Source organism: Argentina anserina, chromosome 1 (genome assembly GCF_933775445.1).
Source record: "Argentina anserina chromosome 1, drPotAnse1.1, whole genome shotgun sequence".
NCBI classification, from domain to species: domain Eukaryota; kingdom Viridiplantae; phylum Streptophyta; class Magnoliopsida; order Rosales; family Rosaceae; genus Argentina; species Argentina anserina.
Window position 1 is genome coordinate 20,562,459 of NC_065872.1, and position 72,089 is coordinate 20,634,547.

The 72,089-nt window shown below is 36.7% G+C and overlaps 4 protein-coding genes and 2 non-coding genes across 17 annotated transcripts; 3 read left to right on the forward strand and 3 right to left on the reverse strand.

Moving 5' to 3' along the window:
- Positions 1-5,443: 5,443 nt before the first annotated feature.
- On the forward strand, positions 5,444-15,733 carry LOC126804969 (hydroxymethylglutaryl-CoA lyase, mitochondrial). The gene is made up of 8 exons (XM_050532048.1): positions 5,444-5,458; positions 8,847-9,066; positions 9,166-9,348; positions 10,122-10,202; positions 10,287-10,450; positions 10,765-10,901; positions 11,405-11,520; positions 15,172-15,733. Exons 2-8 carry the CDS (start codon positions 8,962-8,964, stop codon positions 15,418-15,420), a joined length of 1,035 nt encoding a protein of 344 aa, XP_050388005.1. The 5' UTR covers positions 5,444-5,458; positions 8,847-8,961; the 3' UTR covers positions 15,421-15,733.
- A 1,941-nt stretch (positions 15,734-17,674) lies between these two features.
- On the forward strand, positions 17,675-18,997 carry LOC126803764 (receptor-like protein EIX1). Its single transcript, XM_050531508.1, has 3 exons — positions 17,675-18,264; positions 18,354-18,508; positions 18,750-18,997. The coding sequence occupies exons 1-3, from the start codon at positions 17,675-17,677 to the stop codon at positions 18,995-18,997; spliced, it is 993 nt and encodes a 330-aa protein (XP_050387465.1).
- A 2,208-nt stretch (positions 18,998-21,205) lies between these two features.
- On the reverse strand, positions 21,206-32,887 carry LOC126804968 (uncharacterized). Of its 12 annotated transcripts, none has more exons than XM_050532044.1 (18): positions 32,694-32,887; positions 32,537-32,599; positions 32,271-32,440; positions 32,075-32,179; positions 31,582-31,682; positions 30,050-30,128; positions 29,417-29,428; positions 29,269-29,334; positions 29,001-29,069; positions 28,862-28,918; positions 28,447-28,524; positions 27,940-28,037; positions 27,815-27,860; positions 26,539-26,666; positions 24,771-24,876; positions 23,777-23,839; positions 23,045-23,110; positions 21,206-21,523 (listed from the first exon to the last, which is right to left on the reverse strand). In XM_050532044.1, the coding sequence occupies exons 1-18, from the start codon at positions 32,821-32,823 to the stop codon at positions 21,326-21,328; spliced, it is 1,635 nt and encodes a 544-aa protein (XP_050388001.1). In that variant the 5' UTR covers positions 32,824-32,887; the 3' UTR covers positions 21,206-21,325. The 12 variants fall into 12 exon arrangements, 4 of the variants coding, with proteins under 4 accessions (XP_050388001.1, XP_050388000.1, XP_050388002.1 ...); XM_050532043.1 differs by having other exon boundaries at positions 23,045-23,113; XR_007673819.1 differs by having other exon boundaries at positions 21,507-21,523; positions 23,045-23,113; positions 23,777-24,001.
- A 15,266-nt stretch (positions 32,888-48,153) lies between these two features.
- LOC126803772 (uncharacterized) lies at positions 48,154-48,765 on the forward strand. Its single transcript, XM_050531514.1, has one exon. The coding sequence runs from the start codon at positions 48,154-48,156 to the stop codon at positions 48,763-48,765; it is 612 nt and encodes a 203-aa protein (XP_050387471.1).
- A 10,904-nt stretch (positions 48,766-59,669) lies between these two features.
- On the reverse strand, positions 59,670-59,776 carry LOC126805347 (small nucleolar RNA R71). Its single transcript, XR_007674018.1, has one exon. It is a non-coding gene; the product is annotated as a small nucleolar RNA R71 (small nucleolar RNA).
- Positions 59,777-62,615: 2,839 nt separating this feature from the next.
- Positions 62,616-62,722, reverse strand: LOC126805345 (small nucleolar RNA R71). Its single transcript, XR_007674016.1, has one exon. It is a non-coding gene; the product is annotated as a small nucleolar RNA R71 (small nucleolar RNA).
- Between the last annotated feature and the right edge of the window lie 9,367 nt (positions 62,723-72,089).

Below are 72,089 nucleotides of genomic sequence, written 5' to 3' on the forward strand. Positions count from 1 at the left end.
TCTAAGACAAATGATGCTTCCCCCAAATCTTTCTTGTCAAAATTCTTTGACATAAAGATTTCAGTGTCTTTGAGCAATTTGAGATTCGATCTAGCTAGAAGAATGTCATCTACATATAGAATGAGAAAAATAAAGCTTATTTCCCACTGTCTTAAGATAAATGCATTCATCTACAATGTACTCTATAAATCCAAAGGTAGATATAACTGAATCAAATTTTCTATAACACTGCATATATGCTTGTTTTAAATCATTTGACTTTTTGAGTTTATAGACCATTCTCTCTTTCCCTGGAATAACAAATCATTCAGGTTGTTTCATATAAATATTTTCCTCAAGCTCTCTATTTAGAAAATATGTCTTTACATCCATTTGATGCAACTCCATGTGAAAATGAGCTACTAATGTCATAATGATTCTAAAAGAATCTTTTGTTGATTCACAAGAAAATGTCCTAGTAAAATCAATGCCTTTTTGGTACAATCAATGCCTTTTTTTTTTGAGTGAATCCTTTAGCAACTAGCCTAGCTTTAAACCTCTCTATATTTCCCTTAGCATATCTCTTTGTTTTATAAACCCACTTACATCCTATAGCTCTTTAATTTTTATCTTCCCCAACTAAATCTCAAACTTTATTTGACTTTATGGACTCTATTTCTGCATTCATGGCATCAAGCCATTTTTCAAAATCCTTAGAATTCTTAGCTTCAGTGAAAGAGACTAAATCAATGTCTTTTGCAAGCACATCCTCAATTTCTTAAGAGAACACTATAAATTGACTTTGACCTCCAAAAGTTGGAACTCTTTCTCTCGTAGATCTTCTCAATACATGGACTACTTAAGGTTCATTTTCTTCATGCTCTAATAGTTCTTTATTAGTTTCTAGATTTTCATTATTATCTGTAGGTTGATCTATTTCCATATCTTCAGAAAACAAATTATTAGATGGCTTAGGATGTGTTTTAGACTTTCAATATCTATTTCTTCCCCCAAAATCACAGTTTCATTTAAACTTTGATTTTCTGTAGTTAAATATATAATTTTTGGTGAAACAACTTGATTTTCTAGGTTAAGTGAAACACCAGAATTTTTTGTAATTTCTGCAAGTTCAATAGATAAATCTACATAGTCTACATTAAATTAAGTCTCTCTTAAAAAATTTAACTTGATGAGTCTTAAAAATTATGGGAGAACGTTTACTTGAGTAGAGTTGAGAACCCTTTTATTTTTCACAATAACCTATAAAATGACAACTAAAAGACCTTGGTTCAAATTTATCTAAATTGGGATTGTAAATTCTAGCTTCTGTATTACAACCCCAAACATGAAAATGGTGCAGGCTTGGTTTTCTACTATCTCATAATTCAAATGGTGTTTTATCCATTGATTTACTTGGAGCTCTATTGCAAATATAATTTACAGTTCTTAAGGCTTTCTCCCCAAAGTTTTAATGGTAAAGTAGAGGTGCACATAATGCTTCTTACCATGCCTAAAAAAGTTCTATTCTCTCTCTGCCACTCCATTTTGTTAAGGGTTGTGAGGTGTGGTATACTGAGCCTTAATACCATGTTCTTACAAGAACATGGCAGATGGTCCTTTATGTTCACCAGTTTAAGTATACTTGCCATAAATTATCCTCCCCTATCTGACCTCAAAGTTTTAATCTTCATACTAAGTTGAAGTTGAACTTCAGCTTTGTAATTCTTAAATGCTTCTACAAATGTGATTTTTCAGACAACAAGTCAATGCGATAGATTCATGAAAAATCTTCTATAAGTGTAATGAAATAGATGTTTCCACATATAGTCTTAATCTCAAATGGTCCACAAATATCTTTATGAATTAGTTCTAAAAGATTTTTAGCTTTGAAAGCACCTTTTCTGTTTAAGTTTGTCATTTTTCCCTTACAACATTCCACACATTCATTCAAGTCAGAAAAATCCAATTTAGGCAACATCTTTTCTTTAACTAAGGTCTTTAATCTTTCTTTAGAAATATGGCCTAGTCTTATATGTCACAAATAAGCAGATTTTTTATTAAACATAGTTCTTTTCACACCAAAAACATTATTGTTATAATTAGTAGCATTTGAATTAGCAGAAGTGTTCTCAATTGCATAAGCAGTTTGAGAAAATTATTAAGACTGCATTGCAAAGTTGAACCAACAACCAATGAATCTTTATTAAACTGAATTCCACTTTTATTATAAAGAAAAGAATATCCAGACTCAATCAATAAATCCCAAGAAACTAAATTCCTCTTCATTGAGGGTACATAAAAGACATTGTCTAAAATAAGAAAATTTCTTGAACTTAAAACTAGCTTAATGTATCCTCTAGCCTTGACAGAATTCTTCATACCATTCCCAACTCAGATGTGACTCTCTTCACTTCTCGGCTTCTTGCTGTTTGCTAAACCCTGTAGAGAATTAACTATGTGTAAGGGGGAGCCTGAATCAAGCCAAAAGGTGTTTGGCTCAGTGTTAATTAGATCAACTTCTAGAAATAAAGAGATTAAATTTTCAATTTTAGCTAAGTTAAGGTTTGTACCCTTCTTCAGCATCCAAACCTTGAAGCCACTGCAATCTTTCGTATTGTGCATGTCTTCTTACAAAAATAGAAGTTAAACTTAAAGACTCCACTACTTGTAGCTCCTGCAGACTTACCCAAGTTTGGTTTAAAGTTAGCTTTATTGGCTCCTAGTTCTTCTTCCACTTGTTCTTGCCTACTGCATTGACTGTTGCCTCGATGGTTGAGGCCTTGATCACTCCATAAGATGGATCATCTGCCTTGATCCTAGCTTCTTCTTTAGTTGCTACATCTAGGAGTCGATTAAGCCCCCACTTTTCCTTTTGAGCAAAATAGCTAGACTTAAGTTGATTAAATGTTGGAGGAAGAGAGTGAAGCATTGTATTCACTACATATTCATCTCGAAGAACTAAGTCCAATTCCTTGAGTTTGTTACATGATCCCTAACTCCTCCTACTCTATTGTACTTCACGGTGCTGAGCTCTAGTGATAATGCATGTGACTCAAGACTTAACCTTTGCTTAAATTATTCATCAAGATAATGCAGAAGATCATATGCAAACTCCATCTCTGGAATGGTTCCTTCAATGGTTTCAGACAAAGTGACTCTAATGATGTTGTTGCAAATGTTATTCTTCCTATACAAAAGGGCTTCTCTGTCAAAAGCCTCAGGATTTTGTGCTCTAGTCTCTATGTGTTGAGGGACTTCAGTGAGCAGACAACCATCAAACTCATGATTCATTGAAAGGTAAGTGTTAATTTGCTTCCTCCTTTTGTAATCGGCACAAAGTTAAATGTTGAATTTGGTTAACCAGTTGGACACCTAGAGAGCAAACAAAAGAGATTTTCAATTAGTATTCTTGTTTCTGTGATTTTTGTTTTGTTTAATTAAAAGTTGTGTTGAGTAGTTTTATGTGTTTTATGAATTCTATCGAGTAAACCAATCACACCACACAGAAAACAAGCCAAAACACTCAATATCAAACAAAAATCAGTCACTGTAATATCCCAAAAACTTGTGTTTAACTATACTTGAATAGCAGTAGATTAAGCATAAGCTACATTTTTGGTATCTACTAACCACAATCATTAAACCCAAGTTTTATAAAAGAAGTAGTCATCACTTAGAGGCAAAATAAAAACTTTTAATAAAACAAAATATGGGTTTGAAAACCATGTAAGTAGCTATCCTGATTTTTAAGCAATGCACAAATAACTACTATGGAAGACATAACATGCAAATTTTAAATTCCAGTAATACAAGTTTTAACTTTTATGTCTTCTGTCTTTTATTGTTTGCAAGCATGAAACGATTTTGCTACGGCAATATATTAGGTCACACAAGTAGAAAACCAAGACTTTAGGAATTTCAGCAAAATTTTATCTTAATTCAAGTTAACTGTAGCTTGACAAAAATCAATTCATTTTCCTACAAATTTCATTGTTGCAATATACTTAAAATCATGGAAGACAACAATCACAACAATCATACAAAATTCACAATTCACAAGGAATAGCTTAAGGTTTTACTAAACCATCAAATTTTCACAAATTGATATCTACACTTTTGTATGATTGTTAGCGGAAGCAAACATGATTCTAAAACGCAACAATCAATCAATAAGATCATATTAAGTACATACAGTAAACAAACAATCCTAAAATTACATCCAGCTCTAACACACATCAACCACAAACCAATTCTCTTAAGTGTTAGCTGGGATCGCATTAGAGTTTTCTAGCTAATTGTTCCTAAACTAACCTAAGATGTGAGCACAGTGGCTTGAATCTCATCAATTTCATGACTGAAATCATGTGTCTTCCTCCAGCCTTCAACCAAACCCAGAAAATAGCCGTTATAAACAACGAATATGTCTTTAAATCCCTTTTGAGGCTTCTAGATCAGGTCAGGGCGGGTAACATTACTCACAAGCCCAATAAAATAAAAAAGGATTTTAATTCGGGTTGACTCGACTTTGTTCTAGAGTTTTTGGTTTTTCTGCAAATTTTTATATCTTTAATCGTTGATTATTTTCTAAAAATGATATGCCTACATGATTCAATTTACGTGGCTCTCGATGCCAATTAAAAGATATAACTGAATAAATCAACATATACAAAAGACATAATGAACAACAAGATTCTTAAACAAGGTTTAGAGTATTACTTGTACCATTTACATAAATCGCCATTGCTTGAACCTTGATCTTCTGCTCTTAGATACGCTCACAACCTCAATGGGATAGGTGATTGTTTCGTAGTTGTACAAAGATACATGGACCAAAACTCATGTATATAGTGATTCAATTAGCAGCTTACCCATCAAAGAGTCTTAATTGAATCCCAATTTGTTGAATATCTCGATTATATAATTACAAGATATTGTTGAATATACATTCCTTATTCAACTCCAATTGCTTATATATTATTTGATCAATTACTTAGAGAGAATAAGTCCAAATGATTCTTTCAATTCCAACTCTGAAACAATCGTCAACATGTCTACTATTAATCCTATACAAATATTGACTCCAAATAACCAACAAAATTATACCAAATTCAAGTTGACATAAAATTGGATATAAAATGCAAAAAACTGATTTGTAGGATACATATCTAACTTTGAAAATTCATAACTTCATCTAGAAAGCTGCTTTTCCATGATATTCAGGAAAGGAGCATGTATTTTATATATCCTTATCTTTGGCATAAACTACTTCTTTATCAATTTGGGGTTTTTTTTTTTGAAGATTTTGAGGGAAAATGTACATATAAAAGAAATTGATCGAGGTTGAGTGGGAGTTGGTTACTCTGCAGTGTGATTCTCGTAAATAAGATTTTAAATTCCTTACTTAGTTTTCTTTTTCATTTTTTGGCAATATTACTCTTTTTAAAATTAGATTAATCATTATTTCACAGGGGCATTGTAGGAAAGTGGTGCTGATATATATATATATATATATATATATATATATATATATTATTGTGTAGTACCCTTTCATAGCATGTGCAAAAGGGTCGCGGTCACGCTTGCGCTTATTTGTTATTTTAGGATGTACGTTAAACATACATAGTCGTTCATCTCTTGCTATGTTTTAAAGGTCTCTCAAGATTGCGTTTTCATAAAGATCTTTTAAAGTGTTTTTGCAACTTATTGTCATGTATACAAATCAATAAAAATAATTGAAGAAGTCTATGATACAACCCTCCATTATATAATGGAGTGAAGTGTCTTTAGAACACCATACACCGACAACAACAAAAAAAATCCCAGTAAACATGAAATAGAGACTACTCAAAAGATTATCAAATTCAATTTCTTCCTCAGATGAAAATACACTATAAATACAAAATCGTATAGATACAATGATTTGAAATTATTTCTTTCGATCTTCCCCCCTCCTACCAACACCATTCTTCACCCTTCGTGTGTGAATTCAATGTCGCCCTTCATTCAATTATGTCTTTGTTTTTCATTCATAATCTTAATCTCTCTTGCTCTCAGTGTGCAATCGGTATTAATATTATATATATATATATTATATTTATATCTCGATTATTATTATTTATATCTCCAAGTGGCATATGGAACCGTCACTAACAATAATTACGCAATTACCCTTTTTGAAAAAAAAACTGTTTTGATAAAAGAGTAAACATATTGCATGAACAATCGGGTAAACGACAAACAGAAAGAAAAATAATAACTTTTGTTTGTCAAGTTACCAAAACAAATTCATATAACCCAAAAAATTTGTTTTTCCACAGACAAACAATATGAATTATAAATAAAAGTGATGGAGAATTCATATATTAACTAAATGGCTAAATTTTAAGAACAGTACATGAGCTTTGTCCACTAATAATCAATGTTACTTTACTTTTAAAACTATCATATAAGTACATAAAATACATAATTCGATTTACTTTTGATACATATTGCTATTCACTCGATTAGTTGATATGGTTACCGATATACTTCAGGGGTAAGTTGGTATTCTCAATAGTAATGAATAAGAGAAAGCTATTTTTACTCGTTTTACATTATTTCTCTCTCACTTTGTCTGCATAATGGAAACTTTCTCAAAATTATGATGTAAGTGTAATCAATGAGATTATTAGTCTTGGGGTTATTAACAATTTAGCTCTGTGTATCTGGGTATTAGGGTTATAAATAATTTCTCTCTCCCCTCCCCCCTCTCATTTGAAATTTATGGGTTTCTCTTCCTCCTTCATAACATGTTGATTGAACTAATAATTGGGGTTGTGCAAGAGGAGGACGAGAAAGGAAGCAAAATGCAAGGGAAAGACCCAGATTTGATGGGAATTGTGGTTTAGAGCAAGATGGGGGAGAGGGGGGGGGAAGAAATTATTAATAACCCTAAGGCCTGAACCGGAGAAAAATTGTTAAAAACCGCAAGACTAATAATCTCATTGATTATACACTTACAACATAATTTTGAAAAAGCTTTTCATTATGCAGACAAAGAAGTAAGAGAGAAACAATGTAAAACGAGTAAGAGTAGCTTTCCCTTCTTCATCACTACTGAAAAAGACCAACTTACCCCTGAAAGTATATCGGTAACCATATCAACTAACCAAGTGAATAACAATATGTATCAAAAGTAGATCAAATTATGTAGTTTATGTACTTATATGATAGTTTGAAAGTAAAGTGACATTGATTATTAGTAGGGCAAAACCCATATACCATTCTTAAAGTTTAGCCTAACTAAATAGGCGAAAATATAATTTTAACACACAAACAGTCAAACACGGCCATTTCGGGCGCACACATGGGCGGATAAATTTTTTAATACTCCTAGAGGACCACATGGCAATATCCAGTAGTACTCCTCACTTGTTATATTTTGACACGTGAATTTATTACACCAAAATTATAATTTTACATAGTTTTGTTATTTGTGAAATGACCTTCATGTGTATTGATGATTTTAAACTACAATTTCAGGTTTAGGGTATAGGATTTAGGGTTTAGAGTGTAGGGTATTAGAATGTAGGGTGTAAGGTTTTAGAAAAAAATTCAAAATAGTATTTGATAAAATAGATAAAATATAAATTTTAAATATCAAATGACGATTGAAAAAGAGTACTACTGAACATTGTCACGACGTGAAAGAAAACTAGTATATTAATTAAGAGGAAAATTTACCAACAGTCCCTGAACTCATGTGGTAAGGATAATTTGATCCCTGACCTTTAAAAATGATCAAAGAGATCCATGAACTCTTATTCTGATATCAATAAAGTACTTCTTTCAAAACTTTTGGAATATTCCGTTAAAATATTATTTTTTCTGTTAATTTTGTCATTTTTTTATTTGTTAGTTGGGAATTTATTTCTTTGAGTTGATCGAATCGAAGATTAAACCTTTTCGAGTTGTTCTGCAACTTTGTTATTGCCTTTTTCTCTATATAGATAATCTAGAAATTCAATCAGGCTATGTCTTGACGGATCAATATCTGCTACTACAATCTCCTTTTGGAGATGAATATGTTCGTCGTATAGGATATTTAATATTCTACAAACGTATTATATGGATTACTGGCTTTCTTGAATATGTTTTGAATGAAAGCACACTTGCCACTTATCAGTAACTTTTTCAGTACAAAAAGACTGGTAATTTTAGGTCTGACTTCTTTTTTATTGAATATAAGAAGCCAATTTTGTGGCATAAGCCTGATCTTCACTTGTTTCTGAGCGAAACAAGCTCTGATACCAGTTAGGGCGAATCTAACCGATGCTCAAAATGTGAAGAGGTTTCTGATCTTCTTCAAAAATTTCTTGAAGAACTTTGATATTTTCTTGAGATGCGTAGATTCTACGCTGTATTGTGTAAATAATATCCCAATAATTTTTGGTATTTCTTGGAAGATTCTCTATATTTCTTATTAGCTTTTTATATTTTTCTTTTTCTTATTGCAATTCTTTTAAAGACAGTTTAGCAAACGCTAAAAGCCTAAGTCTATAAACTATGATAATTGCTATGATGATAAAATAATTGTTTACTTTTGAGTATAGAGGGTAGATTTAAAGATTAGTAAACTGCTTAGAAAAATAAATTTTAAGAATTAGGTACACCATGCTCCGTTAAAATTTTAACAAAATGACAAACAGAAAAAGTAATATCTTAATGGAATATTTTAAAAATTTTGACAGAAGTACCTTATTGATATTAGAATAAGAGTTCAGAGATCTCTTTAATCATTTTTCAAGGTCAGGGATCATATTGTCCTAAAACGTAAGTTCATGTTTATTGAATTTTTCTCATTAGCAGAACCTTATGGGGCATTGTGTGAAAGAATCAACCAAACAGATACGCAATCAAACACGAAGACATTTGGTTTGTTTTGAGGGCGAGACCCCCACAAAAATCGAGCGATAAAGTCTGGAATTTTATTCCCGGCTTGCTATGATTTTGGCGAAACTGGGAAAACTCGCGTCTCTCGGGGTCTCAAGGCATATGAGGAACATGTACCTTGAGCCTTTCTATCTGCCAAGTCGTCATTTCAACAAGGTTTGTTGCTTATCTTGTTCCTGATTATGATGATCCTTTGTACTTTTTTTGTTGTGTTTGTTTTGATTTTTGAGATTGAATGTTGGTGGTCATTTCCAGCGGGCTCTAGGGAACATTCCAGAGTTTGTCAGAATCGTCGAAGTGGGTCCGAGGGATGGACTCCAGAACGAGAAGCAGATCGTTCCAAGTCATGTTAAGGTTAAGTTGATTCAGATGCTGATCTCCTCGGGCCTCAGTGTTGTTGAGGCTACAAGCTTTGTCTCTCCCAAATGGGTTCCTCAGGTTCTTTCTACTTACATTGGAAATATCAAAGCCATGTGAATTGTGATAAAAATCGTTATGCTTGCTTATTGTCACTGCTTCATTGTCGAAAAGCGAGCTCATTATTGAAGAGAACATATTCATATACACTTGCTTGTGTTTGTTCTGGATTAAGACATCTTAGTCAGTTCATTTACTAAATCCGAATTTATGTTAATCACAAGTCATGGAGGCATCTATTTGTCGTCCATCGTCTTTCTATTGATGGAAATTTGTTGGCCGATAGGTTGTCTATTGGTGGACGTGATTGAAATAATTGCCTTACAGTTGATAACTTGAGCTTTACGATTTACAATGCTTTCCATTTGGTGACTGTTTTAGGTTTTTCCCGAGTGATTTTACTGATTATGTTAGCTTCTACAGGTTTTTAGCTTTTTTTTTCTCTCTTTTCGTATCTACTTATACTTGTTCTCCTTGAAATCAAACAAATTTTAGTTCCAAAAGAAAGTTGTATCATTTGTGTTGTTTGTAGTCTGAGTTGTTCCGCTCAATTACTATTTTTTCAACTTTTTTTTTTCTGTTCATGTTTTTAGCTTTCATTTTGGTTGGTTAGTTTTCTTATATTCTCTTCTTTGTATTCTTGAAATCAATACAGGTTTCGTTTATAAATCAACATTGCTAGTATATTTGAATTAATGTTTTCAACTATCCATCTTTTACATAGTTTGGTTTCCACTAGGCTTATGGTTGGGGAATTAAAGGTTGTATAATGTCTTGTGGATCTTTAATTTCAGCTGGCAGACGCAAAGGATGTTATGGAGGCGATTCGGAATATAGGAGGTGCTAGGTTTCCCGTTTTAACTCCCAATCTCAAAGTGAGCAATTTATATTGAAAGCATTGTTTCTAAACCCAAATGGATGTATGGACTCAACTAATATTTCTAAAAGTTTTCCTGTAGGGTTTCGAGGCTGCTGTTGCTGCTGGTGCAAAAGAAGTTGCTATCTTTGCTTCAGCTTCGGAGTCTTTTTCAAAATCAAATATAAATTGCAGTATTGAAGACAGTCTCAGACGTTACCGTGATGTTGCTAGTGCTGCTAGAGAGCTTTCTATTCCTGTTCGTGGGTATATTTTATTCTAACCCCTTTGGTGTTTGGTCACCATCTTATTTCTTTGAGTTCTCTTATCTTCATCGGATGTTGTTTGAAATACAAGAAATCAGTTAATTGCCTACCCAAAATTCTTGATCTAGAATTTGGACTTCTTTTAGGTCTTCTTCTTTGTTTGAATTGGTTGAGACTTTTGTTGTGCATCAGATCATAGATTTTGGGGACCAATGCCTGAGTTTCAGATGCCATTCATCTCCAGATCAATGGATATGGACCTGGGGCAACTGGATATTATTTCCATCTGATCTAACCATTTTTTAATCTTGCTAGATATATATCATGTGTTGTGGGGTGCCCAACGGAAGGAGCTGTACCCCCATCTCAAGTAGCATATGTGGCTAAAGAACTTTATGATATGGGTTGCTTTGACATTTCTCTCGGTGATACAATTGGTGTTGGTACTCCAGGTAAATGTTTTTTTAGTTGGTTGAAATTCAAGTTGGATAACTATTTTGGCTTTGTACTTAATCTAAAGCCTTGAAATTTACATTTTCTGGGTGAAAGTTGTCATCACTCCTCAGACATTAATTGGTCGCAGGTGGCAGACCTATTAGATCTATACCCGAAGCACCTCTATGGGTCATCTAAATACTTTAGATTATTAGAAAAGTGACTGCTTAAGCTTTCTCTCGAACTTATTTTCTGTATCACAGTCTTGTGTAATGACTAAGGGAAGGTAAATTTGTTTATTTATCGATTTATCGGTTGTAGGAAAATAATCTTTGGCTGGATGGGTTGGCATGCTGTGCAGGCACTAGGCCGAGTGTGCAGTATCTATGCGAAGTAACCTCACTTATGACACACCTCTAGTAACATTATTCGACATGTGTTTACATGGCTGAACTAGCAGACCTTGGGTAGTTGTAGCCGCTTTTTTTGTTAAATTAATTTAGGATTTCTTTTCGTTCAGGTACCATTGTTCCAATGCTCGAAGAGGTTATTGATGTGGTCCCAGTTCAGAACCTTGCTGTCCATTTCCATGACACTTATGGCCAAGCTCTTTCAAACATACTAGTATCTCTTCAGGTAACCATGCTGTGCATCTTGACTTCAAAAGAGAAGCTTTTCTCTTATGTGTGTAAGGGAGGCAATTTTTAACAAAATTAGTGAAAGTTTTGTTCTGCATGACTATTCATGCATTTTCCAAGAAAAGTCATGTTCACTCTGTACTGTGGCCACACATTTAGCATTTAAAACAGAGTTTATGTGAGTTGTGTTATAAGACTTGATGAGTAATATCTATTCATCTCAGCTAACATATATATTAGATCATGGAAAAGTGCAATAGCCTAAACTTGTCACTTAGTGATGCAGCACAGTAGCTGGATCACAAACTCTAAGAAATATAGGTTAAGTACACACTGATTTTAGGATTCACTCTCAGGCTTCACACCCTAGTCTAGGCTTCACACCCAAAACACTATAATTTGGGAATCTCTCCCACGTTTCTCACCTTAATTCTATCACAGGAAAATTTTCAGTAAACACTGATATTCTTATTCAACATAGCATATCTCAGCCCATTAGCTTTTACAGTTATTTATAATAGGTTCTATAACTGACACTAACTAGCTTTTAAGACTCTTCAGGACTTGAAATTCAGAAACTGAAACATAAAAGACCTAATAAATAAAAACTTAATACTCCTAAACTGAACAGAAACAAAAAGACACAACTCTTGAAATAACACTAAGCCTAAAAACTCTTTGGATCAGACTTCTCAGCTGCTAATTAAAATCCTGGGATCAATTAATCAACCATAAAGGTAATGATCAGCTACTCTATTTTTTCATCTCTTCCATTCATAAACCTTGAAAGGGTTGGCATGATGTCCTCATCATACTCCCCGGCTGAAAAGAGCTCGCCTCCGGTGAGATAAAGTTGCAGCATCTCTTGATGATATTGAGCCCTTCCTTACCTACCCAGATGTTGTTAGAGTCTGGTTTGTCCCTCCACTTCATTAGATATTATGGGTAACAACCTTCTTTCATTGAATCCACAACGTTTTCAGCTACATCTTTTGGACTGATGATGTTTAAGGATTTGGAATGATGCCCCCCATTACTGAATGATTCAAGTACCGGTTTGGGCTCGATTGGGGTCAGCTTGATGTGCTTCCCTTCATAATAAAAAAAACGTGTTGGCATGGCATGAGGTGGTTACATCAAGATCATACAACCATGGTCTGCCTAAAAGAATATGTCCCACATCTATTGGCACCACATCACACCAAACACTGTCCTTGTAGGATGAAAATTGAATAGGTACCTGACACTGCTGCTTTACAGGAATGGAAGACTTATCAATCCATGCTACATGGTAGGGTTGAGGATGATCGGTAGGGGTCAAACCCAATTTAGAGATGGTTTGAGGGGAAACCACATTGATGCAGCTCCCATTGTCAATGATGATCTTATAACTTTTGTCTCCTCTTTCAACATAAGTGTGAAAAAGGGATGTTCTCCGCCAATCTTCGGCCCCCTTAGGTTGAGTTAAGGTGCATCTTATCACAGCCGTGTTCGGTTGAACATCTTCCTCTAAATCATCTTTACCTGAGATTTCAGGGTCATAAACTTCTTTCTCCAGTTCTTTCTGAACATTAGCCTCATCTTCTTTAGTGGCTGCAAACAGACTTCGAGCTTGCTCTTTGGTTGGGCATTGTCTAGCATAGTGACCATAGCCTTGACACCTATACCACCTTATAGATATCCCTCCTTGATTACCGGATTGTACTCCTTTTCCTTTATCTGTTTTAACCAAAGAATTGACAGTACTAGAGTTGGAAAATGGAGATGTGTTGATCTAGATGAGCTGGGAGACAAGTCAGGACTTGGTTGGTCCAACTGCCTATGCACAATGGTTGTGGGGGTCTTCAAGTAATGCTCCAACTCCAGAACAATTTGATAGGCTCGCTCCAACGAATACACCTCATGAGGAATCAACTCCCTTTGAAGTTCTGGACGAAGGTCGGTTTTGAAACGGGCAAGGGTTACATATGGATCTTCAGTTATGTTACATCTCACCATAAATTCTTCGAACTTATCGATATACTCCACAGCTGGCATGCTCCCTTGACGAAGAGATTGCCACTGGTCCAGCAAGCGCTGTTGGTAAGCCAAAGGAACATATTTTTCCTTCAGCCTTTCTTTCATCTCATCCCATTCTGTAACAAGTTCTTCCCCTGCCCTTGCAAGCCTTTTTTCCATACCAGTCCACCATTCTCTCGTTTTGCCTACCAACTTCATCTTTGCAAAGCGCACCTTTGAGCTTATGACAATTCATACCAGTCAAAATAATGATCCATGTCTGAAATCCAATCCAAACACATCTTTGCATTCAGTTGGCCATCAAAGTTTGGAGCTTCAACTTTAATAGACCTCAAAACTTTTTCTTCAGGATCATGTCCATCTTGCCTATTAATATTCCGGAGGGGCTGTTGCCTGCGAGCAGTCCTTCTAGGTTGCATCCTCTGTCCTCCACCTACACTCTCTTCTTCATTGAGAATGGAGGCTTCAAGTTCTGCCACACGCCGGTCAGAGGCTGCTGCATGGTCTTGCATTATGTTCTCAATCTGTCCAAGTTGAGCGAGTACGGCTTCCAAGGTTTCAGCCACAGTTTCAGCATCCATGGCTGAATGGGAATTCTATGGGCTGGAGCTAGCAACACTAGAGCTTGTCCAGCTCTGATACCAAAGCTGATGCAGCACAGTAGCTGCTTAGGAACCTGGATCACAAGCTCTAAGAAATGTAGGTTAAGCACACACTGATTTTAGGATTCACTCCCAGGCTTCACACCCAATACACTATAATTTGGGAATCTCTCCCAGGTTTCTCACTTTAATCCTATCACATGAAAATTCAGTAAACACTGATATTCTTATTCAACATAGCATATCTCAGCCCATTGGCTTTTACAGTAATTTATACTAGGTTCTATAACTGACACTAACTAGCTTTTAAGACTCTTTAGGACTCTTGAAATTCAGAAACTGAAACATAAAAGACCTAATAAATAAAAACTTAATACTCCTAAACTGAACAGAAACAAAAAGACATGAGTAAACTCTTGAAATAATACTAAGCCTAAAAACTCTTTGGATCAGACTTCTTCTCAGTTGCTAATTAAAATCCTAAGATCAATTAATTAACCATAAAGAAAGGTAATGATCAGCTGCTCTATTTTTTCTTCTCTTCCATTCATAAACCTTGAAAGGGTTGACATGATGTCCTCATCACTTAGGAAAGTGCAACAATTTCTAATACTCGTGGTGATTTTGACTCCCCTATTTGAAGAAAGAAATCAGTGATCCTCCCGAGATTGACATTAATTTGTACTTTCATAGTTTTACTGGTAGGCCCGTATACACCCCATTTTGATGGTTGTGCTCTGCGGCACAAATTGATGTCTGAAAAAATGTGATTAGGTGATTGTCAGGTTCATTTTAAAACAAAATTATGACTTTATTTTGCAAATTAGAAAGGAAGAAATGTTGAATAATAATTGAAGAATGGCTGAGTGTGCATTAAGTTGAATGTACACGTTGATGAGTTGGCCAGATTGATGTAGCAGCTGCCTTTGTTTTTTTTTTTTACTGGTTCTAAATACTTTATTTTTTGTTTTCTCACCCGAAACTTTGTTAAGATGGTAGAATGAGATAACACTTTTTCATCGTTGCAGATGGGCATCAGCACAGTGGATTCATCAGTCTCTGGTCTTGGGGGTTGTCCATATGCTAAAGGTGCTTCTGGCAATGTTGCCACGGAGGATGTTGTGTACATGCTTAATGGACTTGGAGTGAAGACCAACGTAGATCTTAAAATGCTCATGATGGCTGGGGACTTTATCTGCAAGCACTTAGGACGCTCGTCTGGTTCAAAGACAGCTGTGGCCTTGAGTAAAGTCCCTGCTCATGCCTCTAAACTATGAGATCCAGCACTATACATTTTACTTCCCTATATCCAGTTGGTGTATTGCAAGTAGATTAGAGCTTTAATTTGGCAGAACAATGAAGCTAATTAGTGGGGCAAGTAACTGTTTTTAGGTGCACATGCAGAAGCCTACAGAAGTGATGAGTAAGTTGATCTGGTAATGTCCTTCACGTGTACATTCAAATAAAGAGGGGATCCCAGTACTCATGTGAATAACCATATTTTTGTCACTAAGTTGATTATTAGCCTTGTTTTCTTTATTTGTTGAAAACTAACCAAATTAGAGGTGAATGAGACCACAATACCCTTCATCTCTGGTGCCGGAGCTTTAGTTTTTTTTTTTTTTTTTCAGTTTTGGCGTTTTGTGTTTCCTTAATTGGGTTGCTTTCGTCCTCTATATATCTCTGGTATGGTGAAAGTTCAACCCTTTTCCTCTTTAGGTTGTATCTCGGGCTTTAGTCTGTGTACTGGCCGGGTCTTTCTTTTGGGCATTGGTCACATGATGAAATTATATCATTCACCAAAAAAGAAAAGCATTAAAATTCAACAATGTGCCAGAGCGCCTGTAGGTTTAATATTCTTAGTTCCGATGTTGAATCAACTTCCAATTCCAACTCTGGAGATGCTCCCATTTTCTTTCACCTTTGTGTCTGAACCTAGTTCCAAGCTACCACAGCATCCAGCGGTTCTTTTCCTAAGTCTAAACCCCAATACTTAGGAATCCAATCTATTGCAACACTAAACACTTGATCGTATTCTCGATCCAAATAGTACAAAAGCGTCGATTCCAGTTCACTAAATTCTTATGTTTTTGGTCTCCCTGATGCTAACTCTCCACTCTTCTCGTTGGATATATAATTATGTGTTTCGCTGTGCGTTTGCCCGAAGGGGCAAAGAGTCCCCGGTCTCCCTTGGCAATAGTTTCGCTTGATGAAGATTTACTTCAGCCAAAGAGAATGAATTTCCATTGGATTGATAGAAACTAAAAGTAATTTTAAAGTAATAAGTACAGTTAGCTTTACTACTACCGTAAGAAAATGGCCATGGAGAGGTTGCTTGGACACGTGTTGCATTCGTAATGAAAGCTTAGGCAGCTCAGGTGGGTAAGGAGCTCAGAAGAGGATCCGAGTCCTTATTGCTAGACGGTGAGCAATGTCGAACCATTATCGAATTGAAGGAGAAATAAAAACAAAGTATTGTTACTTTAGTCCATTTAGTAGAAGATTCTAACGTGCACATTGGTTTGGTAGTGACTGTAAGACCATCTTTGTCAAAGAAGAATTGTGCATCCAATTTAAACAAGGCCTTGTGGATCTGTCCAATGCTCTTGCCTCGTGGAACAGTAAGAAAGATTGTTGCAAGTGGAGAGGAATAAGATGCAACACTCAAACTGGTCATGTCACCAGTCTTAATTTCTCCTTTACCTTTGATGCATACTACTATTTTTCCCACTCTGAAGTCCTTTTAAGAGGTGAAATTAGTCCTTCACTTATTGAATTGCCATGCATAAATTACTTGGACCTCGGTTTTATTGATTTTGAAGGAATTGTGATTCCCAAATTCATTGGCTCTTTGAGTCAGTTGAAAAAACTAAATCTCTAATATTGCAATTTTCGTGGGCCTCCTCCTCCCCAATTAGGGACCCTCTCTAATTTTCACACTCTTGATCTTTTTGGCACTGATATTGGAGGAAATAAGATTCCCAAGTTTATTGGTTATTTAAGTCAATTAAGGGAACTAAGACTCAAAGAGACTTAGTTTGGAGGAGTGGTTAACTCACTTTCTTCCCTGAGATACCTGGACATGTCGGGGCTAGATTTCTCAAAAGTTGTGAATTGGCCACAATCTTTAAGCAAACTCACTTCACTGATTTAGCTGCACTTATCTGCGTGCAACCTTTCTGATGTCAATCTAAGATCACTCTCCATAATGAATTCTTCCAACTCTCTTCAACTCCTTGACCTTTCTGTTAATGTTCTGAATTCTTCAATATTCAATTGGATAGCCAACGTTAGCACCAACTTTGTCCATATTGATCTGTCTTCCAATAACCTTGAAAGTGGGATACCAAAAGGCTTTCAATATTTATGCAGCCTAGAGTCGTTGAGCTTATCAAATAATAATGTCTCTGGAAACATTAAGGAATCTATAAAAAAAATGCCTTGTTTTGTGCAAAGAACACACTTGAGACGTTGGACTTGAGTATGAACCAGTTTTGGGGTTCAATTCCAGAACTGACAGGTTTTTCAAAGATGAGATATTTTAATCTAAACAGTAATAATTTAACTGGGTCTCTTCCCGAGAGTATCAGGGAACTCTCTAGCCTCGAAGAATTGCATCTCCGTCGGAATTCTATGATTGGTGTCATCAGAGAATCCCACTTTCGGAACCCCTCTCATTTACAAATACTGAGACCTAATGGTGGTAATCATTTTTCCATGAAACTCAACTCCGATTGGAATCCACCATTTCAACTTATTGGTATGTTAGACATTTCCTATTGCAACGTGGGCCCAAATTTTCCTAAGTGGATTATAACGCAGACAAATATCTCTGAGCTTGATCTCTCTAATGCCGGGATATCAGGATCATTACGTCATAATTTTGGGGATCTACTTCCAACTGGCTTAGAAACTATAGTTCTCTCTACCGACCAAATCCATGGGAAAACACCGAATCTGTCAACAACAAGATTGATTCATGTTTACTTGTCTACTGATCGGTTTGCTGGTGCGGAGCCATTGTTTCCTCCGACACTCCAGGTGGTGGATCTCTCGCATAACATGTTTTCTGAGCCCTTGTCTTCCATCTGCGCATCTTCCTTCGGGGCTCATAGTTCATTGTTGGTGACATTTCTCACAACCTACTGACATGGGAGCTTCCTAATTGTGTGATGCAATTTCAAAATTTGTTTGCATTGAATCTTGGAAGGAATAAATTATCTGGGAAACTACCGAGCTCATTAGGAAATTTGGTGGGGATTTTTGTATTGCGTTTGCATGAAAACAACTTTTCAAGAGAATTGCCTTCTTTAGAGAACTGTACTGATTTACAGATGGTTGACCTGGGTGACAATAACTTGTCCGGTAAGATACCAACATGGATCGGCCAAAGCCTAACCGAGTTACGGTATCTACGCTTACGCTCCAACGAGTTCAATGGAATCATGCCATTGTCCCTGTGCAATCTAGCCTCCATTCATGTTTTAGACCTCTCACATAACAATATTTCAGGAGCCTTACCACATTGCTTTAATAACATATCAGCTTCATCATATGGTACTATATCTGATAGTCCTTGATAATTCAATAAAACTTGTGTGGAAAGGAATAGAAATTGAGTTTGGGAGAAATCTTGAGGGTATGAGGAGCATTGACATGTCTAGCAATTATTTGGTTGGCGAAATTTCGGAGAGTATAGCTAGTATGACCGAGTTGAAATCCCTCAACTTGTCAAGAAACCATTTGACGGGAAAGCTTCCTGAAGACTTTGGTAACATGAAGAATTTGGAGTCTCTTGATCTGTCAAGAAATTATTTTATTCCCGCAAGTTTTTCAAGATTTAACATTTCTTGAAGTGTTGGACGTATCACACAACCACTTGTCAGGAAGAATTCCAGTAGGCACCAAACTTCAGGGTTTCAATGCTTCTGTTTATACTGATAATCTTGGATTTTGTGGACCACCGTTGACACCAAATTGCTCAGGAAATGGAACAACTCAAGCTGATGATAACAAAAAACATGATAATGATGGTCACATAAGCCTGGGATTCCTTATCTGTGCAGTGTTGGGATTCATCACAGGGTTTTGGGTGGTGTGTGGCAGTTTACTGCTGAAGAGTTCTTGGAGATACGCCTACTTCAAATTCCTGGATGAGTCAAGAGATTGGATTTATGTCAAAATGGCTGTGTACAAGGCAAAACTGCAGAGGAGACTACAAAGATAAATGGTACATACACTAATCTAAACTACAGATATTTTTCTTGTGTTTATATATGTTGCCTCCTAGATTTGCTTGAGTATAACAATTGTGTGGAAATGGAAGCAGAAAATTTGTATTTGGTTCATCTTTTTAAGTACTGTGTTTTGACATGATGTTAGGAAATCCGGGCATTGAGGGAAATTAGCCTATAAATTACCCCTGAAGCAGAGGAATTCAAGGCTATGCAGAACGTTTTCATATGTCATTGCTTTCCTTTTCAGCAAAATAAATCTTATGCTTGATTATCGTAGAGACTGTATGATTGATGTATTATGGGCTGGTATTCAAGCTCTTTTTATTCCGCGCAGTGAAACTTCTCTTTAATTTTGAGAAATAACCATAATTTGATGTTCAAATTGATTTTTAGCCTTCTTTTTTTATTTGTTGAAAAATAACCAAAAAAAAGTGATTGAGACCACAATACCCTTCCTCTCTTTTGTAATAGAACGATGAGACCTTCAATTCTTTCATCTGACTTCGATCTGCTGCTTCTACTTCTACTTCTACGTACACGCAAGAAACCTTTCTCTCTCTTCTCTTCTATTCGTTTCCCTTCCTTTTCAGTTAATAATCCAAGCGGTGCTGAAATTCAAGTCTAACATATAGTTCTTTACAAGAACAAGACCCATATACATTTATCTACAACTCCTACAAGGTCCCAGAAACCCAACTTTATCAGTCGACAAATGCCATTGATTGAGTAATAAAAGAATCCAATTTTGGTGTTGCAACACGACGGGATTTGAGCTGAAGCTCTAATCTCATGCTCTTTTATTTTGCAGCTCCAATATCCTCCTCTTTCGATCGGTTCGCACCTTAGATATGTTGCAAGATTTGAAGGTGGTTTCTTTGAGAATCCTAGATCTTTTCTGAGAAAGAACATTATCTATCAGAAAAGTTTTTTTTTGGTTTCAACATACAAGGGAAATTTTGGGCAAAAACTAGTGGTTGAAGCAGAGGACTTGTGATTTACAATTCAAGTAGTGATTGACAAAACCTCTGCATCTGGGTTTGGTGAGGTCTCAAGTTTCAAACTTTTTCTGTCTTCCCTGTGGTTGTGCTGTCTCCGATCTGCACAAAGAGAAGGAGAAACAAGATGAATAGAGTACGAAGGGTCAATTTATAAAATCAGTCATTTTTCTAGTTGGTGGTGAGATATAGACCATTGGATATAGAAAATAACAGGTGTCGCAATCTCTGTGAAAGCTTAGGTAGGTTAGCAGATAATAAGCTCAGGAGAGGATCCAAGTCCAGCAAATAAGGTGTTAATTAGAAAATCTTGTATGCATCAAGTGTATTATACATGACGTATGCATATGTATGCACACAATCTAAACTATTTAAAATAATTTATACACACGGCCCACCGTATATGTATATGATTTCTTATAATCTGTACCGTTCACAACGTGATACTCTGGTTGTTAATTAGTCACTCAACCGTTAATGTTTAGTTGATCTAATTAGCTCCACAGGCAATTTTGTCTTTGTTAAGAAGCAAATTCACAAACCATGGATTGTAGAAATGTCTCATCGTATAAGACATCAAGGAAGGTGTTGTACATGTGGGGTTTGGAAGTTTGCAAAGGCCATAAAGTATCGGGCAACAAAGTCTCGTTTGGTCTTATGGCAACTTCAGTTTGAATTCTTGCATCAATTCAGTTTGTTCACAAATGTGAGCATTCTTCAATCTTTATTTATTGTTCAGAGTATGAAGAGAACACCATTCTCAAAAAAGTGAAGAAAACTATCCTTCCCAGTTGTCATACCAAAAGTATATTAAAAACCATACTTTCGTATTCGCTTGGATCACTGATAAATATAATAGCGAGTAATAGGAAATTAACACTACGATTAAGCTTTATCAGTTCATCGGCTGTTAGCCTGTTACAACTCCCACAAGTAGAATCATGAGCACTTCAAATTGGATGTTTCTTATGAGAAAGTTCAACTTCAAGGCTCTTAATTTCGTTTCTTAGATCTTGCGAATTGACTCCTATATATTGCTGTATTCTTTCTCTAGTGCCATCAGAATTCAAGCTCATAAGACGCTTCAAACATTTAAGATACTCCACCTTCATTTCAGGAGACTCAGGGATTGATCTTTCACTTACAAACTGTGAATTCGACAAGTACAAAAAAAAAGAGGAAAATTACATCTGTAGTGATTTGGAAAAAAGAATTATATATAATGTGTAAGATAACAGACACATACAACTAAAATCAGAACCAATAAGACACATTTTTCAGGGGATATGCTCCATTAAGTAGCGCACTTTCATGAAAAGAAAAAACGAAAAAATCTGACTAATCTTGACTTGCCAAAGAACTTTCCACTAGTGGATACAAAGATATAGATAATTACTTCCAAATTCATACGCGGATATACATGATGTTCAGAGGATGTTCTGCAAAATTGACCAAGTGGTAATAACAAATTTGGTTTTAGGGAATGGGCTCAATTTGCTATAAAAGCCTAGCTAGGATGTGCTTGTCTTTTGCAAAAAAACTGACATGTTTTATCAATACAGCATACAATGAATATGGGCACAACAATTCCAAAAGTTAAGATGACACTAGCACTAGCACAATATCACTCCTTCTTGAAGATGACATTAGAGTCAAATCCTTCACTGTTCATGAGTGAAAGAAATGAATAAGAGAGCACCTAATCTAGCCATATGGTTCCAGAAGTCTCTACAAGTCACATGTCTTTCCAAATAATTCTATTTCAGTTTAAGAGTTTTAAAGTTTATTTTATTAAGTCTCGTGTGCTTCAGGTCTGGGAAGTCAAAAGAGTATTATATGATCGAGTCTGTAATGCTAGTTACTGTGAGCTCTCTGCTAAACTATAATAAGTGTAAATGCCAGATATGTCTTGGCAATTATCAAAGTATTCTACATCCTGTCTTGATGATCCTCAAGAGTATTCTGAATTTTCGTGAGCTACGAATGTTAGTTTGAGGCCCGGTTTGGTGAGAAGCCTGGGATTCTTTTCCATATTTCTGTGTCTAACCCTACATAAATGTATGTTTCAGCTCTAAACTATAGCGTTTGTTGATCCTGGTATCTTATAGACAATAAATACCCATTACCACCCCTTCCCTGATTGCTTTCCAGAGAATACTTGTATATATGATACCACTATGAATCCTGATCACAAACTCCAACTCCAACTCTAATTTTGGCAGGTCTTTATTTTAAAGTCCATCCATCTCTGTTGTAATAAGTCACACATATCAATGCTAAGCCTAGGTGGGATGTAATTATATCTGACAGTTCCTTGAATTTCTGATTTTTTTTTAAAAGGGCTGATCTTAGGTGGAATTTTATTTTTCGTCATTATTTTACTATTTATCATAATATTTTTCTCATATTGAAAATTGTGTTTAGTTTAACCTATAGTCGAATGTTTTTGGAGTCACAACCACTTTGGCTGATAAAGTGAGTTCTGTTAATAATAGTATAGATAATCAATAACACTTATTTCATTTCCAAATTCTGATCAAACCTCACTATTGTTGAAATAATATTAGAAAGAGCAAAAGAGCAAGTGTATATGTTGCATAACCGTTAACAAGAGGAAAAGAAAAACCATACAAAAGAATGCAAAAAAGATACAAGTTACATGAATGTACCTCTTTGTAAGCTAATATACATTCCAATAGTGCATTCTCCGCTTCGATATTGGCTGCATGCTCATACTGCTATATAATACAAAATGTTTTCATACAAATAAGGAGATTAATTGACTAGTGAGGGTTATTAAAATTTAATAGTTATACAAAATGGTTGTAGTAGAAAATAATAATTCGGGTCATTATTAAATCCTTAAACAAATGCAGCACTGACTAATATTATCCTAAACGATTGCATCACTAACTACAGCCAAAAACAGCAACTGTAACTCTTCAATTTAAAATTAGATAAACATAACGTGGCTGTTTAGGTGTCATAAAATATCAAAAACGGGTCCCTTTAAGAAATTTCAGTCCATTTCAAAAATCTCCAATGCCAATCCCAGAACAAACTGTTAAAAAAAATCCCAAACTAATCACCACTCCAGAAAACAAGAGAATAAAATCCCACAGCTCTCGATCTATTGGGTATTATGAGGAAAGACAAAACCTTACAAGCAATAATGCACCCTAGCAGATAACATCGCTCGGACTAAACCCATTACCCACTAATGTCAGGTTGCTAAATAATTGACCTACTAACCCAACAACAAGGTGCAAAATGCTGGTAGAATTTTACTAAATCATATTAATAACTGAATCCAACGTGTACAGAATTACAGACAGAACTTTATCACGAAATAAAACACAAAGTTAATGAGCAGGCCCAAGACCATCAATAATAGTACTAACCTCTGACCCTTGTAATTGTTCCTTAGTGATCTCCAAAAGGCCAAGAGCATCAGAAGCTTGCAACTGAGAAAACAATACATCCGTCAAAGTCAAACTGAGAATGCCCCTATCTGTAGATGTCAGGATTACTAGGTCTTAATATTTCTTCCATTTTGCTTTTTCTCTTTTCTGATTTTTTTTTTCGGCCAGACCTGAATTGTTTGCTTGTTTCAACACAGTTTTGAGCTGTCCAGGGAAGCAAATCACATTTAACTTTTAGATAACTATTGCAGCACAGTAAGAATTCCCTTTTAGTACTGGTTTATTTACTTCCAGTATGATGAAGGGAATTTTCTGGAGAAACATAATCATTATATGCCATTATCTTGAAGCTTTACCACCAGAATCATGTTCGTTCATATACTTTTCATAAACAAATGACAGAAATTATGTCCCCACTTTGTTTTTTTTTCTGAGATACGATTATGCGCCCCCCCCCCCCCCCCCCAAAAAAAAAAACAAAAAAGAAAAGGACAAAATGCCTCTGCATGTTACAAATCAGGACAAATGTGCCTCCGGTTATGAGACAATTCTCATATCATATCATACTGAAAAAGACTAAAGTATTATTAATCTTGAAGTAATTAGTAAAATCTGGATAGCCAACTTTCTAATGGTCTGTTTTTATAACAATGTCGTAGATCCACTTTAGACAGTAGTATATTGTAAATACAACATTCCCAACATGTTGAAAGGACAATTAATGAAGACAACATATGAAAATACTGTTGTGATAAAAAAAACATCAATGAAGACCTTCATACCTCAAGAAATTCCAAACCAGTATAACCTTTGGAGTCCCATAAACACTGAATAACTTTAAAAGCAATAAGTAGAGATTGCAGGCAGTTCACCAATTTAAATAGAATACAAAATTCCAGACACATAGTTTTAAAGACATTTTTGTGGCTAGAGAGAGAGAGAGAGAGAGAGAGAGAGAGAGAGAGAGACTGACCAATATGACCAACGGCACCTGCCCATTGTTTCCAATTTCACCTGATGCTCCAGAATTACCAATCTTTTTTTTCTTTCTCAATTTATCCAACGAATAATATCCTATCCTACAAAAAAGGAGAGCACGTGACTACTAATAATTGGGTGAAAGACTAAAACACGCGGGTGAATACAATACAAACCTTTGAAATTATCAAAATTGCATACTACATGCCAACTACCAATTACAGTGGGCATTCTCACAGGCTACCAATATCCCTATTAAGATTTCAATCTGCATGATTATTGCTAAGAATAATTGACTAACTCCTCAAATTTAGTCACATTAAAGGGTTTGGGGGAAGGGTGCACAGAGTCCATCATTTTATCTGCTTTTTGGGTCCGGATGCAGCCCAATAACAGAATTTTTCTGATAACAAGAAAGCATAGGGTAGAACTAAGAATAGACAGAAAATTGGTCAGCTTCTTGGCATTCTGTGGTGTGATTTTGCTGGACTGCAAACAAAATGGAAATTAAAAGTCGATAAAAATGAGTTTCCGGGTAAATAGATAAGAAAATAGAGATTTAACTAGATCCTATTTCTCTGTTTGTTTGAAGGAAAGTTTGGGAATTAATGTTAGCCAATCAAGACCAAAAAGCATGTCACCGGAAAAACATGATAAAAGAATCACGACTAAGAGCAGAACTTTTTATAGTACTTTGACAACCAGTAGAACTCACATTTTCTCAAATCCTCACATTGCTCACCGAAGTGTTATACACAAGAAACAGAGTTTGTATTACCTACACAGAAAAGGAACTTGAGTCTCAAGTTCTCAACATAACAAAACCTTCCACCAATCTGAACCAACATGTAGCATTTAAGTATAGCTACTCCCCATTTGCCATGCAGTACAATTAACCGATCCAATTCAACAAATCTGACTAAGCTTTTGCCCAAGTCAGATCCTCTACAAATCCTGTATGATCACCGCACACTGCCCAAATAAGTACTAGCATGCTGCAACTCCAAACACTTTAGACTTTAGACTACCCTGATAGTTCATTCCCATATAAACTTCACCATTAAGTCTCTATTTACATGTTGATTTCCATATCAAACCTCCCATGTACAATATGGAGTTATGAGTGGCTTGGAAATGAAAAGTGACTTAGAAGTTGTCTTCATGCCATGGCATACAATACCGTATTGTGCTGACTGCTTATCACCCACAAATGATACATACCTAGGTTGGTAGGAGGTCTGGGATTTGTTTGTACCAGTTTAGGAAATGGCGGTAGGCCTCACACTAATCCAAACTGATATAGACTACGGCACAGATTTAGAGTCCACAGGAAGGGGTAGCTTTTGGCTCTGAATAAATCCGACAGGCAGAGAGCAAGTTCCACTCACAAGCCATACCTTCCACAGAGAGAGGGTACCTCTATTACCACCCCAAACACTTTCCCAAAAAATTAACAAAATCAAATTGTAAATCTTCCTTTTTTTTATGAACATACTGTACTCATAAACCCTATCCATACGTTTTTTTTTTGGTTTCCTTGTTACCTTTGCAAGATGCCCACCATGGCAGCACTCAGCAGCCTTAACTGGGGCTTTCTCCATTGCATTCCTAATCCTTTTTTGTTTCAATCTCAAACTTGATATTTAGGGGTTGTTTGGGGTGATATGCCAGCATTACATCCATAATCAGGGAGCAACTGAGCTAAATTTAGTTTCAATACCACAAGCTATTTCACTTAAAATTTGTGACAAAATATAACAAACCTTACAGACTCGTGTAAAACTTCTTTGGCCTTATCAAGCTCAGAAATTGCTTTTGGATGGTCGATATTCTTCAATTGTTCAGAAATCAGCATTGCCACTCTACCAATATGAAGCAAGTTCACACCAATCTGTCCACAAAGAAAGAAAATTCTGGCGTAAAGAGATATGAACTACAAAGAGCATTGCACTAGATATAAAGAGAATCAATGAATGTTGGTACCCATGTTTTCGTCAGAAATTGATAACAGAAAAGATGCATTGTAGTTTAGATAGAGAGTCAATTGAATGTTTACCCAAAACGTTTTCATCTATAGGATGATGCTAAAGCCAGTGTTGTGCTTTCTGTTAACCTAGTGCAAATCTCCATGCCAAAAATTGACTTAGAAGTTTAATAGAGTACAGATTTTTAATTACATTTCTTTAAAGTTCCCATTGAAAACATTGGTGAGAACTGTATGAAGATCCAACTCATCATGAACCTCATGAAAATGAGTTCCCTCCTACCCTCGTTTTTTCAGGAAACAAATTTCGTATATGGGAAAAGAATGATACAGAAGAGTGGACAAGAATCCACAGTCCATACCTAATAAGGATTGCCAAAAAGTATACTGCAGAATAAACCACTAAACCTATCCGAGCGAAAAGCTTTAATTACTGTCCCTTTATTATCCAGAATAATAGAAGAAAGAGAATACTCTCTTCATTTTAACTTTGTCTAATGGTTGGCTCAAACCCAGAAAAAAAATAAAAACCTTTTGCCAGTGTGCAGTCTCTGCATTTTTACCAGAAATTAGCCCATAAAGCAGATTGTCTCCCAAGTCCTAAACTCCTGTAACCCTGTATTTTACTGTAGTCTAAAAAATAAACAATAAAAATAAGAAACTTTTATTTCTTTCCATTCAGAGCAGCCGAATCACAACCTCTGCAGCCCTAAAAATTTTAGCTCAATGCTCTGTGATGAGCAGAATGCTTTTCACTTCATAGATGTCTTCTAAAATCTTCTAAAAAAATTTTGTTTGACATCCACAACCCCTTCAGAAATTATTCTACTCTGCCATTATACTCGAGTGATCAAGTCTGCATGTAGTATACACTTTTCTTTTTTAAGATCAAATTTTCATCTATAAAAGAGAATTATTAAACTTAATAGACAGTATTCATTATAAAACTATCAGTCGATTCTCATAAGAATGATAGGTATACCAACTATATATGCACTGTATTTGCGTGAAATATTTTCAAAGACAACGAATACACAAAATACAGGGCAACAAACCTGAATATGATCTTGAGGAAGTAAGGTTTTTCGAGCATCAAGACATCTGTAAAAGAAATATAAACAAAGGTTTCAGAATTAATGGGATACCAGTTCTTATGCTTTACAATTACCATAAAAATTACCTTTCAAGAAGCTCTTCAGCTTCCTTTAAGCTACCAGTGGATTGGAGATTTAGTGCTAGCCCTTCAGCTGTTATTGCTGTGTCCAACGCATTCCATCCCTGATTCACAACAAACGATAGCGTATTAAGTCTCTCTCATGCACATAACAGGACATACAGAGTGCCCAAATTCTCATGTACTTTAAAAAGTGCTTATTCTATGTGCTGCCTTGTGTTTCAATGTCAATGTGCACAACTTTAAACATCTATTACAAAGACAGATAAGGACCCAAAAACCCAAATTATCCTTTAGCAGGACAACGAGACTACGATAAATAAAATATGAATCTTTGAGAGCTTATGTAGGTGATCTTAAGGTACCATCCTAACCAGATATTCATCCCAAAACCTGACCCTCGATTTTGCGTTTGGATTTTGGAGATCTTTGTGTAGCAACAGATAAAGCGAAACAAATTTTAGCTACAAATAGAATAAAAAAGATAAAAACTAAAGAAACGAAGTACCAAACCTTTGTCAGTTCCATTATATGCAGGATCTTTCTCTGTACCTTCTCGGCCTCCTCAAAACGTTTGGATTTCAGATATATCTAGAGAGAGAGAGAGAGAGAGAGAAACTATCAAAAAAACTGTTGGATACAGAAGACCCTCTTATGATCAGAAGATCTCAATGATTAGCAATATTTTGGGATTATTTAGAGATGAATTAATCCTAAAAAGAATTATATAGCCAACTGAGAAGCAAAGACCTAAAGTAGCAGGCTCTTGATGGGAATACTGTCAAAATCCCAAATAAATTTCAGTTCAATTTTGCAAGAGACTACATTTAAGCATCAAATTTGTCTTTTGACATATACATTTAAGTCTTGCAATCATTTATGTCCTTTGATATAAGAAACAAACTGGCAACCTGGGAGAAAACACAACCTGAGCAAGATATCGCATTCTCTTTAAGCACACTGTCGACTCTCCTTGTCCACTATTCTACATATTCCAACAACAACTGAGGTAAGATGGGTTAACTATTTAAGCTTAACAGTGAACAAAGTTTTCTAATAACTCTGACCTCAAGTATTCTAATGGAGTCATGAATGAGGGCCACAGAGTCCTTTTGATTTCCCAGGAGGTGTAGCACCTGCAGTCAAAATTGTATGTCACTAAATAAGTTACCCAGAGGAACTATAAACAATACATTTAAAATTAAAAGAGCGTAAATGTTTAAATCCTACCAGTATACAGCTCAGATCGGTATATCAGTTCAAATATTTTAGGTTTATTATATACTATAACTAATCAATATCAAAACTTCTGAAATGGAGGATTAAGGGGAGTACCGTTCCAAGATGATACATAGTATCCGCACAATCTGTATGGTTAAGACCCAGAATACGGTGTTTAATCTGAATGAGTAATAAAAGCATATGAGATAGCAGCATAAACACTTACATTACTGTGTGTATAGTACATAGTCCAAGCCAATACCTTCAAAGCATGCTGTCCAAATACATCATCGGTCACACATCAACAAACACGTGGGAGGGCAAAGAAACGTTGGCAGATCAAAAGAGAGTTTTATCAGTATGTTGCAAACAGCAATAAATCCTTTTCTAATTTAAAGATACTAAATGTGTTGTGATATGAGGCAGGAGACATATGAAAACAGAACGGATACAGAGTGATCCAACATTTTTAGGCACATATTGCTGGCAATTGATTGATTGGAACCATCCATGAGCCCTCCAAAATATGAACCATCTTAACACTCATGCATCCATTTGGTTACCATTTTATTCACTGCATTTTTATCTGACAAACTGTGTTCATCTACACAGATTGGATAACCGAATGGTATTGCATAGGGCTGATTTATGCAAGTATGATACATGACCTAACCGATGGATGGTTAAGATCATTGAACTACACCGTAGAGTTGTCAGGTTGTTGATGCACGCAAAAATGAAGATTCACTATAGAACCGGCTAGTCAAGAAAACATACAACAATTTGGAAGGTGACTGCCAAAATAATTCTTAGGGACTCTTAGAAAATCTATATAGTCACAAGACTCATAATAAAAAAAACATGTACCAGAAGCATAACCGTTTTAAGTTATCACCTCATAGCAATCACGAGCTTCATCCAGCTTCCGCTGTACAATATAGAACTGCCCCAGGTTATGCAAGGCGGAACCAACTCTGCGCACAGGTCATCTTGAATGAGGGATCAGCGAATCAATGATACAGTCGGGAAAAATGAGAAAAATTGTGAGGAAAGAAATGAGAAACGCATAGAAGGGAGAGAATATGCATAGTGAATAATTCTAGCATTAGATCACACTGTACGTATACAACTTTTAATTATTATAACACCAAAAGCAGGAACAAAGTTATGTATGCCAGAAATGACTCCTCAAATTAAAAAAAAAAAGATGAAGAAATGACTCCACTGAAGTTTTCAAGGAAGAGAGGGAGGGAAATATAAGTTCACACTTTATTCTTTAATTCTTTCAGTTCTGTGGAAAACAGAGTAACTTTTTTGAATGTGTACATAAACTTTTCTCACAGTATGCAATTCCTTTTTGCTTGTCTCAATAAAAATCCTTTCTTCTACAAGAATTTATATAAGGCAAACACGCGTGCGCGCCAGACAATCACACACACATATATGTTTAGACAAGGAGAAAGCAAATAAAGTGCAGTATATAAACATAGCCAAGTGACTGCATATATTAATTGTTAATAAAAGATATGTATAATTTGTTTTATATGTTCAGACTATCTACGCCACAAGGGGAATATGAAGCTTAGCCTTACACTTCCTAACGTCATGGGCCTACATTTAGTTCCAACAGGTTTTGGGTTAGGCACTCATACTTCCTATGTATGCAGCTGCGTATGTGTTTCTCCTTTCTTTGGTACAGTGAATGGTGTAATGACGCTGTAGAAGTAGCATAAAGCTGTAATGTAAGCACAAGAGAAATGGCAAGTTGCTCATATGTTCGGAGCCTAATATCTCTTAAGGTCTTAATTTAGTTCATAACCTGTATGAAACTCTACTTTTGAAACTAAAAATATATATACATATATAAATGCAATAAGAACTACAACATAATTGACTTGAAATCTGACTCCCTTTTCCAGTGCATAGGCTATAAATATGTCTTTTTCCTTTGCTCCTTTTGATAAACTTTACTTTTTATTAACCACCACACAACTACCCTTTATAAGTTTTTATCAGCAGAAAGATGAAACCATAATGGCCTTTCGACGGTGATAAGCCTAAACATATCATGTTTCTGAAATGATATATAGTGGTATTAATTTGATTCTCAGACAATATATATAAACCAAAACGTGTCTCTATATATTCATCCTATCATTACAAAACAAAGACCCAGAGTTCAGGTATTTCTTCTCTAAACTCGAGTTTGAGTGAGGTAGAGAAAGTGTTGATACTTGAATGCATCAACATTACCATAACAAAGTTTGTGAAACATAATGTGCTATTAAACTATAGAAATTCACAAACTATGTCATTCAAATAGTATTATGCGAGTTACTTAACAGAAAGCCATGGTCATCTACTATATTATTTTCATAAATAATGAATGAATGTTTCATCATCATCTACAGACCAATAAAAGTATACCGTATATCTTCACTACCAAATGACTCCTCAAGTATGCTGATGGCCTCCAAATACAATGGTTCTGCCTTATGATATAGCTTATTAACTCTATAGAGCTCTGCCTGCAGCAACAAGAGCAACCTATAAATTCTCAAAAAAGACAATGTTCTCCAAAACCAGAAGCATATTGCATAGATACTTTGATGAAAGAAAAAGAGCTTACATAGTTTTAGGCATAATAATCACAAGAAGTTGAGCTTTGTAGTGGATTAAGAACAAAGTTTCTGACTCAAATAACTCCTTACTATTTCCATTTAAGTAACCTACAACCTACTTGAATAATTTTGTATTGGTACAACAGGGGTCACGTAACAATAGTACTCTATCTGTGAATCTAATTTCAACCATTATTTTCCTTTCAAAATTCTTATATATTGGTCTCCCATTCCCAGCTTATAATATGAACTCAAAATAAACGTATTCAAAATTGTCCAAGGAAAAATAGTGCACATACTAAGTTGTTGCTTGCGGATGCAACATGTGGATCCCTCTCGCCAAAACCTTCTTTAGCTTCCTGTAACGCCGCAACAAACAGCTTTTCAGCTTCCTCCACTTTTCCCTAAACACAGACGGAAACAGAAAAACGAAAGTTTTCAGACAAGTACTAACAAAATAACGAAAAAGCACATTATAGACAATAATATGCTTGCCTGAAGGAAGAATTCCCTGCCTTTATCAGTAAAAACTCTCCACTTAGAGGTATGTATGTTAGATTTGACTGAATCATCCTCGATTCTGCGCAATTGCACTGCATCGCTGGTATTATCAACGGATGCATCTTTTGCTAGCACCGCGTTCGAATTGATGGCAACAAGAACAGCTACAAGTATGCCGAAATAGACCAAACAAAATCAATTAGGAGATGATAAATTGAATGCGATACGATATAATGGATAGATGTATCAGAAAAGAAAACCTGCATTTCCAGATAGAAGAAACCAGAGGCGAGCGTTGATCCTCCTCCGATGCTCGGAACGGCCTACAAGAGCAAGCTGAGACTAGTGAGATTGAATTCGAGATCAACTCAGTGCTAGCTTATGATCATTTTGGTGATTCATTGATTGATGACGTACCAGCACCACCGCCGGAGAAGGACGGAGCAGTAGTCAGGGTTCCGGCGGGTGAAGAAGGAGAGAGCAATCGGTTAATAATATGACTATTCATCTTCACCATCTTAGCTACTGCTTGCCGCGCAGAAGACATCTCCGATGAAGCAAACAAACGGCGGCGGCGGCGGCGGAGGAGGAGGAGGAGGAGAGAGCGAAATCTAGGGAGGAGGGTTTGAGAAAGTTACGGGGTTTAATCTCCAACACTGTTAACTATATATATAAAAATATTATTCCCCGCCTAATATCACCGTTATATTTCAGCAATAATTTAATTTTCAACGCATAAATATAGTTTAGTTAAAATTATTTTCTCTTTCTTCCCTAATTATATTTGATTAGAATTTTTAGCTAAAATTAAATATAACTTTTAAATAACTAGTCTAATAAAGGTAAAAATTATTATAAACTTTGTTTAAAAACTAATTTTTTTCAATACAACTAGTCTTTTGGGGATGCCCTTACGGGTATGGGTTTTGTATTTTAGGAATTATTTTTGGGTTATGGCCCAAAATATTGGATAAAATTAAAGCTCATTTTATGTGATTAGCTTAGTTTTGTTTGCAATGCTCACCTAGGTTAATTGATATATTTATGAATGAAAACTAGAGTTTCAATTTCATTTTGGCATTTTGTCTTTAATTTCTGTGTCTGTTTTTCAATTTCCACAATCTTTAAATTCAAACCCAGATTTCAATCTTACCTTTTATGAATCCAAAATTTGGTACTCTTATCCGGTCATGATTTTCTAGATGTGAAACTTACACCAATAACATCCTTCTTTACCATTTTCCTCTGTCGTTGTTGACCCACCGCACTCTACCTCCGCCCTTGCTTCCACTAGCTCTACCTCCCCTCGTCCCCTACCATGTCGGAGGAAACCCATTTTGCTAATTTCCATAACACAGTGTGATAGGAACACAAAGTGTGACGTTCTTAATGTATAAATCCCCTACTTTTGTTCTTTGTTACGTCCTATTTTGAGTCTTTAGAGTCATTTTGTAGATATATGTGTTTTGTGAATTGATGTTGAATCTTTGATAAGATATGATTCCTTGTTTGAGTAGGATTCATCTTTTCCTATTTCTCTATTTCTAACGTACTTATTCTTTTTAGAAAAAAAAAAAGACAAATCCATGTTGGAGAAGGAAAGCAATCCTAGTTGTGCAAGGAAAGAGGAGAGATTGGAAATCAGATTCCTAGTAGGATAAGAAGAGACCGTGCGACTTAATGGATTCTCATTCGGAAAAGAAGTTCAAATCCAAGTTTGAGAAGGATTTCCAGGGTGTATATGAGGAGAAGATATGCACTTAGAAGCCCAATCCATGCAAGAATCAGAAATCTATCAGGATTCGTAGTCTCACTTCGACGGACTCCCCTGGACAATTCAAACGAATTTAAAGACGTGTGATATATGGATGGAAAGCTCTATGAGTCTATTTTATGTAGGATTTAGAATCACAATAATATCTTGTTCCTACAGGGAGATATGGCCGAATTTTTACTCGGATGTCCAATGGGCTCGGCATAATTATCTCAACCATTGATTTGCTTTTGATCCAAGGGCTATGAGGAAAAGTTGGTGCTTTGTTTCTCCTATATATAGAGACATGAATCTACATCAGGATGATCATAAATCCTTGCACCAAGTACTAGCCAAAGCTCTGCCCAAATACATTCATCTTCCCAAGAACCCTAGCACCGAATTCATTCAACCTTTCACCATCTTTTTACTCCTAAGCGTGGAGCATAAGACGTCCATTCCCTTGAAGATCTCTTGTTATCTTGTCTTAAGACGCAAAGGATAATTCAAAGTGTAACTCTATGATTTTCATGTTTAGGATTCGGTGTCTATTGTTTTTGTTATTGGATGATTTATGTTTTGGTTTTGTTAAAGTTTATTTCAATTTTGTCTATGAAATTGTTATAACTTTTCGAATGATGTATTTAATTAAGTGTTTTGATTTCTATAGAATGATTTTACGTTTTCTTGTCGTGTGTTTCTGTTCAATATACTTAGGGAATTTTCAGTGTGTTCATATAAAAACATGTCATTCCTACACATTGGTATCACCTCTCATTCACAAAGCTAGACCGAACCTCTGCCAAAATACATTCAGAAAATTCAAGCCACAAGCACCATCCATCACCACCACAAACCGTGTTCATCCTTTCCCTCCTCCATAATCGAATTCATCATTCTTGCCGAATCCTTCAAGGTTTTTAAAGTGTGATTCATCCATGGCTTGTATTTTACTCTTTTGTTTTATGATTTTTGCGATTTCTATGTATGGATTATTGAATGTATTTTTCGGTTTTATATATGAAGAACATAATTTCAGACTTGTTTGGTTTTATGTTTTGATTGTATAAACTCATGTTTATGTATGGATGCCATGTATAATGATTAGGGGCAGTAGGGTTTTCAATTTATATTTAGGTTTTATTTTGATTAATTCTTTAAACTTGTGCATCTAAATCAAATGCTTGAGGAAGCCACGGCCATAGCCCTTCTTGGGTTGCGATTTCATTCACCAAAGTAGTATTTGATCGAGTTATGCGCTTCGTGTCTCAATTATTGCTACTTATATAGGGATGTGATAGTTCTAGGAATTTGCATGCTTAACCATGATGAGTGACGCCATGAATGTTTATATGTCTCCAATACGACTTAATGTGTTTATGTGCTTCTTTGTGTTTAACTAATACGCTTCGTGAAGTTATACTTTTTTTAGCATATGTTTAGGATTGAACGCTTCGTTGATTCTAAATAATTATGAAGTCTTAATGATTAGATGAACCGCTTCGGGCTCTGATTAGAATTAGAATTAAAATGAACTTGCATTGATTCGAAATATATTTGCTGCCTCTTAGTTGTTTTGTGCGTGTCTTACGTATTCATGAGTAGATTTCGTATTTGGTAATGTGATGAGTGGTAGATCAATTGTATATAAGTAATTTAGGATTTATTTTCAGTATTAGTTTTATAATCAATTTCAAAACCCCCAATAACATGATAAGTTTTGAGTCTCCTTTGATTCCATGGACTAAACGATCCCTGCTTATTCTATACTAACAATGATGTTTTTTCAGGGTATTTTATAGACGTTCTAACCAACGATCTATCACAAAGATATGAATGTTTAGGATGCGCATAGTAGACTAAATGTTTGTTCTTGATGTGGTTCATTGTTTATTTGCCTAAGTAATTCATTGATGTCGTGAGTTTGTTAGGTTTCGATTTAAGACTTGTGTTATGAACATGCTTATCCTTTCTATGTGGTTTCAGAATTGCATAATTGTTTGGTTAAGTAGGTGAGATGCTTAATGGATTCAATATGCGTGGCTTTGGAGTTGCCTGGTAGGATCAATGGTCTAAATAACGATTATCGGCATCGTATCGGTTTTGTAAAATAAGGATATAACGGGGATATATCAAGAGATAACGGATTTATCGTTTTTGTTAATTTTTAATTTAAATTGAATATATTTATAAACATATACTTCAAAATATACCAAATAGCATTAACTACTAAGTACTAACTGAACAAAAATAGGTGCACACAAGATATATTGAGATATTGATTATGATTCATGCATTATAAACTCTCTCATCATCGGAATCAAAGTCAAACTCATCTTCTCCATTATCTTCATTCTCATGTTCTGAGATAAAATCATCTTCATAAAAGCTCTTTACCTCTCGGACTTCCCTCAAGGGTGGTATCTCACTACCCACTTCGGACACTTGTTCATCTATTGTCAAATCTTCAATGACATTACCTTCAACAAGTCATTCTTATGCTTCCCTAGCTTCTTTGGCAAGTAGTATCTCCTTTCCCTTATTCTTCATTCGGTTTTTGTTGATGATTATGGCATTGAACTGAGCATATACCAACTTGCTCATCCTTGCGGTATCTAGCATATTCCTCTTCTTTGTGTGTATCCCTTGAAATGTGCTCCAATTTCTCTCACACTCGGATGAGCTTGTGGTTGCAATGAAAGATCTGACGCTACAAAGGGCAAAGCAAGGAAGCCTTCTACCTATTTGCATTGAAATTCCTCAAAACGATATCGTCTCCTAAATAAAAATCACCGAAAAAAAAAGTCCATCGAAATATCGGGTCAAACTCGGTTTAACCCGATATATTGCATGTTGATCCGATATTTTGAGTTGACCGATATATTGAGGCAATATGACATTTATCCTATCAGTTTCTAAAAATCAGCGATATATCACCGATGTATCTCGATATTTAGAACATTGGGTAGTATAAGTATGTTAGATTTGAAGGAAGGCGCGAAGCAAGATTTGAATGTGTTGAGTGTCTATGTGTTAGGATAACCACGAAGGACCCTAAAATTGCATGATCGATTCTAGGTTGAGAATAGATACTTTCGACATGAACATGATTGAGTATAGATTTCGTTCCTTTTGTTCTTTATATGATTTGTTTGGTGATTGCTTATGTGTTGGTTGGTTGATCACTTGTATATATTAGTTTAGGATTTAATTTATGTTTTTATACTTATAATCCAAACTTATGTCAAACTTATATCTCTGGTGAATTCGTGTTAATTGTTTGTGATTCTTACCCTGGCTGGATCTCTAGTTTGTGAACGATAGCATCTTGTTTTATACTATTAACGATGCTTACAGAGTTAATATTGATGTCGAGTAATCAAACCGATCACAGTGCAGTTCCTATATAACCAAAACGACACACCCCTACAATCCTAATACCCTAGGCTTCACCATACCCCTAGCTCGACTAGTTTTTGTTCAACAGAACCAGTGGCCCTCTTACTACTCTGTCATACATGGCTTGGCTTACTTTGGGTGCTTCAACACCCTCCATCATGTGAGTAATAGTGACAAGCTATATTGTGATCGTACGAGAACTATTTTACAATCTCGAAGACTAAGCAAGTTAATCTCTTGATTTTAAGAGCCTTGTATTAAGTACACATTACGACCGAGTACTCTATTTGATGAATTTTCTGGATTTCCGAGCTATTTATAATGATTTTCTAAAGTTTAGAAAATTACCAAATTATTTGGAAATTAGAAATTAGTTATGATAAAACAGTGGTCAAACCTATGAAGCACGGACACGCGGCCAAGGGTCCGTATTGCGTGTCCGACACGGACACGGACACGGACACGCTCGGACACGCTTGGACACGCTCGGACACGCGAACTCAATTTGGACACGGCTCGGACACGCGAGTGTCGGAATCGGACACGCGAGTGTCCGAATTGGACACGCGAGTATCCAAATTGGACACGCGGACACGCACCAACTCATAATAAAATTGAAAGTGCTTATGGTGAGAATCGAACCTTGGTCATCCAAGACACCCAACAACTCCTCAACCATTCCAACAGATTCAGTTTTTGTTATATTTATGCACACTTTAATATATATAAGGAGAGAAACTCATGATAAAAATAAAAATGCTTGTGGTGGGATTCGAACCTTGGTCATCCAAATGATCCAACAAATCCTCAACCATTCCAACAGATTCAGTTTTTGTTATATTTATGCACACTTTAATATATATACACATCTAAATACTTTCAAATTTTTAAATTATTTTTTTAATAAATATATATATATTAAAATAATTTTAATTGACGTGTCCACCACGTGTCCGTGTCCAAAAAAAATTTTATATGCCGTGTCTACGTATCGAATCGTGTCCAATACGGACACTCGTGTCCGTGTCCGTGCTACATAGGGTCAAACAGTTCCGATACTCTTCACCGACTGAAACATCGAGCTCCCTCTTGACGCCGACCCGAGCCGCCTCTAGTTTCTGGCGACGCACGGCTTCCTTCTTCCTCCTTTCCTTGTCGCTGACGTGTCCATAGCCTTAGCTTTTCCGATCGGCAATTGTAGAATGAGGAATTACAGTGAGGAGTCTCGAGCCTCTAAACGAGTTATGCGTTTTTGGTACGAATCTTCTTTCCCTCGTTATCCTCTGCAAGCCAACGTGTTTAGTTTTTCAATTTAATCGATTTGTGGACTAATCAATTATTGGGTTTTTTGGGGTTTACGGTTTGGCGTTGTTCTTCAACGGAATTGGCCTTTCTAGCTTTTCTTGGCTCAAGTTTTGTCCTTTGGCATTCAGTTGTGAGACTTTGAATCAATGAGGAAGCTTTCTGGGTTTAGTTAATCACCCGACATCAATTGGTAGATGCTGCTTCATTGAGTCCGTGAGGAGAGCCTTCTGCTATTGGGAAGATTGAAGCCTAGGCTATGAACTTTACTTACTGAAGGTATGTTTGAGGTTCTGGGCAAAATAAATTCATTTATTTGAACTTGTCCAGCTTGATTACTACAGGGTTATGAAGAGTTTGAGTTTGTTTAATTATTAATCACATCCAGTTGAGTGATTTTGGCTGTAGAGGTGGAACCAATTGCAAGATATTACTTAATTATGTGAATTGGTTAATGCAGTTTGGTTGTTGTTCACGTCCAATTATTTGTATATGAAGTGATTATGGGTATAATTGTGAAGAAATAAGATAAGTTCTTTTCATCATGATATTTCCAGTAGGTTAAATCTCCATATGTAAAAGGGCTTGGTCGAATACATTGGTATTCTGTGGAACTAGAATCATTGATTATTATCAATATGTATTATGGAGAAGTAAGCTAAGCTATCTAATTAAAGAATTGGAGTACAATGGTTTCAAGTTTTGGTTTGTTTGTCTCCAAAACGGGAATTTGGGATCATCTAGTCCATGGGTACTGATTTTGTGATGGAATGGTGATCAGTTAGGGTAAATGTTCTTCAATTGATTACACGGGTGTCCATAGTAATTACTATGGTGAAGTAATTTGGTCTTTTATTGAGCAATGAAAATCATTAATTAGAATAAGTACAACTGGGTGTATCCTTAGTAAATTGGACCTACCTTGTATAATCATGGAAATTGTTAGTAAGGCCTTAAATTGTCAACATAATTAGTCATGTTTTATCAGGAAATATTATTTGGACAATTTATCATCGTGATTTCTTGGTTATATTGATAGTTGTGTCAATATTATACTAATGATTATGATGTCGGACTAGGGACTCTAGTTACCGGAGGAACGAAAGTGGAAAGTTTGTGACTCGCAGAGTATGCGAGGAAGAGAACTGGAATCCAGGTAGGGGTTCATTATTTATCTCGATTAAAATGGTGCATACTGTGGTTTGGTTAGACAAGATCGAGCGAAACTATTGATTTCATCATCCTCAACAATTAGTAAAGAGATGACGCGAAAAGTGTGAACCAATTGAGAGTTATTATAAAATCAGAAGTTCGTAGGTACGAACCTGAACACAATCAAATGAGGGGGCAAACGACCACCGAAATGGACGAGATCATTGGAACTATTCATTTCACCACACTCAACAATTGGTAAAGAGATGACGCGAAAAAGGTGAACCAATTGAGAGTTATTGTAAAACCCGAAGTTAGTAGGTACAAATATGAAGGTCAAAAAATGAGGTGGCAAACGACCTCCGAACTGGATGAGATCAAGTGGAAAAATCCATTTCACCACCCTCAAAAACTGGTAAAGAGATGACGCAAATTAAAAGAGTTAACTAATTAAGAGTTATTATAAAACTCGGAGTTTGTAGGTACGAACTTAAAGGTGAACAAATGAGGGGGAAAACAACTTCCGAATTGGACGAGGTCAAGTGGAACTATTCACTCAACCACCCTCAATAATTGGTAAAGAGATGACGCGAGAGAGTAAACCAATTGAGAGTTATTACAAAACCTAGAGTTCATAGGTACGAAGGTGAACAACTGAGAGGGCAAACGACCTCCGATTTGGATAAGATTGAGTGGAACTATTCATTTCACCACTCAACAATTGGTAAAGAGATGGCGTGAAAAGAATGAACTAAATGAGAGTTATTATAAAAGTAATAAAACCCGCAATTTGTAGGTATGAGCTTGAAGGTGAACAAATGAGGGGGCAAACGACCTCCGAATTGGACGAGATCGAGCAGGACTATTCATTTCACCACCCTCAATAATTGATAAAGAGATGGCGCGAAAAGAGTGAACCAATTGAGAGTTATAAAATCCAGAGTTCATAGGTATGAACTTGAAGGTGAACAAATGAGGGGGCACACGACCTCTGAATTGGACGAGATCGAGCGGAACTATTCATTTCACCACCCTCAACAATAGGTAAAGAGATGGCATGAATAGAGCGAACCAATTGAGAGTTATTATAAAACCCGGAGTTCGTAAGTACGAACTTGAACTCATTCAAATCATTACAACAAAACTACTTATGACACGACCCGCCCCAAATTATACCCAATTTTCGGGACGAATCGTGCGGGGACCACTGTCAAAGGAGACACACCAAACTTTCGGCATAGCCTCTCCTGAAAGTGGCCAACCCTTCCTGCACAAAAACGACACTTCGAATAATCGCAATCCACCCGAAACTCCTGGAGCCATCTGCTCCTCCAATCAAAACGGCCTCCACAACATTTAAACACATTCAAGCATCAACAATAAACATTCTCAACCTAAGGCATTCATAAAGATGTCTATTTCGCTATGAGACATTAGGACACAAAACATCGATCGATCCCTGGAGCTTTCCGCTCCTCTTACCACAACCACTCAACCCACTTTACGACCACCAAAGTCATTATTTAATGTAAAATATAATTCTTGAAATAATTACTAAAATCTCGAAACTATCTAATCAATTTAGGAGATTTTCAATCTCGGATAATTATTCTAGAAATATCAAAATAGACTAGCCCCGCTAGTCAAACTAATAACTCAATGTAAAACTGGACTAGCCCCGCTAGTCAAACTAAGAATTCAATAATATAAACTGGACTAGCCCCGCTGGTCAAAGGGATAACTCAGGCCATAAAGTAAACTAGCCCCGCTAGTCAAAATAATACTATCCGATCATTCTAGAGAACCGACTAGCCCCGCTAGTCTACATAAATACTTACAAATGGCTAGAAGCCGACTAGCCCCGCTAGTCACAATAAATATAGCAAATAACCGGAAATGGACTAGCCCCGCTAGTCAACTAAATGACAACATCATACTATAGGCCCCCGGCCAAAATATATATACATATCAAATCTCAAGTTTCAATACCGTCATGTCACGTTCACGGAGAGGGTATTAAATCATCATATTCTAGCCGGCTATATAACCTCGCCTCCTAGGCGAAACAAATGATATCACGTAACATCGCCTCCCAGGCGGAATAATGATATAGTATACCAATCACAGTCATACAAATAAATATCATTCATATCCGTTGATCATGCCCCCTTTTTGATGTTACTAAGGAGAGGATACCGGATACAATGGAATATAATTCCGTTGATCGTGCCTCCTTTATAAGATTAAAAGAGAGGATACCGGAATAGGATAGAAAATCATTCTTATCGGTTGATCGTGCCCCCTTTAACTTAACAAGTTAGAGGAGAGGATATCGGATAAGAATAATTAGAACGAGTACGGTTCCCAACCGTACGTATAAATCTAAATATGAATATAACAAATCCCGAGAACGCTGTTCCCGGATAAAAATCCACACTTTCCGATTTAAATCAAATAAAGCGTTATAAACATATATATCTCATATATATTTCCAAGTCAACCAAATATCACGGCAAAGCAATTAAATCATATAACGCCCGAAATCACATAAATAAATATTCATGCATGCATATACTTAAAATAATGTCCACTCGTAGCCAGAAACCTAGCATCAAAATTGGATACTTTCAAACGTAAACCGATATCTAATCTAAAATAATTGTGGCTGCACCCAAACCTTGTTTGGACTGCCTACGTACCATTTACAAGGGATCAAGCCATTCGTAGTTCACTCTAGTAAGCTAAACACCCTTATGGCCTAGGAAATAAACCGAGAATCCTATTCTCGACCAAGTTAACCACCAACACATCTAGTAAACCCGATTAACTAATCCTCACTTCCTAGGACGAAAACAAGATCAATCCAACGGGTGGATTTTCACGATCTATAATAAATCATAATGATCATTAAATTTATCGACTCAATCTCACAAGGTACTCACAAATTACCTACACCGAGAGGGTTATTTTAAGCCCTACACTCGGCTGGATTCAGGCGCCACGCGCCGCCGGAACAGTGGCGGCGCCGTCGCTACTGGCGGCCTCCGATCAACCCCAAATTTCATCAACACAATCTACACAACATTTCTAACAACTTTCTAGTTCACTACTAAGGCCAATTCGAAGTCTAAACACATCAATCGAAAGCAAATAGAAAAGCCCCAAATCATGGACCCTAGAATTTCAAATTGTCGATTCTCATACCACGGTGCGAATTGGTTCGATTCCTTTTGGGGGTTTTCTATACGGCTCCTTGCGCTTTTTTCGGACCGATTTCATGGCCTATGGTGACCGGAGGAGAGAGTTCCGGTGAAAAGAGGAATAAGACAGCCGGAGCTTCCCGGCGTCGTAGCTCCCGAACGGCGGAGCTAGGGGTGGCGCCACCTACCTCAATCGATCGGCGACCCTCAAAGCTTCAAGGGAAGACCCGTACGGCGGCCCACTTCGGCCGGACGGCGGAGAACGGTGGCGAGACAGTGGCGGGCTCGGGCTCGGGCTCGGCTCGGCTGCGATCCAGAATTTCTTTTTTATTTTTTATTTTTTTTCTTTTCCTCCCCCCAAAATGGCAACTTTCCAAATATATATATCATCTCCCCATGAACAGTAACTTTCCGAAATTGGCGTTTCTCCGACGAACACTTTTTCGAGAATATCCGAACTCTAAGATACTAAAATCGGATCTCGATTAAGAACGTACTAAAAATGCGAACGATATTACTATTTTGCGAAAATAAAAGATTCGGGTCGTAACAACTTATTCATAGCACTGAACAATAGCGATTTTTTACGTAAGTGCTATAAATTATATGCACCTTATCTTTTTATGGCGTTTGGAACATTTTAAACACTGTTAAAAATTTTAGCGGGATTAAGGGCGGCTGCTCGAGTATTAAAAAAAATTAAGTAGGGTCTTTTGATCATTTTGATTACTCGACATCAATATTAACCCTGTAAGCATTGTTAGTAGTATAAAGTAAGAAGGTATCGTTACAAACCGGGGATCCAACCAAGGACTGAATCACAATCAAAACCTAAAATACTATATACAAGTGATTATTCAAACACACATTCAAGCAATCACCAAACAAATCACATAAGGAATCAAGACATTGAAATCTAAACTCAATCAACTTCATGCCGTAGGTATCTATTCTCAACCTATAATCGATCATGCAATTTAGGGTCCTCCGCGGTTATCCTAACACATAGACACTTACCAAATTCAAGTATTGCTCCGCACCTTCCTTGAAATCTAATATACTTGTCCTACCATGCAACTCCAAAGCCACACATATTGAATCCATTAAGCATGTCACCTACTTAACCAAACAATCATGCAATTCCGAAACTACATAGAAAAGATAAACCTGTTCATAGCTCAAGTCATAACTTTAGGCAGGAAACAGATTTTGATGCGATTCCAAATCCTACAGAAAATAGACTCATAGATCTTTGAGGAAAATTCACCAACAGTCTCTGAACTCATGTGGTAAGGACAGTTTGATCCCTGACCTTTAAAAAGGATCAAAGAGATCCCTGAACTCTTATTCTGATATCAATAAGGTAATTATGTTAAAAATTTTAGAATATTCCGTTAAAATATTCTTTTTTCTGTTAATTTTGTCATTTTATTAAAATTTTGACGGAGCATGGTGGACCTAATTCTTAAAATTGATTTTTCTAAGCAGTTTACTAATCTTTAAATCTACCCTCTATACTCAAAGGTAAACAGTTATTTTATCATCATAGCAATTATCATAGCTTCTAGACTTAGGTTTTTAGCGTTTGCTAAACTGTCTTTAAAAGAACTGCAACAAGAAAAAGAAAAATATATAAAACTAATAAGAAATAAAAGAACCTTCCAAGAAATATAAAACATTATTGGGATATTATCTACAGAATACAGGGTAGAATCTACGCATCCCAAGAAAATTTTGAAGAAGATCAGAAACCTCTTCACATTTTGAGCATCGGTTAGATTCACCCTAGCTGGTATCAGAGCTTGTTTTGCTCAGAAACAAGTGAAGATCAGGCTTATGCCACAAAATTGACTCATTTTATCCAATAAAAAAAAGTCAAACCTAAAAATTACTAGTCCTTTTGTACTGAAAAAGCTACTGATAAGTGGCAAGTGTGCTTTCATTCAAAACATATTCAAGAAAGCTAGTACTCCATAGAATACGTTTGTAGAATATTAAATATCTTATACGACGAACATATTCATCTCCAAAAGGAGATTGGAGTAGCAGATATTGATCCGTTAAGACCTAGCCTGATTGAATTTCTACATTATCTATATAGAGAAAACGGCAATAACAAAGTTGCAGAACAACTCGAAAGGTTTAATCTTCGATTAGATCAACTCAAAGAAATAAATTCCCAACTAACAAATAACAAAATGACAAAATTAACAGAAAAAAAAAATATTTTAACGGAATATTCCAAAAGTTTTAACAGAAGCACCTTATTGATATCAGAATAAGAGTTCATGAATCTCTTTGATCCTTTTTAAAGGTCAGGGATCAAACTGTCCTTACCACATAAGTTCAATGACTGTTGGTGAATTTTCCTCTAGATCTTTCTATCTATATAAGGCATGTCTTCTAGTTCGGTCTGAGATGTCCAGGGGGAGTCTGTAAAAGTTGGACTACGAATCTTGACAGATTTCTGATTCTGATATGGATTGGGCTTTTAAGTGCAGTCCTGCTTCTCCATGATAATTCTGATTTATATGTACGCAAATATCTTCATATACAACTTGGGAATCCTTATCCAATTTGGATTTAGAATTTAACTCCCAAAAGGAATCCATCTAACCGCACGGCCTCTCCTTATCCTACTAGGAATTTGATTTTCAGTCTCATCTTTCCTTGCGTAACTAGGATTCCATCCCTAATAAGAATAAGTAAGTTAGAAATAAAGAAATAGGAAAGGATGAATCATATTTGAACAATGAATCATATCTCAACAAGGATTCTCAACACTTAGCACGATTCCATAATCAAATTACTCAGAATCGATTAAAGTACTACCTAAACACATATACTAACAAAAGAAATGAAAACGTACTAAATAAAAAGTAACAAAGAGTAATAATATGACATATATACATTAAGAACGTCACATTTTGTGCTCCTATCATCTTTTTGGAGAATAAAAATATGTGCGGGCATTAAAAATGACCATTGGAGCCACTCCTCTTTAGTTGCCGTTGAAGACCCCCCTCTTTCTCTCTCACGATTGCACACACTACTCTCTCAACTCTCAATTGTAGACTCTTCTCTCACAATTGAAGCTGATACAACCCGAATCTTTTTGTTGTATTTATTTCTATTTTAGTCTAAGTACAATTTTTTGGGTTAGTTGTAAAGAGAGCACGTTGGAAGGAAACTGATTTGAAAAATTACTAGTTACGTGAAGGTTTTATATATATGGGAAAGTTGCGGAAAAGGAAAAAAAAAGAGACAAAAGGGATTAGAGCCGTGCTACCTCGAACCCGACCTGCCAGATCATCATCATCGCCGCGCCGCATTTCGGCTGAATTGGACTGCCGCACCGGTCTCTTTTGGATGTTTGGAGTGTCACCGTTCGTTCTGGGTAGGTGTTGCAGCCCCTAGTTCGACCGTTTGGCATAATCATCGCTTAGAAGCTCCGCCTGCCGCCGTGCTTCTTTTGCCGGAACTCTCTCCTCCAGCCAGCAATTGGCGATCTACTTATCTTGTTTTGAAGGTCTCCTCACAAGTATCAATCCCCCCCCAAAGGAATCAAACCAATTCGAAGTTTAAGCACTCAAATCAACGAATTGAATTTCTAGGGTTTTGAATTTGGGAATTTTTTTTGTTTAATCTGATTGTTTTGAGTTAAAATAAGTTATTGATATAGTTAAAGAAGTTGTTGGAAATATTGTATAGATTGTGGTGGTGAAATTTAGTGGCCATTGGTGGTGGTTGGAATAGGAGGCGGCCGACTGCCACTTCTGGCGGCACCCGGAGCAGCAGCTGTTATGCTGGAGAGGTTTTCGACGACATTTTAAATCGTATAATGGGTGAGGATGGTGTAGGAATTTTTGTGAAATTTTTCGATGAGTTTAGAGAGGATTTGGACATTATTTTCCCCAAATTTCATTAATAAGGAGATGGGTTCTTAATGTTTGATCAAGGAACTATTGATGTTATAATCCTATGATATTTTGGCGAGTGTGTGGAGATTTCTAGTGAAGTCTGGTATAGTTCTGGGACATACTAAGTGGATATGAATTTAATAAAGTTTAGAAATTTTATTGGGTTAATTATTCGGACGATAAACCTAACTTTTCGTTAACGTCATAGGTTTTCAAGATAGGTTGCAAATCGCTTAGGGTATATTCTGGGCATCGTCAAACTTAGGCCTAATACTGTAAGTGGACATTTATTTTGAAGCTATGCATTTATAATTAATTTTTAAATTTTCTATTTACTTAGAAAATAGTTATTAATTTATGAATGTTCCGGAAGAATTAATATTCTACCCTTATGTGTGTCTTAGCCTATTTAGGTTTCCTATTAGAGATAGATTTCATCTTTGTATTAGAGTAGGATTCCGGATCCTATGAGATTATGTCTATTTAATGCTTATATATAAGTCCTCATATCATTCAATAAAGTTACAGTTATTATCCCGAATTATTCTCCTATGTCTCATACTTAATCACGTTATCACGCACTTCGCTCTAAAACCCTGAACTTTTAGAGCCCTAGAAAACCCTCCATTTTTTCTGCCGGTCGCCCTCGCTCCTCAGCATCCAGCGACTTTTTCTGTTCTTGCAAGTGCCTACACATCAGATCTTTCAAGATTGCTCCTCCAACATATTGACGCAAGCAACGCGAGCTTCAAAAGCAACAACTTCACTAAAGAGAAGCTACTTTCGTCCCCTCTAATATTCCAAAGGTAATCTTTACTAAATGTTCATGCTTTTGAATGTATAGATATATTATATCGGGCAATATTTGTCTTTCTTCGGCATCCCGATGTTCTTATATCGCAGATGAGGTCAAACGAGGGAACTCGCCACTCTTCTCTTTGATTGACCTTTTTTATGTGCCGGTCATGGGGGCGTCACGATTGTTTTGATATGGGAGTTAATCGATTTCGTGTGGTTGCCTGAGTGCACCACTACTTTGGGTGCGATCTTGAGAATCTCCGTTTGCATCGATTTTTCATGTGACCATACACGTCACCCCTTATAATTCTTGTTCTACTTGAATCTAATCGATACCCTGTTTGTTTTTGTAAATGTCATTGCCATCGCGACCAGAATTTGGCATTCTCGACCTTGAAGGCAAGGAATACCACAGTTGGGTCTATGACATGGAACTCACTTATGAAAGTAGAGGGATTCAAGGCATGTTTGCCGACCCTCCTGCCGTGTTTGCCCCAATAACCAAGTCTCAGGCTCTCATCTTTATGAGACGCCACATCCATGCTACTCTCAAGAGGCAATACTTGAACGTAAAATATCCCAAAGATTTATGGGACAAACTTCACTTGCGGTACAACAACATTCATGATAAGCTTCTGCTCGATTTGACAGTCCGCTGGGAAAATATCCGTCTATTGGACTACAATAAAGTGGATGAGTACAATCAGGATATGCTTTCTTTGCAAGCCGATCTTGCCACCATCGGTGTCATCAATACCAATCATGATCATCTCTTAAAAATTTTGGATACTTTTCCAATCAACTATGAGGTCCAAGCTCATACGTACCATACTCACATAGAGGAAGGTAAGATCCGGACTTTTGCCGACTTTATGGCACTTTTGGCAAAGAAGGGGAGACACTCAGAGAGCTTCCTCAACAATAATCAAAGACATGTTGGCACTAAAAAGCTTGCTACACCATAGTCTAACTATGGCAAAGCTCCAAGGAAAAATAATCAACCCAGAAGCGCTCCATACTGGCAATAAGGCAACAATTCTCATGGTGGAACGCAAAGAGGCCGTCCTCGGCCCAAGTCCAATACTTGGACTCAAGATGGAACTGACGCCACACCCTCCGGGGGAGGCCGACCCCGTCCGGGCAATCAAGGAGGCCGTGTGCCTCCCTATGCCTCCATTTTTGGCCGTAGCAAATCTCCTTACTTCAAATGTGGCTCTTTCAAGCATTCTAATGCGACTGTCGAGCTAGCAAAAAGATGATCAAGGAATATTCCGTCTACAAGAAGTTTTGCAACCTGAATCGAACCATGTGCATGAAGAATCCGAGATTGAAGCTCATCATGTTTGTCTCAAGCTCGAGCCCATTCAAGCATTCTAATGCGACTGTCGAGCTAGCAAAAAGATGATCAAGGCATATTCCGTCTACAAGAAGTTTTGCAACCTGAATCAAACCATGTGCATGAAGAATTCGAGATTGAAGCTCATCATGTTTGTCTCAAGCTCGAGCCCCTTGTTTCCAATACTAAGACTGCGACCCCCACAATGGATGCTCCTGATTTCAATTAGTCGAGCTTAGATTAAGCTATCTTTAGATTTCAAGTATTGTTATGGTCGACCGCCATTGTTATTTTCATTGACTTTGTATTACTCTTTCAATATTGGAATTAGAAGTGTTTTTGTGATGTATTTAAGATTGGCATTCAATAACAGTTCTCGTTCACAAGTTGATCTCTTTTAGAATTTATTTATCCTACACTTAGCATGAATGGTCAACTGCAACTCACGTGGTTTTTAAATTGGACTTTTTTAGGTTACATGAGACCCAAATAGTAATACATTATGAAATTTGGTACTTCATATTTAGAAAACGGACCTTGGAATGTCAAAATTGACGTCGTTTTGGTCTCTACCATGTCTGGCTGTCCCTCTGGCTATTTTACAACAATTGTTCCGGCGTTTCCAGAACATTTTCCGGTGTTTTGCCAACGTTTCCGGCTCCTCGGCCATTCTTCGGCCATTTGCCAACGTTTCCGGCTCCTCCACCAGTTTCCCACCGCCGATCCTTGTGGATTTGAAGTCCGGCCTCCTCACAGGCCAGATTCCAGCAGCCCCGGCCGGTTTTCCGGTCACCAGCGCTGTCAGTTTTTGAAGTGTTTTTCCGGCGATTTTTCGTCGTTTTTCATCATTTTTCCAGCTTATATCCAGTAGTTCTATTGCAGTGTTTTCCCGCTAAAGTTTCACCCCGGTTTGAGCTATTATCACTTGGTCTTTCGGTTATTTTTTTTGGTTTTCTCCAAGTCGATATTCTTTGTTCCTGGTATTCTTTACAAGTGTTTCTACACTATTTTTAGATGGTTTTAACACAATACTTTACTGTTTGGTATCTCACTGCTTCAACCCCATGTTTACCAACTCTTTAGATGAAAAATGTAGTACTATTTCCATGTGATACACTTGATGGGATTGCATATTATTCCGATCATCTGTCTTACAATATCCTACGACGTATTGTTTAGTAATCTTCACCGTGTCACTAACTCCATTATTTTTATTTTGTAGATATCCCGCGGCGAAATCGTCTGTCTTCCTGATTGCGGAACCACCCTCACTGTCCTACGACACATGTAGTTGTTCACGGATTTTGTATTTTCGACTTCTTCAATGATGACATTGACCGGTTCGAAGCCCATCATCCAAGAAAGGGGAACCGCTTCTTTTATGTTGCCTAATGGTACAACTCTCAATGTCGTTGAAGCTCCTTAAGCACCAAAGTCTCCACGCACCTGGCTAAGTTTTAAAGACATACGTGACAATAATTTTCATATGGATACTTATGCTGAGAATGGAGAGGTTTATCTATATGTTACCTCTGAGATAGCCGGCCAGCGCCGCATCTTAGAGAAGATGAAGAGTCTCAGGAATGGTATGTATCTCACATCCATTCGAATATTTGAATCTTATGCGGTTTCTCGCAAACACTGTGATTCAGACTCTTATTGGCTTTGGCATGTCCGCCTCGGGCACCCTGGATATATATGATGATTAGAATTCACAAGAATTTACATGGTCATCCCTTTTTCAAGTCCAGAAGTGATTGAAAGATCACATCACTAGTGCTCCTCACGGTGAGGCTGTGCCTGCCTCTCAAGGCACCAACTCGGCATTCATGCCGCAGCCGGTGCCATCTTCTCCCTCACATGAGCTTCAGACGACACCTGTTGATTCTAATGATGAGATAGCTATCTCCAATGCCCATCGCTCTTTTTGCAAAGCCTGTTCTCTTGCTAAATTTCAAGGAAGTCATTCTTTTGCTAAGGCTTTAATAGAGAACATTTCATTCTTACAACGTCTTCAAAGTGACATTTCTGGACCTATTCAACCAGAATGCAGACCTTTTAAGTATTTTATGGTATTGGTTAATGCATCGATGCGTTGGTCACACGTCGCTTTGTTATCCACAAGGAATGTTGTATTTGCTATGCTATTAGCTAAAATCATCAAGCTGAGGGCTCACCACCCTGCCTATCCTATTAAATCCATTAGATTGGATAATGCTGGAGAATTCACGTCTAAGACTTTTGATGATTACTACATGTCCATTGGGGTTGAAGTTGAACATCTCGTTCTTCATGTTCATTCACAGAACGGTCTAGCAGAGGCTACCATTAAGCGTATCCAGCTTGTTGCTCGGGCAATGGTTATGGCGACAAACCTGCCGATCTCTATGTGGGGATATGCAGTGTTGCATGCAGTGACACTTATTCATTTCAGACCCGCAGTAAATCAAGTATTTAGTGCATACCAATTGGTTAATAGCTACAAGCCCAATATTTCACACTTACACATATTTGGTTGTGCCGTTTATGTGCATATTATGCCTCCACTGCGTACTAAAATGGGTCCTCAGAGACGATTAGGTATCTATATTGGTATGTTGGTTATAATTCTCCAACTATTGTCCGCTACTTAGAACCAACCATTGGAGATCTCTTTATTGCTATATTTGCAGATTGTCACTTTGATGAGACATGCTTCCCGATGTTAGGGGGAGATGGGAATGTTATCTTTCCGAATGAACGTCAGGAATTGACGTGGTATGTCTCCAGTATGTCTCAATATGATCCCCACACTGCTCAAAGTGAGTTAGAAGTGCAACGCACTATCGACCTCTAGAAAGTCGCTGATTTGATGCCCGACGGCTGTGTAGATATTGCTAAAGTGACAAGATCAAACATACCTGCTGCAAATGTACCGGCACGGTTGGATGTCCCGAAATACGGGCGTGGAAAACATACTCTTACCTAGCTATGTTGGTGCCATCCCTAATAGTGGGATGGAGGTCGGCAGCGGCATCCCTATTGATGACGTCGCATAGATGGACCAATTTAGAGCAGCTTCGGCCTCAGCTCTTGCCAGGAAAAGTAGGAGACTAAAAAAAAGATTCAAATCCTAGAAAGAAGCGAGTGACTAAGGTACAACACGTCATCAACGATGAATTTCCATCATATGAGATTGTCTCTTATTAAACTTATGTCCATGAATCAACTCAAACCTTTCCGTGGGACGCCAGAAACCTCGTTTGATACTAGAGAACAATGAAATCTCCGTCAATTATTCAAGTGAGTTGTTGGTTCAGAACCGAGCAACTACATGCCTTGATGATGTTTTCGCGTATTCTGTCGCCCATGAGATTAAATCTGAAGACGACGTTGAACCCCGCTCTGTAACTGAATGTGAACGCAGAGCAGATTGGCCGAAGTGGAAGGAAGCAATCCAGGCAAAACTTGACTCAATAAAGAAGAGAGAAGTCTTCGGAGAGGTTGAATTGACTCCAATAGATGTCAAACCTGTTGGACATAAATGGGTCTTTGTTCGTAAGCATAATGAGATGAACGAGGTTGTGCGTTATAAAGCAAGACTCATGACGCAGAGATTCTCACAACAACCTGACATTGACTTTGAGGAGACTTACCCTCCTGTTATGGACATCATTACCTTCTACTATCTTATTAGTCAGGTAGTGTCCGAAAGACTAAACATGCAGCATATGGATGTAGTCATAGTCTATCTCTATGTGGATCTTGATGCAGATATATACATGAAAGTTGCTGAAGGACTACCTTTACCTCCATCAAGTGCCTCCAGACCACGGAGTGCTCATGCAGTCAGATTACGTTGTTCGTTGTACGGATTGAAGCAATCTAGAAGAATGTGGTACAATTAATTGCATAAATACTTGGTGAGAAGGGGTTATCAGAATGATGAACTATGCCCATGTGTGTTCATACAAAAGTCAAATTCTGGATTTGTTATCATTGCAGTTTACATTGATGACATGAACAAAATCAATACTCTTGAGGAGATTGAAGAGACCGGACCGTGGCTTATTTGAAGTTGGAATTTAAGATGAAGGACCTAGGGAGGACGAGATTTTGTCTTGGCCTTGAACTTGTTCAGAGAGCAAACATGGATCTATACAGTCCATTGTCCACTCCTATGGTCGTCCGAAGTCTAGATATCAAGAAAGATATATTCCGTTCTAAAGAGGATGATGATGAAGTTCTTGGTCTTGAAGTTCCATACTATAGTGCAATTGGGGTACTATTGTGTCTAGCTCAGTGTACTAGACCAGATATAGCTTTCGCAGTGAACTTGTTAGTTAGATTTAGCTCCACGCCTACCCTACATCATTGGAATGGTGTCAAGCATTTGTTTCGATACTTGAAAGATTTCCTTGAATTGGATTGTTCTACCCCTATTGCAGAGAGAACACCGCCACGGTACCTCCCCACAGCGCCATCATTGTCGACCCCAGCCTTGCCGCCGTATGCCACAACAACGGCGTGGAGACCGTGCACGGTGCCACTGAGCAGGCTTGGTCCCATCATATTCCTTCCTCAAATGCAAAGACTCCAAACAACTTGTTAGTTGGTTATGCAGATGCATGGTACCTCTCTGACCCTCACAAGGCTCGTTCTCAAACCGGTTATGTGTTTACCATTGGGATTACAACGATATCTTGGAGACCCACTAAGCAATCTCTTGTTTATTCTTCTTTGAATCACGCGGAGATCATAGCTTTCCATGAAGCAGTTAAAGAATGTGTTTGGCTTCGGTCACTAGTTCGTCATTCATGTGGATTAGGCTCTACTACTGATTAAACTACATACATTTATGAAGATAATGCTACTTCCATAGAGCAGACTAAGTTAGGTTTCATCAAGGGAGACAATACCAAGCATATATCACCTAAGTTCTTCTACAATGTGCAACAACAGAAATTCTTGAATGTCTAGATTAATCAAGTGAGTTTAGATGCTAATGTTGTGGATTTGTTCACTAAGTCTTTGCCTAAATTTACTTTTGTGAAGAACATGTGAAGAGTATTGGCATGAGGCGTTTGTCAGTATTTTAAAGTTTGGTAGACATTAGGGGGACTCTACATCACATGTTAAGATCATTAGTAGTTAGTGCGTTATACTCTTTTTCTCCTTCGATCAAGTTTTGTTTTACCCAAGAGGATTTTGTTTTGCTTGACAAGATTTTTAGTGAGGCAACGTTGTGTGCCATGCAACCTAAGGCATGCGACACAAGGGGGAGTGTTCCGGGAGAATTACTATTCTACCATTATGTGTGTCTAAGCCTATTTATGTTTCATATTAGAGATATATTTCATCTCTGTATTAGATTAAGATTTCGGATCCTACGAGATTATGGGCCCATATCATTTAATACAATTACAGTTATTATCCCGAATTATTCTCGTATTTCTCATACTCAATCAATGAACGTTTATTCAGAAATGGGATTTTCGGAAAATTCTGCTTTATTTATGATAGGAGCACAAAGTATGACGTTCTTAATGTTTATATACCCTATTCTTATGCTTTGTTACTTCTTATTTAGTTGTTTTAGGTTCATATTTGTCATTTCTATATTCTAAGGAGAGCTATTTCGAATTTAGATGAATTGATGATGAAATTGTGCTAAGTGTAGAACTCCTTATTGAGCTAGGATTCCTTACTCGACTAGGACTCTACTTTCCTATTTTCATTCTTTTCTATTCCTTAATCGTCGAATTCATTTCAGGAAAGATAAATCATACTTGGAAAGGGAGTAGAGATGCCGTGATGCATTCCTAGTGAGACAATGAAATCATGTTCGAGTTGAAGAAGGGGAAGAAGAGGCCGGCCTAGCTACTCCTAGTTGGACCAAGAGAGATGCCGTGTAGCCCTTATGTGGACTCCCTATTGGATTTGGTTTCCCACATCAAGTTGGATTTGGAGTATATGACTCAAAATCCATATCAAAGAAGATTTCAGCTTTCCAATTGGTTTCTATCTCCTTAAGGGACAGCAAGAGGGCTTCATAGACTCCTATATATAGAGGCTCGGCCTCCCCATTCAAATCATCATCAACCTTGCACACAAGCACAAGCCTAGCTCTGCCGAATCAATCCCTCACCCTTCCAAGAAATCCTAAAACTGATTCCACCATTCTCCACCAATCTATAGCCTTCAAGCACGCTTGTGAAGAAGGTTTCATCCCCTAGAAGTCACGGCTATACTTGTGGAATTGCTTGATTTATAAAGTGTAACCATGATTCACTCTTTGTTTCAATTCGGTTTTAGGTTTTTCTTGTTCTTGGATGAGCTTGCGATTTGTGTAGTGTAATCTTGTTTCAGTTTTGTCTATGAAATAGCTACTTGATTCAATTTATATAAAAATTCGAATTTATGTTTTGGTTTTATGGATTTTCTGTTTTTGGTTTCTGCCGTGTACTAGGAATGAACAATTTCGATTCCTAAGTGTTATGACTATGCTTGTAGCATGATATTTAGGTTGTTGGATTAAAGACTTATGCTAAGAACATGTTTACTCTTTTCTATGTGATTTTCGAATTGCATGATTGTTGGTTAAGTAGGTGACATGCTTAATGAATTCAATGTGCATGGCTTTGGAATTACATGATGAAGATGAACATGTTAGATTTCGAGTATGGCTGCTTGGTATTAATCGAATGTGTTAAGTGTCTATGTGTTTAGGTTACTGCTTAGAACCCTAATTGCATGATCCAACCTTAAGTGTTTGTAAAGAGGTCTCGGCATGATTCTCAAGAAAGACATAGGGCTCGGTTCGACCCCTTTATGTGACTTGTTTTGGTGATTGTTTATGTGTTGGTTGGTTGATCACATGTACATATTAGTTTAGGTTTTATTTACTATTTTTATATCTCAATCCGAACCTATATCAAACCTTTTATATCTTTATGAATTCGTGTTAAGTGTTGTGATCCTAAGCCCTGGTTGGATCCCCGGTTTGTGAACGATACCCTCTTACTTTATACTACTAATGATGTGTACATGGTTAAATATTGATGTCGAGTAATCGAGCATTCATCAATTTAAATTACACTTATTAATTTCTTTGACTTTGGTCTGGATATTTATTCGGAAATGGGATTTTCCGAAAATCTATGTTATTTTAAATAATTACCGAAATTGGGATTTCCGGGAAATAAAATTATTTTATTTCATTATTTTGCGACATGTGAGACAAGTCGAGCTATAATTATTTTTATTTATTTTATACGGTTGGAAACCGTACTTATTGATTATATTTTGATTAGTGGGGCAGTCCATTTTCTATGATTATTCTTATTTATTTTATTGTGACTAGTGCGCTAGTTCACATGTTATTTTGGAAGCCATACACTTGAGATTTATGCTAGCACTATATCACCTTATGGTGACCCTTTCTGCCTGGGAGGCGAGATGACATAGTCGGCAATGTCATGACAATCCGATACTCTATCCGTTAACGTGACGCGACGGTATTGGGAGACTGGAATTATATATTTTTCCCGGGGGGCATATTGTATGACTCATTTATTTGTTTTAGATTAGCGGAGTCTAGTCCATCCTTTACATTTATTTTTGATATATTATTTTAACTATCGCGGCTAGTTCATTTTATATTATTTGATATATTATTAAGACTAGCAGCGCTAGTCGGCTTTCTGTAATTATTTTTAATTAGATTACTTTGGCTAGCGGGGCTAGTCTATTATTTTGAGTTAGTCTTATTTTTATTTATTTTTACTAGCGGGACTAGTACATTACATGTGATGATTAATTGTGATTAAAAGGTTTTGATGCACATGATTTTTCTTACTATAAAAATGGGGAAGTATGTTAAATTGTTTACTTTATTCAATATTCGATTTTCGTCCACCCACTCTAACGTATAATTTTCAAAAACTTCCCCCGAGACCTTCCTTTTCAATTGCCCAGTTTGCAGGAAACGCCAAAAGAGGTCAAGAGTGCTTGAAGCTGAAGTATAGTCAATCAAGCCGCTTTCAGCTAAGTAGGTTGTGATGCATATTCACTGCTCTATTATTCTGTGGGATAAAATACTTTGAAAATTGTTAGTGGTGGAGTTGGTAGAGGATTCGGGAGCATAGAGACTCTAGGTGTTGAGGTTGGTCTTGAGTTAGAGAAGTGTCGTTTTGTGCAAGTAGGGTTAGCCACTTTACGGGAGACTATGACGAAATGTTTGGTGTACCTCCTTAAATAGTGGTCCCCGCAATACTTATTCTAGGTATTAGGGTAATATTTGAAGCAGGTCGTGTCAGAAGCCACTCCTCTCAAACCCATCAAAGAAGGCTTCATAGGTAGGTGTTTTCAAACTCCAATAGGTGTTGTTGTTTCCCAATTGTGGTTGCAATTTTCTTTTGATTCGTTAATGATAAGGGTTTTAATTCAGTGTTTGTTTCATTGTTCTCATATCAAAGGGCGCTCTTTAAAGAATTTTAGCTCACTTTGAGGTAATGGTTGATATTAGGTATTGCTTAATTTATCCCAATCTTTTGCAATTGAAATCGTTTATGTTTCAATTTCCCATTCTCTTTGGTCGCAGGTGAACTGAAGACTTTTTGGCGCTGTAAATTGGAGTATTGGAGCTTTTGTGGTAAATCTGATCAGGTATACCCGCATTGAAATTGAATCCGATTTGGTTGTAGTTAATTAATTTCGACTTTGTCTATGAAGTAGTTATATGATTTCAAGTTATATGAATACGTAGAATTTCTTTGTTCTATGATTTTTGGTTTTCTACCGAACATGTCTTGAATGATTTTGAAGTATCTATGTGTCATGAATGCGATTAGATTGCATGATATTTATGTTGTTGGATTAAAGACTTGTGCTATGAACATGTTTACCCGTTTCTATGTAAGTTCGAAATGGCATGGTCGTTGGTTAAGTAGGTGACATGCTTAATGAATTCAATATGCGTGGCTTTGGAATTGCATAGTAGGATAAGTATGTTAGATTTCAATGAATGGCGATTAGCAATAGTTGAATGTGAGAAGTGTCTATGCATATATGATGCTGATTAGGAGCCTAGATTTACACGGTCTAACCTTAGTTGTTCTTGACTTGTTTCGGCATGAATCTTAGGGAGAATGAAACTTGATTTTCATTGGCTTTGTATAGTTTGTCTTGGTGATGCTTTGTGTGAGTGTTTGATTGATCACATGTATATATTGGTTTAGATTTATTCTCTGTTTTTATACTTTCAATTCGAAACTTATATCAAATCTTATATCTCTATGTGAATTCGTTGTTAAATGTTTGTGATTCTTGCCCTAGCTGGATCCCCAGTTTGTGAACGATACCCTCTTGCTTTATAGTACTAATGATGCTTACAGGGTTACTATTGATATCGAGTAATCAAACTGATCAAATGGCGCCGTTACCGCAGATCCTTTAAGATGAACCCCTAACTTTTAATTTCGAATTCATTGTTTATGTTGTACATTTGTATATTCTTATCTCATTTTGTTGTAACATATAGTAATTTTATCTTAGGTTGTTGTTTTGGTGATTGAGTGAATGATTGTTGTAGGTTGTAAATTGAATGAAATAGGTAAAGTCCATTTTGTTAATATTAGCCTTAACCTTTCATGCTAGCTCTCGGGTTTGCATGAGGTTGAGGGCGGCTTTTATTAACACTTGGAGATTTGTCTAACACCCAAGGTTAAGTTCAGCTGAGTAAGGGGCACGCTCTTTTATTACCCTGGTGCGTTGGATCTTAGAGAACTACAGACTGACATACATCTCGGTGATAGAGTAATAGAGAGTTCGCTCTCCGTAGTTCAACAAATGAGTCATACCACGGCAAAGTTGAAATGACAACATAGTTGTCGTACCTCTTCCATAAGTGTGCCGTGTATATGACTAAGGAAGGACACATTTCTTGTTTCATTTTGTATTCTTCAATGCTAACTTTCTAACTTTCGTTACAAGAACTATGTATGTCCGTTATATCTAAGAAAACAGAAGAGCTCAAAGATCGAATTCAAGCACTAAAAGAATTACAAGATTCTAGCTCGAGTGGACTCTTAGATTTTGAAACTTCTCCAAGCAATTCGATCTTAAACTCTTCACCTAGATCAGAAGAAGAGGAGGATCTTTTCTTCCCCTTCATCTTTGACTGGAAGACAGACACAATTGCGGACTGTACTCTAATTCTTGCTGGTGCTCCAATGGCACTCAAGAATGCTTTCATCCCCATCACCCTTGAATCACCTTTATGCATTGCTTTTACTCCACCTGCTCAAGAACTTCTCCATTCTGGTTCAATTGCTTAGGCAGCTTCCTAAGTACTCTGGTTCATCAATGGAAGACCTAATTTCACCTTAAGGAGTTCTTGGACATTTCCAAGTTCCAATCGATTCATCATTTGTCTCAAGAAGGCTTGAGGTTGCTTTTGTTTCCATTTACTCTTAAGGACGATGCTAAGCGTTGGTTGTACTCTCTGCCAGTAGGAGATTCTTGAAGCAATTCTTCCCTGCTCAACTCATGAAAAGACTAAGGAGGGAGATTTAGAACTTCACTCAAAAGGATTGTGATTCGTTCTATGAGGCATGGGAGGAATTTGAGGAACTATAAAGAAAATTCCATCACCATGGTATGTCGTTGGATGACTTGGTGCAATTCTTCTATGAAGGACTCGACACCATAAACAAGATCATGGTGGATTCGGCGTGAAGCTTGTAGAGACAACAACCGCCAATTTAGTTCCAAGGAGAAGAGAGGAAGCAACAGCCGTGGGGTGTATGATGTTGATGCAAGGAATCAAATGGCTACTTTGGAAAGGAAGCGTGACGTTCTAGGCAAGGTCAAGCATGTGGCATTTGTTCTTTCAAAGACCACACCACCGCGAATTATCCAAATGGTGCAATGACTGAAGAGGAGTTGAACTTCATGGGGCAACAAAGGCCTAAGTACGACCCTTATTCGAACACATACAATCATGGACTTAGAGACCATCCTAAGTTTTGTTGGAACAACAATGCTCAACCGTCCAATACTCAAGATCAATGACTTTGTCCTTCAGGTTTGTTTGTGGGGCCTCAGGTACCTCAAAGTTCTGTTCCCTTTAACTTTTATGTTCATGGTTCGAATAATACATATGCACCTCACTATGATGAACTTTTGAAGTCCCTTGCTCAAGGGCAACAAAATTTAAACTCTGCTACTTAAGCTTTAGCTATAGGTCAACAAGCTAATTCCAAAAACACAATAGAGCTTAAGAAGTAGATGGGACAAGTGATCGACTTCATGGGAAAGACCCATGAAGGAGGTAAGTTACCAAGCCAAACTGAGCCAAATCCAAATGTGAAGGTCATGATGACAAGAAGTGGGAGGATCTTAGATGCTTCATTGCAGCCAATCAAGGAAGCCGTGCATTCTAAAGACAAAGAGGCCGAGAGTTTCAATACAAATGACATAGAGAAGGACCCTGCCTCCTTTCACGTCAATGTTGTCGTGCCTCTACCCCAAAGTGATCATGTTGTGCATGACACATGTAAGAATCCTAACTCTAGTGGGTTGGTTTCAACTAATGCTCTTCCTCATGTTGAAAGAGTTGTGTACCAATAAGAGGATGACTCTAGTGTTCCCTTCCCCAATAGATTTGCAAAGCAAAAAAAGGATGACTCTGATCAAGCCATGCTCGACATCTTTAAGAAAGTGGAAGTGAACATGCCTCTTATTGAATGCATTCAACAAAATCCTAGGTATGCTAAGTTTTTGAAAGAGTTGTGCACCAATAAGAGGGTGACTCGATAGAAGGAGGTTGTCACAATGAGTGAGACGGTTTCTGCCATCCTCCAAAGGAAGCTACCCCAAAAGCTTAAGGATCCATGGAGTTTTTCTATCCCTTGTACAATCGGAAACATGACATTTGAAAAGATAATGCTAGACTTAGGTGCATCGATCAATGTAATGCCTTACTATATTTATGCGGATCTAGGTCTAGGCGATTTGAAATGAGATAATGTTGTGATTCGATTGGCTGATTGTTCCAACAAAGTCCCTTTTGCTATGTTGAAGATGTTCTTTTACAGGTTTCGAGCTTGAATTTCCCTGCGGATTTCTATGTCATTGACATGGAACCAACTGAAGAAAATGACAAGAAGGTCCATATCTTGTTGGCAGTCCATTCATGAGGATTGCAAAAACGAAAATTGATGTATTTCGTGGATCACTCACATTTGAGTTCGTCGGTGAAGTGGTTAGCTTCAACATCTTTGAAGCTATAAGGTATCCCCTTTCGAAATTGAGTGATTGTTTTTCAGTTGACATTCTTGATTTCCTTGCAGATAACAATCTTGATACCTTCTTCAAATGACGAGTTGGTACTCACCATTGCCAAAGGGGCCAGATTTACTAGTGATGGCTTCAACATCTATGAGTTGGAAGCCAATGATGTCATGCCATCTTATGTTCTAGAGAACGTGACATCTCTTGAGGTAGCACGTGAGGTAAGTTTTGTCTCTACTAGCCCAATTGTCTTAACTACTAACAAGAATCTTCCTTCTGTTGTGCAAGCCCCAAATCTTTTCAATTCCTGTTTAAGTATCTTTCTATCGTGAGTATCTTTTCAATTCCTATTTGAGTATCTTTTCAATTCTCGTTTGACTATCTTTCTGTGAAGCTCTCTGATGTGAGTTTCTTTAGAATTTGAAAGTGTTTTCAATGTGAGCGTGTGTTTTTTTTTTCAATGTGAGTAACTTTCTATTGTATCTTTTCAATTCCTATTTGAGTATCTTTTCAATTCTCGGTTGAGTATCTATCTGTGTGGTATTATGTTGTGAGTTTCTTTTGAATTTGAGAGTGTTTTCAGTGTGGGCGTGTGTTTCGTTCAAACTGAGTATTTTTCTATCGTGAGTATCTTTTCAATTTCTGTTTGAGTATCTTTTTGTGAAGCTCTCTGATGCGAGTTTCTTTTGAATTTGATAGTGTTTTCAGTGTGGGCGTGTGTTTCTTTCAAAGTGAGTGTCTTTTTATTGTGAGTATCTTTTCAATTCTCGTTTGTGTATCTTTATGTGTCGCATTATGTTGCGAGTTTCTTTTGAATTTGAGAGTGTTTTCAGTGTGGGCGTGTGTTTCTTTCAAAGTGAGTATCTTTATATCGTCAGTATCTTTTCTATCCCTATTTGAGTATCTTTTCAATTCTCATTTGAGTATCTTTCTGTGTTGCTCTCTGATGCTAGTTTCTTTTGAATTTGAGATTGTTTTCGGTGTGGGCGTGTGTTTTTTTCACCTTAGGGGGAGTTCTTGGACATTTGCAAGCTCCAATCAATTTATCATCTGTCTCAAGAAGGCTTGAGGTTGCTTTTGTTTCCATTTACCCTTAAGGACGATGCTAAATGTTGGTTATACTCTCTACCTCCGGGAATCATCACCACATGGGATGAAATGACTAGGAAATTCTTGAAACAATTCTTCCATGCTCAACTCACGAAAAGACTAAGGAGGGAGATTCAGAACTTCAGTCAAGAGGATGGTGATTCACTCTATGAGGCATGGGAGGAATTTCAGGAACTACAAAGGAAGTGCCCTCACCATGGTATTTCATTGGATGACTTGGTACAATTATTCTATGAAGGACTCGACACCACTAACAAGAGTATGGTGGGCGTGCGTTTCTTTTGAATTTGAGAGTGTTTCCAGTGTGGGCGTGTGTTTCTTTCAACCTGAGTATCTTTCTATCGTGAGTATCTTTCCAATTCCAATTTGAGTATCTTTTCAATTCTCGTTTGAGTATCTTTATGTGTTGCTTTCTTATGCGAGTTTCTTTTTAATTTGAGAGTGTTTCTAGTGTGGTTGTGTGTTTCTTTCAAACTAAGTATCTTTCTATTGTTTGAGTATCGTTCCAACTCCTATTTGAGTATCTATTCAATTCTTGTTTGAGTATCTTTCTGTACGGCTTTGTGATGCGAGTTTCTATTGAATTTGAGAGTGTTTTCAGTGTGGGCGTGTGTTTCTTTCAAAGTTCGTATCTTTCTGTCGTGAGTATCTTTTCAATTCCTATTGAGTATCTTTTCAATTCTCGTGTATAACCCGAATTTTGTTATTCATTTTTTGTAATTTCATGGAGATTAATGAAATGATATTTTGGTTATATCTATATTGTATGTCTTTTAATTAGCCTTCATTCAAAGTAGAAATCGGTTTAAGAACCATTAAGTAGTTTTTCGATTTAATTCGGTTGACTCAAGAATTGACTTTTGATCCGTCATTCATTTCAAAAAACTTCCTTCACAAAAGTCGTAGAGCTCGTCAAAACGAGTTCATAGACATTCACCACGTAATTTGTGGAAGTCGGAGGAGTGAGATTTTAATAACGGAAGTTGTTGTTGAAAAGGGTAAAATGAAAAAAAAAAATTCTCCATCTTTCCCCTTATCTCCTTCTCCCATCGATCCTATTTCTTCTCCATTTCTTCTTCTTTCCTCTTCATTTCTCATCTTCATCCACCGACTCCATTTCTTCCTTGTTTCAGAAAAAGCTTCCGTCACTCCAATCTCTCCATTCCACCACCAATCTATCATCACCAGTCATCCTAGAGCTGCACTGACTCTACCTAGCACCCGACTGAACATTCACACCCCTCCATGCATGTCCAAGGAGCTCTGGCAGTAACAGACTTGCAGCTGGGGACTTTGCCACTACAAGCTGCGGCATCACTATCGGCATAGGGCCTTGGGTCACTTCAGGGGGTTAACCTCATAGCTGCATAAGCTTTGGAGTGTTATTAGACAGCAACTCAGTTCCACGGTAGCAGTTTGGAGAGGAGGAGAATTGTCAATGCCCTCCAGCAGTCCCTCAACTTTTCTGTCAGTATTTTTGTGGTAAGGAGTTTCTTACCTTGACTTATTTTGCTGTGAGGTTGTGTTTGGGGCAGTGAGGTTGAGTTAGGTTGAGTTGAGGGAAGTTAAGAGTGTGTGGATAGTGGGTTTGTTGCTGGTTTGGCTAGTTAGTTGTGTTTGTGTTTTGGGTGAAACTTAGGTTAAGTGGTTAGTTGTGAAGTGGGTTTAGAGATTACGTGTTTGAGTGAGTGGTGCTTTTGTAGTGTTAAGGAAGGTTTTGGGGATTAGTGAAGTGGTTTAATTGGTTATGATCTTGTTGCTATTTTGGGATAGTTGTGCAGAAGAGAGAGACCGAGAGTTACATAAGGAAAAAGGTGTGAAGTTTCCTTATGTTAAAAGAGGGTATTTTGGTGATCGATACTCATATGGCATGAACAGTATTCCAGAAGGGTATTTTGGTAATTTACTTACTTACGGTAAATGTAAATGTAATTTTTATTTACGTACGGTAAATGTAAATTAAATTTTACGTACGGTAAATGTAAATATAAATTACTTTCAGTAATTGTAAAAAAGTAATTTGTAAAAGTTAATTTAGTAAATTTTATTTACTGAGATTGTATTTACATTTGAATAGTATGTATACGTACATAAATACGTAAACAGTATGTATACGTACAGAAATACGTATTATTTGTGTATTTGTACAGTAATACATGACACAGTAACCGTGAATAGTAACTTTGTAAAAACCAAAAATTGCTGAACAGTAACAGTTTATTACTGTTTCGGCATTTAAAGGTTTACGAAATGTTTCTAAATTCTTTTCTTATCTTTTCAAGGTGATCGATAAATCAAGGAAATGAATTATCTTCGGAAATTGTGGAATTACGCTCGAGTCGATAAGGTGAGTAAAATCTCACATATTTATGAATCTACCCTTGTGGTGATTCCAAGATTTTTGCAAGAGTTTTAAATATTGAAATACGACATGTATACAATATATTGGATTATATATATATATTGTATAAATGGTAATAAGTACATATATATATAGTTTGCTATAATATATACTGTTATGAATTCATTTGAAATAGGTCATTTCGATGACGAATATTTGATTTTAATATAGAGTTTTGTTAAACGTTTTGTCTTCGGACGTGTTTATAAATTATGACATGTATATGATATAGTGGATTATATATATGTATTGTATAAATGGTAAATAAATACATATATATATAGTTTGCTATATAATATACTGTTATGATTTTATTGTGATGATGTCATTTTGATGACAAGATTTTATCGAGCATGTGATTTTTGGTACAATATGATGTGTGATTATTGTACATGATTTTAACATGGAGATTGTTAAAATGTGATTTGTCTTCGGACTTGATTTTTGGTACAATATGATGTGAGATTATTGTACGTGTTTGGCAAGTCGGAACCTAGCCTTTGGCCGGGCGAAAGTTACGATACAGTTAGAGCTCTAGTCTGTCTGCCGTAGTACTGCATGTGAGGTAACGGGTGGTTATCTCCTCATGGGTACTCAGACTGTTTTGGATGTTGGGTAGCGGGTGGCTATCCAATATCGGCGATGTATTACGAGAGGGGTAACAGATGTGTACCAGCGTTCTTGGTACCCGTAATATAAATGCATTTGGGTAACCAGAAGGGTTACTTAATTTCTCATGAGCGTTTAATTTCATGTTTCTTTGGGACGACCAGATGGGCCGTCCATTGACTCATGAGTGCATTTATATTTGTTTGATTTCTGGATTTTCGTATATATTGATATGCGAGTTATATATTTTCATTTTACTCATACGAGCTGTAAAGCTTACCGGGTTTGTGTTTACAATCCCGGTGCACCAATTCAATGGTGTAGGGGATACTTCCGCAGGTGCAGATTAGTGGTGGTTGAGGGTTGACTCCGGAGACTTCGAAGTCGTTCGTATCCTGCTTTTGGTGAGGTTTCTAGCGTGGATTTGTGTGTGTGAGAATTTGAGTGGAGTTATTTGTGAGTTTTGTGAGAGTTTGTGAGGATTATTACCATTCCATCTTATGTAATGTTTAATTATAAATTTGGGTTGTAATAATCGGTTTGACTAAGTTGGATAGAGAACTCAGTAATGATCCGCTGTGCATTTTAAATGATTTGATTTCATGGAAATTGTTTAGTGTTTAACGACTTTGAAATTTTGAGTTTTTATACTCGAAATTTTAGGGTCGTTACATGGAAAGATACTCAGTTTGAAAGAAACACACGCCCACACTACAAAACACTCTTAAATACAAAAGAAACTAGCACCAGAAGACGTACTGAAAGATACTCAAACGAGAATTGAAAAGATACTCAAATTGGAATTGGAAAGGTACTCAAACGATTGAAAGATACTCAGTTTGAAAGAAACACACGCCCACACTACAAAACACTCTCAAATACAAAAGAAACTCGCACCAGAAAGACGTACTGAAAGATACTCAAACGAGAATGGAAAAGATACTCAAATTGGAATTTGAAAGGTACTCAAGCGATACAAATATACTCAGATTGAAAAAAACACACGCCTACACTCAAAACACTCTCAAATACAAAAGAAACTCGCATCATAAAGCCGTACAGAGACATACTCAAACGAGAATTGAGAAGATACTCAAATTGGAATTGGAAAGATACTCAAACGATAGAAAGATACTCAGATTGAATGAAACACACGCCGACAAAGGAAACACTCTCAAATACAAGAGAAACTCGCACCAGAAGGACGTACTGAAAGATACTCAAACCAGAATTGAAAAATGCTCAAATTGGAATTGGAAAGATACTCAAACGATAGAAAGATACTCATATTGAAAAAAACACACGCCCAAACTGGAAACACTCTCTAATTCAAAAGAAACTCGCACCAGAAAGCCGTACAAAAACATACTCACACGAGAGTTGAAAAGCTACTCAAATTTGAATTGGAAAGGTACTCAAACGATACAAAGATACTCAGATTGAAAGAAACACACGCCCAACCTCGAAACACTCTCAAATACAAAAGAAACTCGCATCAGAAAGCCGTACAGATACATACTCAAACGAGAATTGAGAAGATACTCAAATTAGAATTGGAAAGATACTCAAATGATAGAAAGATACTCAGATTGAATGAAACACACGCCGACATAGGAAACACTCGAAAATTCAAAAGAAACTCGCACTAGAAAGACGTAATGAAAGATAGTCAAACGAGAATTGAAAATATACTCAAATTGGAAATGGAAAGATACTCAAACGATAGAAAGATACTCAGATTGAAAGAAACACACGCCTACACTCGAAACACGGTCAAATACAAAAGAAACTCGCATCAGAAAGCCGTACAGACACATACTCAAATGAGAATTGAGAAAATACTCAAATGATAGAAAGATACTCATATTGAAAGAAACACACCCCACACTGGAAACACTCTCAAATTCAAAAGAAACTCGCACAGAAAGACGTACTGAAAGATTCTCAAACGAGAATGGAAAAGATACTCAAATTGGAAATGGAAAGATACTCAAACGATAGAAAGAAACTCAGTTTGAAAGAAACACACATCAACACAACAAAACACTCTCAGATACAAAAGAAACTCGCACCAGAAAGACGTACAAAAAGATACTCAAATTGGAATTGGAAAGATACTCAAACGATAGAAAGATACTCATATTGAAAGAAACACACCCCACACTTGAAACACTCTCAAATTCAAAAGAAACTCGCATCAGAAAGACGTACTGAAAGATACTCAAACAAGAATGGAAAAGATACTCAAATTGGAATTGGAAAGATACTTAAACGGTAGAAAGATACTCAGTTTGAAAGAAACACACGCCCACACTACAAAACACTCTCAAATACAAAAGAAACTCGCATCACAAAGACGTACTGAAAGATACTCAAACGAGAATGGAAATGATACTGTAATTGGAATTGGAAAGGTACTCAAGCGATAAAAATATACTCAGATTGAAAGAAACACACGCCTACACTCGAAACACGGTCAAATACAAAAGAAACTCGCATCAGAAAGCCGTACAGACACATACTCAAACGAGAATTGAGAAAATACTCAAATGATAGAAAGATACTCATATTGAAAGAAACACACCCCACACTGGAAACACTCTCAAATTCAAAAGAAACTCGAACCAGAAAGACGTACTGAAAGATTCTCAAACGAGAATGGAAAAGATACTCAAATTGGAAATGGAAAGATACTCAAACGATAGAAAGATACTCAGTTTGAAAGAAACACACACCAACACAACAAAACACTCTCAGATACAAAAGAAACTCGCACCAGAAAGACGTACTAAAAGATACTCAAACGAGAATGGAAAAGATACTCAAATTGGAATTGGAAAGATACTTAAACGATAGAAAGATACTCAGTTTGAAAGAAACACAAGCCCACACAACAAAACAGTCTCAAATACAAAAGAAACTCGCACCAGAAAGCCGTACAAAAAGATACTCACCCGAGAATTGAAAAGATACTCAAATTGGAATCGGAAAGATACTTGAACAATAGAAAGATATTCAGTTTGAAAGAAACACACGTCCACACAACAAAACAGTCTTTAATACAAAAGAAACTCGCACCAGAAAGACGTACTGAAAGATACTCAAACGAGAATTGAAAAGATACTTAAATTGGAATTGGAAAGATACTCAGTTTGAAAGAAAAACACGACCACACTACAAAACACTCTCAAATACAAAAGAAACTCGAATCAGAAAGACGTACTGAAAGACCCTCAAACGAGAATTGAAAAGATATTTAAATTGGAATTGGAAAGATACTCAAACGATAGAAAGATACTTAGTTTGAAAGAAACACACGCCCACACTACAAAACACTCTCAAATACAAAAGAAACTCGAACCAGAAAGACGTACTGAAAGACCCTCAAACGAGAATTGAAAAGATATTTAAATTGGAATTGGAAAGATACTTAAACGATAGAAAGATACTCAGTTTGAAAGAAACACACGCCCACACTACAAAACACTCTTAAATACAAAAGAAACTCGCACCAGAAAGACGTACTGAAAGATACTTAAACGAGAATTGAAAAGATACTCAAATTGGATTTGGAAATATACTCAAACGATAGAACGATACTCAGATTGAAAGAAACACACGCCCACACTACAAAACTCTCTCAAATACAAAAGAAACTCACACCAAAAAGACGTACAAAAACATACTCACACGAGAATTGAAAAGATACTTAAATTAAATTGGAATTGGAAAGGTACTCAAACGATACAAAGATACTCTGATTGAATGAAACACACACCGACACAGGAAACACTCTCAAATTCAAAAGAAACTCGCACCAGAAAACCGTACGAAAACATACTCACAAGAGAATAGAAAAGATACTCAAATTGGAATTGGAAAGATACTCAAATGATACAAAGATACTCAATTTGAAAGAAACACACGACCACACTACAAAACATTCTCAAATACAAAAGAAACTCGCATCAGAGAGCCGTATAAAAAGATACTCACCCGAGAATTGAAAAGATACTCACCCGAGAATTGAAAAGATACTCAAACGATAGATACATACTTAGTTTGAAAGAAACACACGCCCACACTACAATACTCTCTCAAATACAAAAGTAACTCACATCAGAAAGCCGTACAAAAAGATACTCAAATTGGAATTGGAAAGATACTCAAACGATAGAAAGATACTCATATTGAAAGAAACACACCCCACACTTGAAACACTCTCAAATTCAAAACAAACTCGCATCAGAAAGACGTACTGAAAGATACTCAAACGAGAATGGAAAAGATACTCAAATTGGAATTGGAAAGATACTTAAACGGTAGAAAGATACTCAGTTTGAAAGAAACACACGCCCACACTACAAAACACTCTCAAATACAAAAGAAACTCGCATCACAAAGACGTACTGAAAGATACTCAAACAAGAATGGAAAAGATACTCAAATTGGAATTGGAAAGATACTTAAACGGTAGAAAGATACTCAGTTTGAAAGAAACACACGCCCACACTACAAAACACTCTCAAATACAAAAGAAACTCGCTTTAGAAAGCCGTACAGACACATACTCAAACGAGAATTGAGAAGATACTCAAATGATAGAAAGATACTCATATTGAAAGAAACACACCCCACACTGGAAACACTCTCAAATTCAAAAGAAACTCGCACCAGAAAGACGTACTGAAAGATTCTCAAACGAGAATGGAAAAGATACTCAAATTGGAAATGGAAAGATACTCAAACGATAGAAAGATACTCAGTTTGAAAGAAACACACACCAACACAACAAAACACTCTCAGATACAAAAGAAACTCGCACCAGAAAGACGTACTAAAAGATACTCAAACGAGAATGGAAAAGATACTCAAATTGGAATTGGAAAGTGATAGGAGCACAAAAGTGTGACGTTCTTAATGTTTATATGCCCTATTCTTATGCTTTGTTACTTCTTATTTAGTTATTTTAGGTTCATAATTGTCATTTGTATGTTCTAAGGAGAGCTATTTCAAATTTTGAATGAATTAATGATGAAATTGTGCTAAGTGTTAGAAATTCTTATTGAGCTGGGATTCCTTACTCGACTAGGACTCTACTTTCCTAATTTCATTCTTTCCTATTCCTTAATCGACGATTTCTTTTCAGGAAAGACAAATCCTATTTGGACGAGGAGTAGAGTTGCCGAGATGCATTCCTAGTGAGACAAGGAAATCATGTCTGAGTTGAAGAAGGAGAAGAGGAGGCCGGCCTAGCTATTCCTAGTTGAACAAAGAGAGATGCCGTGCAGCCCATATATGTCTCCCTATTGGATTTGAGAGGATTTCAGTTTCCCAATTGGTTTCGATCTCCTTATGGGACGGCAAGATGGCTTCCTAGACTCCTATATATAGAGGCTCGGCCTCCCCATTTATTCATCATCAACCTTACACACAAAGCACAAGCCATAGCTCTGCCGAATCCAATCTTCACCCTTCCAAGAAATCCTAAAACCGATTCCATCATTCCCCACCAATCAATAGCCTTCAAGCACGCTTGTGAAGAAGGTTTCATCCATAAAAGTCACAGCTATACACTTGTGGATTGCTTGATTTATAAAGTGTAACCATGATTCACTCTTTATTTCAATTCAGTTTTTTGGATTTATTCTTGTTCTTGGATGAGTTGCGATTTGTGTAGAGTAATCTTGTTTCAATTTTGTCTATGAAATAGCTACTTGATTCAATTTATATAAAGGATTCGAAATTTTACTTTGGTTTTATGAAGTTTCTGTTTTGGTTTCTGCCGAGTTTCATGTATGATCAATTTCGATTTCTAAGTGTTATGACTATGCTTGTAGCATGATATTTAGGTTGTTGGATTAAAAACTTATGCTAAGAACATGTTTATTCTTTTATATGTGATTTTCGAATTGCATGGTTGTTGGTTAAGGAGGTGACATACTTGATGAATTCAATATGCATGGCTTTGGAATTACATGATGAAGATGAACATGTTAGATTTCGATTATGGCTGCTTGGTAGTGATCGAATGTGTTAAGTGTCTATGTGTTTAGGTTACTGCTTAGAACCCTAAATGCATGATCCATCCTTAGTTGTTCAATATATGGTCTCGGCATGATTTAAAATGAAGTCATAGAGCTTCTTTCGAGTCTCTTGTATGAATTGTTTTGGTGATTGTTTATGTGTTGCTTGGTTGATCATAGGTATATATTAGCTTAGGTTTTATTTTCTGTTTTTATGGTTCAATCCGAAACCTATATCAACTTTTTATATCTTTATGAATTCGTGTTAAGTATTGTGATCCTAAGCCCTGACTGGATCTCCGGTTTGTGAACGATACCCTCTTGCTTTATACTACTAATGATGCTTACAGGGTTAAATATTAATGTCGAGTAATCGAGCAAACATCAGAAAGATACTCAAACGATAGAAAGATACTTAGTTTGAAAGAAACACACGCCCACACTACAAAACACTCTTAAATACAAAAGAAACTCGCACAAGAAAGACGTACTGAAAGATACTCAAACGAGAATTGAAAAGATACTCAAATTGGA

What these genes read in the sequence shown, in the direction of transcription:
- LOC126804969 (XM_050532048.1), top strand. Translation starts at nt 8,962, where the DNA reads ATGATTTTGGCGAAACTGGGAAAACTCGCGTCTCTCGGGGTCTCAAGG. An exon ending in CTCCCAAATGGGTTCCTCAG is followed by an intron (nt 9,349 to 10,121) that starts GTTCTTTCTACT and finishes CTTTAATTTCAG; the next exon opens with CTGGCAGACGCAAAGGATGT. An exon ending in ACATACTAGTATCTCTTCAG is followed by an intron (nt 11,521 to 15,171) that starts GTAACCATGCTG and finishes TCATCGTTGCAG; the next exon opens with ATGGGCATCAGCACAGTGGA.
- LOC126803764 (XM_050531508.1), top strand. Translation starts at nt 17,675, where the DNA reads ATGAGATATTTTAATCTAAACAGTAATAATTTAACTGGGTCTCTTCCC. An exon ending in TTCGGGGCTCATAGTTCATT is followed by an intron (nt 18,265 to 18,353) that starts GTTGGTGACATT and finishes GAATCTTGGAAG; the next exon opens with GAATAAATTATCTGGGAAAC. An exon ending in GGGTGACAATAACTTGTCCG is followed by an intron (nt 18,509 to 18,749) that starts GTAAGATACCAA and finishes TTGTGTGGAAAG; the next exon opens with GAATAGAAATTGAGTTTGGG.
- LOC126804968 (XM_050532043.1), bottom strand. Translation starts at nt 32,823, where the DNA reads ATGTCTTCTGCGCGGCAAGCAGTAGCTAAGATGGTGAAGATGAATAGT. An exon ending in CATCCGCAAGCAACAACTTA is followed by an intron (nt 31,683 to 32,074) that starts GTATGTGCACTA and finishes TTGTTGCTGCAG; the next exon opens with GCAGAGCTCTATAGAGTTAA. An exon ending in AACAATTACAAGGGTCAGAG is followed by an intron (nt 23,114 to 23,776) that starts GTTAGTACTATT and finishes TGTATTATATAG; the next exon opens with CAGTATGAGCATGCAGCCAA.
- LOC126803772 (XM_050531514.1), top strand. Translation starts at nt 48,154, where the DNA reads ATGTCATTGCCATCGCGACCAGAATTTGGCATTCTCGACCTTGAAGGC.